The sequence below is a fragment of the Oncorhynchus kisutch genome, linkage group LG5 (assembly GCF_002021735.2).
Source record: "Oncorhynchus kisutch isolate 150728-3 linkage group LG5, Okis_V2, whole genome shotgun sequence".
Lineage (NCBI taxonomy): Eukaryota > Metazoa > Chordata > Actinopteri > Salmoniformes > Salmonidae > Oncorhynchus > Oncorhynchus kisutch.
In genome coordinates, this window is record NC_034178.2 from 23,828,123 (window position 1) to 23,900,211 (window position 72,089).

Sequence of the window (72,089 nt, forward strand, 5' to 3'; positions counted from 1 at the left end):
AATAAATAGAAACCCTTCCAAGAATGATAGGATGCTCATAAATACAAACAAGCACATGGACAGCATTTACTAATGAAAAAGTTATTAAAGAGTAGTGGAATATTATATGATGCCATTCATTTTTGTACACAGGTGACACCCAGCACAAGTCGGCTGGAGGATTTATGCAACAATGACAGGGTTGTTTTGCAGCTACTGTGACAGAGCAGAGAATCAGATATGATTCCAGAATTAAAGCCTGTCTCGGATGTCAAACGGCATCTAGAGGAAGAATACTGGGTAGAAATTACCTGAGGCCTATAAGCATGGCTGAGTCACTGAGCACAGCGAGAACCAACATAAAAAAAACAATGGAACTGCCTAGCCAAAACGTCAAACATGCCTGGCATTTGAACAATAAACCACTGAAGGCTCGTCCTTAAAGAAGGACAAACACTACTCTCTCAATGAATTAATTTCAGGACGTTGTTACCTGCAGGGGGCAAAGTATGGCGGGAGGAGCTATAGGAGGACTTGCGCATTATAATGGCTGAAATTGAATTAAATGGAACGGTTTCAAACACATCAAACATGGAAACCACAAGTTCTATTAATTCCATTCCAGCCATTACAATGAGCCTGTCCTCATCTAGCTCCTCACACCAGCCTCCTCTGGTGCATACTAGCCTTTTTGTTATTCATTGAAATTTAGTTAATCACACAGTCGTCATTCAGTGTAAATTATCAAGGCCGGGATTCAATCTAAGAAACATTCTGGAGCAGTGCACTAGACAATCAACATTGCACCTTTTAAAGAGCAACTGCCCCTAAAAACAAACTTGTCATTTAGAAAATGTATAGTCTCATCGATATGAGTCAGAAACATTAATTCTACTGTAACTATTTAATACAAAGTGTCATTAAAGACTGTCTCGTCTGAGATTAGTTTTTATAGGGCTCCCGAGTGGCGCAGCAGTCTAAGGCACTGCATCTCAGTGCTAGAGACGTCACTATAGACCCTGGTTAAATTCCAGGCTTTATCACAACTGGCCTTGATTGGGATTCCCATAGGACGGCGCATAATTGGCCCAGCGCTGTTAGGGTTTGGCCGGGGTAAGCCGTCATTGTAAATACACATTTATTCTTAACTGTGACTTGCCTAATTAAATAAAGGTTAAATTAAATTAAAAAAAATACATGAGTATGTGTCACGACTCCCACCGAAGGTGGCTCCCCTGCCTGCTCGGCGGTCGTAGTCGCCGGTCTACTAGCCACCCCTGATCCTCTTTTCCTTTTCTGTTTGTTTAGTCTTATTAGTTCCACCTGTTCCTTTTGTGTTTCTTGATTTCTGGTCTATTTAAGCCTGTTAGGCTCGCCTAGGTTTGTGCGGGATTATTTTGTGTTCTCTGTCGATTGTGGATGTGTTTTTGTTCTCTGGATCGTTTGCCCTGTGTTTTGGGTTGGTCAGTGTGTATGCGCCCTGTGTTTGGCGTGACCGTTTTCTCCGGAGTATTAAATTATTATGAAACATTGAACTCTCTGTGCCTGACTCCTAACTTTCACTCCTAGTAACCCGTGACAGTATGTCACAATTTAAATGAAGGTTGCAATTAATGTTCATGGGACAACATGTAAAAATTGACTTAAAAACCTCAAACATCTATAAATTGTAAGAATTCATATACAAATATTGAAAGCATTTATTAATAATGAGAAAACAAAAAGGTGTGCAACATGAAAATATTGTCTCATTTACATTGTGACTTTCCTAGTTAAATAAAAGTAAAATAAAAATGAATAAATAAATAAATCATTTATTGATGGTCCCTAACTAGCCCCGGAGGAAGGCTATCCAAAGTTAAGCCAACTTTGCCACGGTCGCACAGCTAAAGCTAATTGGCTAAATAATTGGCCTAACTCTTCCCATGTGGGAACACACACACACGAGACACCCACATCAAACTACACCCCAAAACCAACTCACGTTTGAATTCAGTCATGGCTGCTAGAATTTCTTAATGAACCAAATCTAAAACAAGGCCAAATCAGGAAGTGCAGTCACCCTTTTCCACAATGTTTGCAGATATTGCATTCACAGTAAATTTCCACAATGTTTGCAGATATTGCATTCACAGTAAATGCTGCGTATGGTAAAGTGTGCTGCTGTATAACATGCCTTGCATATAGCCGCGGGAAGTAGGGGTGCTGTAGCATGCTCAAAAAATGTTATAATAATAATAAAAAATTAAAAAATATTACTAGACCTGGATTAGCAGACAAATATAGTCGTTTGTATAGCATGGGCAAAAAAAAATAATGCAGCTCCGCCAATGTTGTTGACCATGACAATAAACTAAACCTTAAAAAATGTAGATGGTGTAAACTAGCTTTTGTGTTGATTTGGTCCCCCATGAATAACATTTGTGTAGGCCAATGCAATGCCCTGGTCTCTGAGCTTTAAACAAGCTGTGGCTTGCAGGTTTAAGAGTACCATAACTTAGCCATTTAGGGGGTTTTGCCTATCCTTATTTGAGGATTTTGCATCCTCTTTCTTGCACAAACATTTGACAGCCTAGCATTTTCACATTTGTGCCAGTTTTGTCATTTCCATTTTCACGTTGTCAAGAATCTAATGAGTTTGCAAGATCCAGTTGAAATGCTAGCCTACAGTTGCCCTGCTCTATTTGTTACCCTTCATGTGTTACCCTAAATGTTGTCCCCAATGCAAATGCAGATGTTCTACAGTAAATTCCTTGCATTTTGCAACTTGTATCAAAACTTACTTGACTGTCTTGCAATGTTAGAGAAATTTGAAAATTGCATGTAGCCAATCGCATTGTGTAGTGTGACCCAAAATGGCACTTTTTTAACATACTACACTGTACATACACAATAACAATCTTGTACTGAACCAAACATTGCAGTAAGCCTGCAGGTTACAATTTCCCAAGGTTGCAAAAAACTGTTGAACTGCTCTACGTACATACAAAAGTTGGAATGTTAATACCGACAGGATCGGGATTACTTGGAAATAACAAACATTTCATTGCATAATCCCCACAGGCTAAACAGGGGCAGTGTTGGCTGATGAACTGAGAGTTATGTGGTGTTGGAGAGGCCCTTAAAGACTTGGATCAGACAATGGACCTGCACATTGTAAATCTTAGCTGAGTTTCTTCTACTCCATTCGCTCTATGGAGTCCCATTGAAATTCCATTGGGAAAGGGACCTGCCGGTAACTAGGTACAGAGGCCAGGAGTAATCCAAATGCTCCTGGTCTGCTGTTACTACAGAAAAATCTGTTTGGAGGATTTGCCAGTGAACGGACACAATGTTCACCTAATCCTTTAATTGGATTCTGCATTAGTATGAGTGACACTGTGCCATAGCACAACTGCACTGCAGATGCTGGCATCAGACAGTAGTTGGTCAAAATGTGACACAAAATGAGCCAGCATCCGTGTCAAAATCAAATCTTTGTTAAGTATTTGGCTCCCCTTGAAAATAAAGTATTTTGCAACTTTGGAAAGAAGGATATCAGATCTTCTCCATTATGCAATGTATGTCAACACGAACCCATTTCCCCCTGAACTTCACAGATGGTCATTTGCTCATTTGCCAACAAACTGTCACATCACAACCTCAGTCGTTAAAAGCTTAAATTCGTGTTAATCTAACTGAAGTTTCCAGTTTCCAGTAGCTATTACAGTAAAAAAAATACCATGCTATTGTTTGAGGGGAGTGCACTAAACACTTTTATCATGACAACTGGTTTGATACATTCCCCTCTGAAGGTAAATAATGTACTTACATTCAGTAATCTTGTTCTGATTTGTCATCCTGAGGGTCACAGAGATAAAATGTAGCATAGTTCTGTTTGATAAAATCCATTTTTATATTTAAATGTAGGAACTGGGTTCCACAGTCTATACCCCTGCTGTGTTTGATACACACAGGAAACTGTTGAGCGGGAGTAACCCAGCAGCGTTGCAGTTCTTGACACAAACAGGTGCGCCTGGCACCTGCCACCATACCCCATTCAAAGGCACTTAAATATTTTGTTTTACCTAATAACACACTGAATGGTACACACACAATCCATGTCTCAATGGTCTCAAGGCTTAAAAAGCCCCCCCCCCCTTCATCTACAGTAAACTGATTGAAGTGGATTTAACAAATTACAAATCAATTAGCTATCAAAGCTTTCACCTGGATTCACCTGGTCAGTGTATGTTATGGAAAGAGAAGGTGTCCTCATTGTTTTGAACACTCAGTGTATATTTACGCACTAAAATACCATGTTAGTGTAAGCGGTGTTTGAAAAGACTGCCTGAAATTTCAGCCCGATTTGGTGGGATGGATTTTTGGCCTCCCATGGTGACATCACCATGCGTTAAACAAGTTAATAGACCAATAAGAAAGAGAGTTCCAAACCTCTCTGTCAAAAACAGCACATTTTCTGTTTTCACCTCCCCACTCAGACCACTCCCAGACAGTCCTAGCAGGTTTTAATCAAGGAACTCTCTGTACTTTGCTCCGTTCATCTTTCCCTCGATCCTGACTAGTCTCCCAGTTCCTACCTCTGAAAAACATCCCCACAGCATGATGCTGCCAACACCATGCTTTCACCGTAGGGACGGTGTCAGGTTTCCTCCAGGCGTGACGCTTGGCATTCAGGCCAAAAATATTAATCTTGGTTTAATCAGACCAGAGAATCTTGTTTCTCATTGTCTGAGAAATTCCAAATGGGTTGTCATGTGCCTTTTTACTGAGGAGTGGTTTAAAGGCCTGATTGGTGGAGTGCTGCAGAAATGATTGTCCATCTGAAAGGTTCTCCCATCCCCACACAGGAACTCTGGAGCTCTGTCAGAGTGACCATCAGGTTCTTGGTCACCTCCTTGACCAAGGCCCTTCTCCCCCGATTGCTCAGTTTGGCTGGGCGGCCAGCTCTAGGAAGAGTCTTGGTGCTTCCAAACGTCTTCCATTTAAGAATGATGGAGGCCACTGTGTTCTTGGGGACCTTCAATGCTGCAGAAATGTTTTGTTACCGTTCCCCAGATCTGTGCCTCGACAAAATCGTGTCTCAGAGCTCTCCGGACAATTCCATCAACCGCATGGCTTGGTTTTTGCTCTGACATGCACTGTCAACTGTGGGACCTTATATAGACAGGTGTGTGCCTTTCCAAATCATGTCCAATAAATTGTATTTACCACAGGTGGACTCCAATCAAGTTGTAGAAACATCTCAAGGATGATCAATGGAAACAGGATGTACCTGAGCTCAATTTCGATTCTCAAAGGGTCTGAATACTTATGTAAATAAGGTTTTTCTGTTTTTGCTTTGAAATTATTGGGTATTGTGTGTAGATTGATGAGGAAATTGTTTTATTTATCAATTTTAGAATAAGGCTGCAACATAACAAAATGTGGAAAAGGTCAAGGGGTCTGAATACTTTCCAAATGGACTGTACATGTGACACGTTAGGCTGCTGCTGGAACGCTAGGCGGATGATTGGATGTGATATGCTATTCAGCGGAGCAAACATTTCGAAAGTGAAGGCGCGGTGTTTGAATGTTGACATGGAGGTGGTTGAGCAACACTGGGCTGAACAATGACGGATGGAGATAGAGGTACTGAAAAATAGTAACAGAGAGAAAGAGGAGAAACAGAGCAAGCGAGAGAGAAGGAGACAAATGGAAGTCCAGAAAAGAGAGAGAAAGAAGGGGAGTGAGAGAGAGAAAGACAGATGCAGAGAGAGAGAGAAAAAAAGAGAGAGAGTGAGAGCAAAAGATGGATAGGGGATGTAATACATTTGTGCAGCCCCATTGTGCCGGGGGAGTTCTGCTGACAGCACTAAACCACACCCAGTTTCCCACATCGGCTTTCCTATTGGCTGATCCACAAAATCCCAGCAACAGCCTGCTCTCTCTCCTCCCCTCTCTTTCTCCACAAAGGACTTACCAGTGAATGAACTGAGTCAAGCACAAGCTGTTGAAATCGTAAATGCCTCTCTCCGCCGATCTTTATCACCCAGAGCAACCAGACAGACACCGACGCCATTGCAGTGCACAGGAGAACCCTACCCTGGGTGAAGCTACATCAATAGAGCATGCTACGTAAGGAATATACCTTCTCTTCAACAAAACAACAGACTCCACTGAACTGAGAGTCTGTTTTTCCATTCAATTCTCCCCAGAATTATTCTATTTTCTCATTCTAGGACAGCATTGCTCCTCTCCTCAGCGACTACCCTCGAAGCAGACACTCCCACAACACACCAGGACACCCCAGTCTGACCAAACAAAAGTTGTGGAAACCTATCAACTTTGGAGAGAAGCCTATCTTTACGGCCGGATATACGGTGGCCTTCCAGTGCAGAGAGAGAGTGACATTTGGGGAGAGAAAGAGGGGATTTGGGGATTTTTCTCTCTTCTGGTGGGTCTGTGAAAGTCTGTCAAGACGCCGCGTGCCGTGCTCCGCGTGAAGAATGCCCAGGCGAGGATGGCCAAGCCGGCTGAGCCAGCACCAACACCTGGGCTCTACATGGAGCGCTCGCAGAGTCGGATCAGCCTGTCGGCCTCCTTCGAGGCCCTGGCCATCTACTTCCCCTGTATGAACTCTTTTGATGAGGACGATGTCGGTAAGCAGCCTAAAGGTGCTAGCAGCAGCCTCCACGGGCCTCCTCATTCACTACTTCCATCATTTCCAACTTCACTGCTCGTGGGCTTCTCGTAGTAGCTCATAATTGTTGTGACAGGTTGGTAGACAAGGTTGTGAAAGTTTGTGAGAGGAGCATGGTTATGCATGTCGGTATCCCTCTCTTGAACTCAATTCAAGTGTATTTGTGAGTCTTATGGTTTAGTGGTGGTTTGCATGTCTAATAAACCATTTGTGCAGATATATTGATGTATAATGAACATAGCTTCTGATCAAATGTTGCCACGATGTAAGTGTGTAATACATTTGCAAATGGCTGATGGGTGACTGTTAACAACTCCAAAATGAATATTATAGGTGTCACCCAACTTGATGCATTGCAAATATTAGAACTGCCATTGTAATGTGGAGCTTTGAGCACAAAGCAATTCAGTCTCTCTCTGACTGAGAAATGATTTATCCACCCCAATCTCATTATAAATGGCTGGATGCATAAGCACAACTATTCCCATGACTGCTGCCAACACACACACAAAAGTTGGCTACTTTAACTACTATCAGATGGACGCATGGAAAAGAGAGTAGTAGTTCTGTGTCTGAATGGCAATTGAAATGCTAATTCCTTTGTGATTTGACAAACTACACTTCTCAAGTTCAACACCCACTGATTACAGGTTCATTTCTCCTCTGTTGAGTTGAGCCACAAATATGCCCTCATCATTTCACTTCTCATTCAATCTATCGCTGTCATTATATTTAGGCTGATTTGGACTCTCCCTGGTGCACATTGCCAGCCAAACGTGTGAAGGTGAGGAGAATTGATTGTGAGATCACTACTGTCGCTGTTTTATCTCATCTCTCCTCCTCTCTTTTCACTGTGTATGTCTCCATCTTCCCCTCTCTTTTACTGTGTGTTCTGTCTCCGTCTCCCCCTCTTTTTCACTGTCTCCATCTCCCCCTCTCTTTCATGACTCCATCTACCCCTCTTTCACTCTCTCCATCTCCCCCTCCCTTTCACTGTCTCCATCTCCTTCTCTCCCATTCGCTTTCATTGATTATCTCAATCTCCATTATCTCCTCAGTTTTATGTCTCTATCTCCCCCTCCCTTTCACTGTCTCCATCTCCTTCTCTCCCATTCACTTTCATTGTATATCTCAATCTCCATAATCTCCTCAGTTTTATGTCTCTATCTCCCACTCTCTTTCACTGTATGCAGTGCCTTCAGAAAATATTCCTACCCCTTGACTTTTTCGACATTTTGTTCTATTACAGCCTGGATTCAACATTTATTAAATTGCTATTTTTTTTCTTTACGAGGAATTTAAAAACCTCTGTGGTCTTTGAGGTTGAATCTGTGTTTGAAATTCATTGCTTGACTGACGGACCTTACAGATAATTGTATGTGTGGGATACAGAGATGAATTCAAAAATCATGTTAAACACTATTATTGAGATTGAGTCCACACAACTTATGTGACTTGTTAAGCACATTTTTACTCCTGAATGTATTTAGGCTTGCCATAACAAAGGGGTTGAATACATTTCAGCTTTTCCTTTTATATACATAAAAAAAAGAAATCTAACATATTTCCACATTGATGTTTTGATGACACAAAATCTTAATTTATTCCATTTTAAAGACACAACAAAATGTGTCAAGGGGTGTAAATTCTTTCTGAAGGGATTGTACAGGTATACAGTATCTGTATATGTCTCCTGTGGGGATCTGCATGTGAGACAAAGTGCTACCAGGCCAGACATCACATCTCCCCAGCTAAACCTCACCGCCAACAGGAACAGCACATCAGACTGCACCTCCCCATCAAGCTCTAGCTCTACGTACAGTCAGAAGAGTCACACACAGCAGCCCGTTGTCACAGATTTTTCACAGATAGAAATCTCTGTGATTTCATCATCAGCCCTTCCATGCTAGTATGTCATTACACTCGATTAAATGGCAGACGTTTTATTACATGATTGAATCCTTGCATGTATAGCTAAAACCCATGGTCACTGATCTACGTATATAGCCTACATGTATTATATGTTTCTCTATTTCAGGATCTCATCCGCTTTCCATAACTCGCATCTCATTAGACTTAATCTTGTCAGACAGCAGACATAGACTTTTCATCATGGTCATTTTCTTGCGTGTACTGTAAGAATCACCGGAATAGAATGCAGCAGGTGAGCATATGGTAGTGATGCTACTGTGAAGCTAATGCTGGCAGAATGCATTGCTGTGGCTATAGCGTAGCGAACCTAGTGGTGCTGGGAGCCAAAGAGGAGGATTATTGCCTGTTGAGACATGCACTGGCACTCAGCCTTGATTACAGCTTGAAAACCATCGCTGACCCCTGTCACCATGTCTCAGCCAGGGGAAGAAGTGAATAAATATGAATATACTGTATTTGGGAATATATCTGGGGCCCAATTGTTACGAGCAGCATTTTAATGCCAAAAGTGAGGAAAATGGGGAACAAATAAAAACAGAGTGACGGAGGAAATTAAACGGTCATGGAAAGAATCCTGTTTCATAATATTTGATAATGTCATATAGATGCAGTACTATATGCCATTTCATATGGATGAGGTATGCTTCTAAATCCACCAAATCTGTCAAATTTGATTTGACATAAAAGTAAAACAGCAACTCTAAATATCTACAAATTAACCTTACACAGGAGACGAAGAACGCTGTGACGTTTCTAACAGAACATGAAACAACAGCAGAAACCAACAACATTGGACTAATTAGGGAAATAACCCCAGGGCACCCTCCTACTAATACCTACCATAAATCAATTTCTAAGAGGAGAAATTGGGCACAATATAGAAACACACATTGATGAAAAAATGAAACAACTGTTGTATTGGTTGTGGTGATCTATAAATGTGCAGGTAATGACAAAGCTAATAATTACACATCAGTTATATCCAGAGGAAACTGAACATTTTATGTTGTTCAATCAGTCAGGTCTATGTTTTAGACAGTGCTAGAACATGGAGGAAAAAAGGTTCGCTTGGCGGCCATGTTGGAGAGACAACAACAGAAAAGTCAACAATAAAAAGTTTATTTGCAGAAAAGTAGTTCTAGTCAGTGGTGAAAAGAGGCAATCCATTGAAGAACATACTGTACATTATATCTACCGATTCCTGTGATATTTTGCATTGCATCGTTTTTCAGTGTCGGTAGAGTTGATTTCCTTAAGGGTGGGCTTAAAAATGAAATAATCACTTAACAACCTAGTGATAGTGTTATTAACTGTTTGCCATTTATGCATTCAGTAACTTTGTTTACATATACTCTAACACTTTGCACTAAGTTGTTCTTATATCTTTGTAGTATAGCAGTAACAACACTAACATTATTAACATCTTGTTTTGCACATGGGCGCCTGACTGTCTGAAAGTGGGGGTGAAAACTCTTGGTGGTGCACCCAGACTATTTTTGCATTTTAAATGTTTTTTTCTACACTGTTTTTCTTAACCCTTTAGACTTGTTCCAGTATACGGGTTGAAAATGGCAGATTTGGGCACTGATAAATGCCTAAATTGGAATGTAGAGGCTGTGCAGTAACATGCTATACATCAAATAAAATAAAATTTGATTGGTCACATACACAGATTTAGCAGATGTTATTGCGGGTATACAGAAATGCTTGTGTTCCTAGCTCCAACAGCGCAGTAGTATCTAACAATTCACAACAATACACACAAATCTAAAAGTAAAATAATGTAATTAAGAAATATATAAATATTAGATTGAGCAATGTCAGAGTAGCATTGACTAAAATACAGTAGAATAGAATACAGTATATACATATGGGATGAGCAGAGCAGTATGTTATTTAAGTTATTATTAAAGTGACTAGTGTTCCATTATTAAAGTGGCCAGTGATTCCAAGTATATAGGGCAGCAGCCTCTAAGGTGCACGGTTGCGTAACCAGGTGGAAGCCGGTTAGTGATGGCTATTTAACAATCTGATAGCCTTGAGATGGAAGCTGTTTTTCAGTCTCTTGGTCCCAGCTTTGATGCACCTGTACTGACCTCGCCTTCTGGAATGTAATGGGTGAACAGGCCGTGGCTCGGGTGGTTGATGTCCTTGATCTTTTTGGCCTTCCAGTGACATTGGGTGCTGTAGGTGTCCTGGAGGGCAGGTAGTTTGCCTCTGGTGACACGTTTAGCAGACTGCACCACCCTTTGGAGAGCCCTGGGGTTGCAGGCGGTACAGTTGCTATACCAGGCGGTGATATAGCCCAACAGGATGCTCTCAATTGTGCATCTGTAAAGGTTTGTGAGGGTTTTAGGGGCCAAGCCAAATTTCTTCAGCCTCCTGAGGTTGAAGAGGCGCTGTTGCGACTTCATCACCACACTGTCTGTTTGGGTGGACCATTTCAGATCATCAGTGATGTGTTTCCTGAAGTCCATGATCATCTTCTTTGTTTAGTTGACATTGAGTGAGATGTTATTTTCCTGGCACCACTCTCCCAGGGCCCTCACCTCCTCCCTGTAAGCTCTCTCGTCATTGTTGGTAATCAGGCCTACTGCTGTTGTGTTGTCTGCAAACTTGATGACTGAATTGGAGGCGTGTGTGGCCACGCAGTCATGGGTGAACAGCGAGTACAGGAGGGGGTTGAGCACGCACCCTTGTGGAGTCCCTGTGTTGAGGATCAGCGAAGTGGAGGTGTTGTTTCCTACCTTCATCACCTGGGGGCGGCCCATCAGGAAGTCCAGGACCCAGTTGTACAGGGCTGATTAAGACCCAGGGCCTGAGCTTAATGATGTGCTTGGAGGGTACTATGGTCTTGAATGCTGAGCTATAGTCAATGCACAGCATTCTTGCATACTGTAGGTATTCCTCTTGTCCAGATGGGATAAGGCAGTGTGCAGTGCGATGGCGATTGCATCGTCTGTGGATCTATTGGGGCGGTATGCAAATTGAAATGGGTCTAGGGTGTCAGGTAAGGTAGAGGTGATATGATAGAGGTGATATGAACCTTAACTAGCCTCTCAAAGCACTTCATGATGACCGAAGTGAGTGCTCTGGCTCTGCGATTCACAACACTGTATGGGTTTTGATTGACAGCCATTCTGAACTTGAGCATGACAAGAAGTTGCCCCCATCCCTCCCGCTATTTCAGCAATTTCTGCAAATTTTTATTGTCTGAGTGAGGGAAATGCCATAAATTAAGAGGACTCCATGTATTTTGAAAGATGAGACATTGAGAATTATAGTAAATACTGCTTTGATGTCATACAAACAAGCCAAAAACCTGTGAGTCGAGATGTGCACTTCACATTTCCATATCATAAAACTCAGGTAATTTACAGTGTCAACATTTATGATCAATATTATGGAGTGAATTTGCCATGGCAAAATTGGAGGAATAATATTGTTTTACCCAAAATGGATTTGAATTAGAATGTTGTACATGGTAGGTTCAGAAAAAACATTTTTAAATTGTACATTAAAGTTGTCATCTTTTTTTGTCACAAATAATGCAGTCACAATAATGCAGTACAATTACAAATGTGACTTTGATAGATCTTTTAACAATTTTCTTTCTAAATAAGGCAGTGTAACATGTGAGGGCATTGAAAAAGAACTGTCAACTTGAAAATGCAAACTGGAGTTTTGCATTTCAATTTGGTAATTGATTATGTTCACATAAAATATTGCAAACATATTATGCTATATAAATATCCATAACTTGCGGCCCTGAATCTGCAATAGAAATAATAAAATGTTGCTCCGGTAATATGGGTCATATTTGAACAGTTTGGGCTAGAGCTGGGTTCTCCAACCTTCTCTTTCATAAAAGCTACTTCATACTAAAACATGTTTTCGCAAGCTAATCATATACAGCTTGCATATTTTGTTATTGTGTAGGCCAAATTTGATGACTAAAAACAAAGAACATTCATAACTTAATTCCATTTTGGTTCTTAAAACCACACATTGTTTTTACAAAAATCATTCTACTGTAGCCCACATTGAGAATCTTGCCTTTTTAAGATGAGAGAACAAACTGGTTTGAACAGTCCCTGCAGGACAAGGCTACTATCAATTATTTTCCAATTATTGTTAAATTGTCGTTCTGTTTAATAGTGGCCTCTTGAACAATAACCACCGTGAGTAGGCTACATATCTGTCAACAAATGCTGAAGAAACATCATAATCATGAAAATCATTAAAATAATCATTAATAGATGTCAAAAAGGCAGAATGCTGTTAAATGCCTGTAAACAACTTGGGAGGAAAATTATTTATCTGATTTAATGATGTAATATTAGGCCTAATATCACTATCTACTTGCGAGCTACTCATTGACAGCCTGCGAGCTACCGGACAGGCAGTTTTCTGCTCAGGTGCAACCTTTGGTAGGCTGAAGGATGGCTACTCAGAGTCAGAGTTTGCACTACAGTGAAGCCTAATCAGACATGCCCATGCTCATCATGGTTCTAACAGGCAGAGTGAAACGATACAATGAATTTGCTGGTGGTGCACGCAGCTCAAATTATATGTAACAGCACCTTTGGACCAACACCATCAATAAAAATTTAACAACAGCACAAAAAAATGTATAAACCATTTTATTTTGCAGGTGCCTTTTCATTTTAAACACCAGTGGTGCAACTAGAGCTTTTTTTTAACCAGGAAAGTCAGTTAAGAACAAATTCTTATTTACAATGACGGCCTAGAAACAGTGGGTTAAATGCCTTGTTCGTGGGCAGAACAGCAGATTTTTACCTTGTCATCTCGGGGATTCGGCCTAGCAACCTTTTGGTTACTGGCTCAACGTTCTGGAATCTGTTCATTTTTATATCACATATAAAATTGTCATATCTATAGTATTACATTACATTACATTACAAATATTTAAAAAATGACAGATTTCCCAATGGAATATGATAATCTGCAAAACAATAAATTTGCACCCTTATTTTGAAAGTGGAAGTGCAGCTGCTCCATTGGCTCCATTGCTCAGGCGCCTCTGGTTATGCAGCAGACGGCTAAGTGCATCACTACTGCCTTCATGACACCTAGAATTACTGTTGCGGTAACAGAAATGCCTTGGCTTTTCGTGGTCAGTGAGATTGATGGTGCTTCTTGGGCATGTTATGTTACGGTGCGAAAGGTTGTGAGTTCATGCCCTGGTGCACTTGACTCAAATCACACAGTCGGGTTTCATCTGACTGTTGGGGTTGCTGCTAGATGAGGCCAAAGTGTGGTGGATGGCTAAGTGCATCACTACTGCCATCCTGAGACCTAGAAGTACTGTCATCCAGATTCAGAAATGCATGGTCTTTTCTGGGTCAGTTTACAGTTATCTCCATGTTCACTTCATAGCCTCATGGCATGAATGAATAATCTCTCTATTGGGTCCTCAGCTCAACCAATGCCTCAAAGGTCAAGTATCTATTACCTTTCCCAAGGTCAGTGTCTCAGCTGTGTTCATAGGGTCCCATAATGGACTACATGTAAGAAATGTGTATTCAGATCCAACCCACCGCACAACCTTCTCCCAATGTATTTAAAGTATAATCTTTTACTTCAAATGTTTGTGTTTACCACTCGTATTGACGCACTACTGAGGATCTATATGCCAAGCCTGTTTTCTAGCGCCTCCAGGAGAGGAACTGGGATCTATTGAAAAAAATCTCAGAACTTCCTAATGCTTGTTACCACTCCCTCACTGTCAAGCCTGGTTTGATGCTGCCTCTCAAAATATTATTGAGACTGAGAGAGAGAGAGAAATAGAGAGAACGATAGAGAGTGAAATAGACACTGTCTCGAGAAATGTAGTTCCCATACCTATGCACTTGCAGTCTGCATTGTATTAAACAATGAGGAATTAATGTTGTCAAGTTGTCATGTGTGTGTAGGGGGTAAATATCCCTTAGCCCCTAATGGATTTTGAATGAAAAAATATGTGTATCTGAAGTTACTCAGTGGTAATGTGACTTTTTTAAGGCTTTATCAAGTGTATAATCCTTCCACGATTTATATAATCTGTCACTATGTATGAGATTTCATCCTAGAGCAATCCTCAAAAAATGGCAAATCCATATTTGATTTACACAAACATGAGATAGATGAGATGAAGTAACCCTGTTAGCAATCTATTGATGTTCTCTTGTTAGCCATGTGAAACCCATTCATGCAGCTTGCCTGCATCAACCCCTCCACCTCCTCCTCATTTCCTTGCTTGCTTTGTTCCAGCTAATACAATGCTGTGGATATGCTCAAACATGTGTTCTATGAAAGCAAGGTCTGTACAGAACAAGCACTGATCTGACCTTTAAGCAAATGTGTGCTACAGCTACACCTCCCCATTCAGAGCTAGCCTATAACAGGAGCTGTGGAACATGCAGATATAAATATATGATGTAGAACAAACATGCCTCTCTTACATGTAGAATGAGGAATCATGTTGGCCCTATTCATGACATTTCTATCTGCAATGTTCCGCGTTAGCCTACTGAATGTGGCCCAGGACTGTGTGACAGACCTAAATCATATGTTTCTCTTGGCCGTCTATTAGGATGACTGCTTGCTTTGTTTTAGGCATTTACATAACATGCTCTTATCGGCTTTGCAAAATGGGACTACTTAGGGCTTAACACAATGAGCCCATCCCAAACCCATTGGCCTTACTGCAGCATTGTTATTAGGACATCTGTATCCTCCACATCAATGTCAAGTTTCATTTCTAGTGTATTATGGGATGTTATTACTCATGGTATTTGATTTAGATGCCATTGACCAGAATGACTATATCAAGTCAGACAAGTTACAACAAAATAGAGTTGCACAGGTTGGGAAATTGTAATATTGTGTATGGAGGAGTTCCAAACAAAGGATCAGAGTCTGTTTCATCAGAGACATCTGAAACCCTGTGTATATCCTTCATCAGATGTAGGATTGCATATTCTGTTCAGTGACTTTCAAACTTCATGACCTGGGTCATCTGATCAAACCATCTAACACAGAAGACACCCCAGAGGCAGAGTGGTCTACAGCAATACCCTGATCTCTGGCAGACCATTCCTTGAAATCATTAGGGATTGATGAGTTACAGGCACCACCAATCCATCACCTGCTTAATGGTTCATTAATGGAAGAGTGAGTAATGGAGTGCTATATGATGGCCCAATCAATGATCAGAATTAAAAAGAGCATTGATGACTGGGGTTTGGGATCGATAACAGGTGATAGGAATGGGGATAGGAATGGTACATTTAATTATATTAAAACATTAGAAAATATCCATTTCACAAGCCATTCTCTGTGGGAGGAGAAGCAGATACAGATGTTGATAGAGATAGTGATAAAACATGTTGTTTCTGATGCATGAGTTTTTGAAGATAAGAAATACAATGTTCAGTTTCGTGAACTTAAAAAACTAGAATGTATTTCATCAATCAATGGGATTTTCACACCACAGGCATTTACAAGGCCTGGGCCTGTTTTGTAGTGTCGTGTGTTCAAGGATGCCAAGGAAAGCCCCAAATATCCCCAAATATTTGACAAATAAAAAATAAAGATGATAAAATAATGTATATATTTTATGTGTTTTTATTATGATCCTCATTAGTGACTGCTAGTTTTACTGGGATCTAACACATAATGAAAAATACATTGCAGACAAAAGACTGTTTGGATAATTTTCCTTCAATTCACAAGTGCCTGAATCATATATTTGTGCCTCTGGCCTGAGACGATATGTTCAATATGTAGCCTACCTAGGCTCATGTCAACTAACTAGCTAACTTAGCTGGTTCATTGTTTCCCATGCGACATAGTTAGGCTTGCAAGCATTTAAGCTAGGTAGCCTATGACAACAAAAACTAAAAGTGTACTTTATGATAGAGCCATAGACCGTTTTGCCAACCTGAAAGTGAGGAGGATGGCATTGGCGTTCAACTAGTCTACAAGTAGTCCACACACACACACACACACACACACACACACACACACACACACACACACACACACACACACACACACACACACACACACACACACACACACACACACACACACACACACACACACACACACACACACACAAATCAGTCCCATGGACAGCCACACCATATTTAGGAACATTGAATGGACTAAATAGTTTTCAGTATTTTTAAGTTTGTTTTGTTTGTATTAAATTAAGCATATATAGCCTTGTTTATTTGATGATGTTTAAGTTGAAATGGTGCTGGAATAGCTGTGGCAGTGGACTTTGTGCTGACTTGCAATAACTCCGTTGTTCTAAATCAGTAGTTGTTTAGTAAACTGTTGAAAACATTAAGTTGCTTGACCATGCGATATTTGCTTTGTGGACTTCACTGGACAGATATATCCAAGCCTTTTGCCTGCTTTACTTGATTAATTTGTTGAATTTCCGTCGAATTGTTGCTTTATTGTTCAATTTCTTTTTGTAATGAAACACAAAACCGCCACTGTGTGACTGTTGTCTTTTTGTTGTCTTGGCCTTATTGTATATCATGGTGGCGTATGAACAAATGGGTTAAAGAGCAAAAATCGCAATTATCACAACATAGGCTTGGCTTGGCTTCAGCAGTGATTTTACCCATGTACCGCTACTGCTATCTTGTGAACCATTTAATAAGCAAAATTATCAGCAGGTGCTTTAAAAATACCCCTTCTCTCCCTTTCCCTGTTTCAAATGTATGTGCTAAATTAATTCAGCCAACTTAATCAATGTGCTCTATTTCATTTATATCCCCACACTAGGGACCTCTGTAATGAGACCTACTTGTACATGTGCTACATTAGACTGGACACCAAAGCTATCAATCTGGTTCACATTGATGGGAAGGTATGTGTGTCATACGGTCCCGATTCTTGTCTTCATATGCAAGCATTGTAGATTGGTGGTTTCCTAGAGGCCTCTAAGTAAAGACAAAGTCTTTTCATGTAAAAAAAAAAGCAGATGCTTGAAAACAAACCTATGTTGAAATGACAAAACAAGGTAATCAGCTGAAAATGCATTGCTTTCTGAGTCTGTTTTTTAGTGTACATTTCTTACAGAGATTTTAAATGTATTTAAATACTGTATACATAATCAATTTGTTATATTGCTGCTATACTAAACAAAAATATAAACACAACATGTAAAGTCCCATGTTTCATGAGTTGAAAAAGATCCCAGGAATTTCTCTCAAATTCTGTGCACAAATTTGTTTATATTCCTGTTAGTGAGCATTTCTCCTTTGCCAAGATATTCCATCATCCTGACAGGTGTGGCATATCAACAAGCTGATTATACAGCATGATCACTACAGAGGTGCACCTTGTGCTGGGGACCATAAAAGGCCACTTTGTCACAAAACACAATGCCACAGATATTTAAACTTTTAAGGGAGTGTGCAATTGACATGCAGATTGCAGGACTGTCCAACAGAGCTGTTGCCAGATAATTTAATGTTCATAGACTAGAGCACATATAACATTGTACCAATAATGCTTTTTATGATGAGAAATCAATGAGCCTGTGTATTTTCCTTCAGTTTATAGCACTATTTTTAATGGCAAGTCATTTATTATACTACTTGCAACAGAACAGGTCTCTGTATTCAGGGTTTATTGAATGTTTATTGTCCCTTTCTATGGTATATGAATTCTTATTCCATTTGTACTGTACATCTGTCTCAACCTTGCAAGAACCATTATATTATGCACCTGCTGTGCATAACACTATTGTTCAGCTGGATCTTGCTGGAAAGGTGAAATAGTGTTACACTCTAAGAGAGTATAAGTAAGACATAATGATCCTTCTCTAAAATTTTAACAGGGTTAAAACATTTTCAAAGCCACGGGACACACTTCCAGAATGTCTTTGGTGTGGTTTCCCATAGCAACAACATCCTTTTCATACTTCTTGTGGCAGAATGTCCTTTTTCAGACAAAGCTTTAGAGAAGTTGTTAGGACAGCATGCTGCTCATTGCTTTTATATAATACACTCGGGTTGATATGGTTTCAGACAGCATGTACAGGTAGTATATGAAATGTGTCTAAGATTCAGGATTTGAATGCTGAACATGATTTTATTCCCATTCTTAATGAGTGGAATTTGGTTACCTGCAGACAGGATGCGTATCAATGCACAATTATTTGAAACCAGTCTTTGAGTAACCCCAATATGCCTATGTTTAATTTCCCAGTGAACAGCATGAAAATAGCAATGTTCTGGAGTTGCTATGTAAGACTGGGCCATGTACAGATATCACAGTTATTTTACACGCACCAAATGATCAAATCTCAATAGTATGATTATTGCACGGAAGACTATGGACCAATTCTCTGTATCTTTGGGTAAGGTGTCTATAGTGTTCAGTACTGTACTGCATGGTTGTGAGACAATGGCACAGTACAAAGTTAACATAGACTAGGATGACCTGCAACTGATACTGCACTCTGTCTGCTCCACCAGGTTGTAAAAAGGGGACATTTTCCTGTCCTTAATAATAGATTGACTATGTCAAAGACTTTTTATCAAGCCTGTTGGAGCACTCTATCAAAAAGTGTCTCTTGCTTAGAATGAGAAATGTTAGGTAGGCGAGGCTACTACTGTGAACATCTTGTATTTACTGAGAATTAGAAATAGAAAAAAAACAACCTTTGTCTCTATAACTAAAACTACCTTTGTCTCTATAACCTTGTACTTTGCACAAGGACAAGGTAGCCAATTTATTATTACCTTGACATTATGAACCGGTAAGGTTCCTCTTAATTCATTGTTATGCGTTGATGGACAGGAATAACTATGAATTGTTACTGTAAATAATGTGGCTGTGTGGTTGGCACTTGTTGTACAACAGTTCTGGCATTCTGTAGATTTCCAAATTAAAGTTTTGCACTGCTGTACATCAACAGCTCAATTTGGAAAAATTCTCCCTATGAGTTAAGAAATACTGCCTTTTGAAAAATAAAATCCCTGTTTTTAAATGTTGCTAGTGTGTTTGCAGTTGGAGGCTAAATCAAGGAAGTGATTCATGAGCTAGTATGTGGAGCAAACATTATCCTATTATTGATATAGCCTAGTATAATATTGTTTTGTTTTAGGTTTTGGAAAAGGAGGTTTGGGTGGAGATTTGAATGTAACATTGACACTTTGATGCAGGCTAAATCCTTACATAATAAACAAGATCATATGTGAAATGGACAGATGCACATAATGAACCTCAAATGACCCAATGGCACAACCCATCGACCCTTGCCACACAGGCACAAACTGGTTAAATCTATGTTGTTTTAAATAATTTGTCAACACCTTGTGATGTGGAATCTACGTGAAAAAGACATTGGATTTTAAAATATTAACTATTGTTTTGAGGGTGGAATTTCCAACACACTATTAGGTCATCATGGTAACCAATTTGAAACATAAACAAACCTTGTATAAAATATGTCGAATTTGTACCTTTGAAACAACAGCTCTTCAACATAATATCCATAATATCCACTATGGACAATAGGTTGGGCTGCACCTTCTACTGGAGAGTTGATCTGTCTACAGCTATGCCCTTGGTTTCCCATGCAGGGTTTTAACCAAGCCCAGCACTGCTTAGCTTTCATATTTATAACTGACTATTACCAATGTGCAATCCTGAGATTGATTGTTGAGAGATCTCCATTTAATAGATTTACCATTGCTATCGAAGTAATTCCAAAGGTTAGATTTAACAGAGCAAATTAAATGTAACCATACTTTATCAATCATATATCATCAATATTGCTATTTAGGCCTATATAGCATTTGGGAAGTCATCAATAGCTGTTGTTTAAATTCCAGGATTCAACTAAAAATAGACAACAGACAACAGACTTTCAGCATGCTTATAGGGAAAGACATTCAACAAGCACAGCACTTACACAAATTACTGATGATTAGCTAAGAGAAATTTATGATAAAAATATAGTGGGAGATGTTTTGTTCGTCTTCAGTGTGGGTTTTGACATCATTCATAGTCTGCTGCTGGAAAAACATATGTGTTATGGCTTTACACCCCCTGCTATATTGTGGATAAAGAGAGGTTGTTCTTTATAGAAGTCTCTCCAACATAATAAACAATTAATTTCAATCTTTACTAATGACACGCCACTAACTTTGAGGAAAGCCGGTGTGTCTATGTATGCAGATGACTCAACACTAAATCTTGTAATAAATAATATGAAATTTGAGCAAGTTGAGGTGACTAAACTGCTTGGAGTAACCCTGGATTGTAAACTATCATAGTCAAAACATGTTGATACAACAGTAGCTAAGATGGGGAGAAGTTTGTCCATAATGTAGCGCTGCTCTGCCTTTTTACAACACTATCAACAAGGCAGGTCCTACAGGCCCTAGTTTTGTCACACCTGAACTACTGTTCAGTCGTGTGGTCAGGTGCCACAAAGAGTCACCGTGGAAAATTACAATTGGCTCAGAACAAGACAGCACGGCTGGCCCTTAAATGTACACAGAGAGCTAACATTAATAATGTGCATGTAAATCTCTCATGGCTCAAAGTGGAGGAGAGATTGACTTCATAGCTACTTGTTTTTGTAAGAAGTGTTGACATGCTGAATGTACCGAGGTGTCTGTTTAAACTACTAGCACACAGCTCAGACACCCATGCATACCCCACAAGACATGCGTAACCAACTGAGCGTCACCAACAACACCACGTATAGTCTCAAGTTTGACGGTTGACAGCCCGCAGAACTTGTATCTAGCGTTGGATGTAATCCATATCCTGACCATCTGATTGTTGAACTTTACGGAAGCCCATTTTCACTAGAGTAGCTATTTCCCAATCAATATGTGCATTGCAAGTCAAGCCGGGTGGGCGGGGTTTGCTCCATTTCAACCATTCCATTGGTCCTCCTAAGGAAAGCTCTGCGGCCATGCAAATAGAAATCTCCCAGTCTTTTCCCAGACAACACGGCGCCACCACATATTAATAGGCAAAAGGGAGCATAAATTGATGACATAATTGTAATCCAAACCAAACCCTCAGGTAAGTCAGTTACCAAAATCTGTTTTGGAAGAGACGGACTTTATGAACAAAATTATCCTATTTACACTTTGTAGTAAATTTTTACACTATAATGAATGTTTCTGACTCATGTCAATGCCACATTGGCTGTTTAAAACCAGAGAGATTGGTTCCAAGGGGCAGTTGACCTTTAAGAAACAAACACATTCCTTAACAATGAGGTCCTTCATTAATAGCTTGACCTGCCCTAGATGCACCAGAGTATCAAGGTGCAGAGAGCTCTGCACATCATTCCATTTACGGGGCGCCAAAAAACGGAATGCAGAATTACTTAATTCTCTAGAGATCAACGGGACCTCTAGAGTTAGCCAGTGAAGTGTTACCTCTGTTTACCAAACATGTCTATTCCCTGTGTGAATTGTAGATGCTGAGGGTAGAAGGCTAAAGGGGATCCAGAGGAGCACTGAGACGGGACTGGCTGTAGAGATGCCCAGCCGCACTGTACGCCAAGCCAGCCACGAGTCCATTGAAGACAGCATGAACAGCTACGGCTCAGAGGGCAAGTGAGTACAGCAACATAACCAGCACCATTAGCACTTGGGGTGTCCACTGTCCACTGTCCCTTACGGGCGGTAAATCATTGGTAATTAATCATTTGATTCAATGCAATTCCCCCCTCCTCAAAAATATGTTTATCTGTTCAGCTTTTTGGTGTCTGGATATGCCGTTGATGCGCTCATCTCTCATCTCTCATCTTGAAAAAACTCCCATAAATCCTGTGGAATCATGGCACTGGCTTTCTCTTGGAAATGCAATGTGTCAAACTTCCCTCTCCCCAGTGTGGGCTGACTAATCTACTAGCTCACGTTTGATGTCTATATTTTGAACCTTGCTTTATTTAGTTTTATTTTTTTTATTTTTTTTAGTAGGGATTAGAGGATAAAACAGAGCAGCTATAGGCCATGAAATGCAGTTGTTGATTTGGGAGTGGACACATTATACCTCCAACACCTGCGATAGTTTGGTCATTTTATCAAAAGTATTAAGATGCATCCATTATGATGCATTTAAATACAGCGCATAATGGTATGAAGCAGATACGACTTTGGGAAATCATTGTAGAGTTTCCAAATTGGCCGAGAAAGGCCTTCTAATATAAACATTATATCATTCATGAACGAGGAGAATAGCATTGTCTTCCGACAGGATGCGTCACTCCTCATGAGCGTCACCGCTCATCCCTCAACCGACCTGTCTTGTTGGTTGTGGAACTCACATCACAATTTTAATATTCCTAAGCATCCAACATTCAAAATTGAAAAACATAGCTCCTAATTAGATTGTATGCCAATTTGGAAACTGTAGGCCAATTTGGAAACACTTTTGTGGTCACTACATGATTCCATATGTTTTATTTCATAGTTTGGTATCTACACAATTAGAAAATAGTAAAAATAAAGAAAAACCCTTGAATGAATAGGTGTATCCAAACTAATATATGTATATATATATTTTTTTTAAAATATATATATACACACACCACACACAGAACATGACCCTTTTTACTATTCTTTACTCCTTATTGTTTTTTTGAGAAATGTCTTAATATCGTGCATTTTTATTATAAATGTGTATTGAACCATTATGAGCTGTTATTTCATTACTTCTTTTTTTGGAAGGGGGTTGGGAGTATTTTTTTCTTGGCTTTCCTTGTACACTTATTTTTTTAGAATTGTTTATTTAATTAGAGATGTTGTATTTTATCATTTGACTTTTGAATACTTGTTTTTAGTTTTTGACAAAAAAAAGCATGTTTAAATGTTTAAATAGTAAACACGTGACTCTTCCTTGAATTGATGACAGAATTAGTGACAATAGAGAGAGAGGTGGGGGGCTGTGACCATAAAGGGAGATGGGGGCTGTAACAATGGTCAGGTGTGAGTGTGGTGATATCTACAGTACATGGCATGTCTCAGCCTAGACACATTGGCGGTCAGGATATCTAGTCTCCACCGAGCATTGTTAATGCCCCATGGTTCCCCACCAACAGTCGGTGGAGAAACAAGCTTTGAGTGTTCAGAGATAAAACACCAAATTTGGCATAGAAGTATCTAGTCTTCAGAGGTGAAAGACTAGTTAGGAGACTGAAACTAGTGTATTATTTAAAATGATTTATGTTATGTTTAACAACCAATCAGGGATCATGCACAAAATCCAGCTGCATATTGAACGTTGAGATTGCAGAAAGGCTAGACTACTACACGGGGTAAGAGGAGTGAAATGTCAGCACAAAACAGGTTCTGGATTTCAGGCCTACATTGAGGTTGCTCCGATTTACAAACATCCCAAAAAAACATCCCAAAAACAATTTGAAAATAAACAAAAATACAAACAAAGCAGAACATAAATTGTCATCTCACTACATGATTTTCTTCTTTCATGCCTAAAATTAAGAAAACATAAAAAATCATTGAAGGAGATCCGGCCGAAGTGTTGTGGCTATAATATAAATATTCCTGAAGAATTGTTGTGAACCGATGAACTGGTGATTTCAATACAAGTTATTTGCACTTACAAGTACTAATCCAGAGTCAGAATGCAAAATGCCTCTGCTAAGCTTTTGTGTATCCAATGTTGCTGTTCTTTTTCTAAACCATAGGGAATGTAATGTGGATAGGTGCAGTGTGATTTTGATGTATACCACACAAAACATGTGGATTGGCTGGCTCAGACTAACACCGATGGTAGCTGGTGTAACAGCGTCCTAGTCCTGTGGTGTTATTAAAAGAACAATGCTTACACACATTACACAAAAGAAGGGAAAAAGGGTGGCATTATCGGTGCCAACAGGGGAAACAGCATCAGGGAGGGAAATCAACCTCATTGAAGCTGGATTACAGGGAATTGAACAGTCGGGGATTACTTTTTTTGGCACAGAGGATGGTTCACCATATTTTATTGGATCTCATGAACAGAATACATAACATCTTTACATAAACAAGCCGTCAAAAAACTTGGGGCCGACCGGCGAGGGAAAAATGGGCTATTACCTTGATTTGGTTTTCTCTCTGAAAGTTCATTCTTGAAAGGCAAAGAAATGGGTGCAATTTAAACAATCCAAACAAAAAGACTGCTCCGGTTCAGATGAGGACTCATGCAGAACATGAACAAACACTCACACTATTCAATCAATTTCATTGTTTTTTCCATCTCACCTGAAAGCATGGTTTGCAGTTTTGATTGTATAGGCTGAGGCTCTTATACAGCCAAATGAATAGTAACTTTTTTGGAGCAACCTCTATAGTAGGTGAGTTCCGTTCTTATCAATTTAGGTTTATACAAGTCAGCACCTTATGTTGATGCTGGAAAGATATTTGGTTAGTCCCCAATAGATGATCTACAGATACTCAAACTATGAACTATCAATTGCTACTCTGTTGATATTTCTTTCCTCAGTCCCCCAGCGTCCTATAAGCAATGAGAATAGAGGGCAAAGATGGTGTTAGGGTGGGATGAGGTCAAACAGAGATTAAAGAACAATGTAGATCATATAATATCTTGGGCATGGACCAAAAATAGGCTGCATAGTTGATGGCTTTGGTTGTCTCCTCGGTCTACACTGTTGGTTTAACCCAGTTAAACATCACTATGTTCATATTTCCATGAAAGCTGTACACCACCAGGGTACAAAAATTGTCTTAGGGTCATTTTTGACCCGGCAGTTATAAAATAATTTAAACACAACAAAAAACACACACACGCGCACACACACGCACACAACATTGAGATTGAGTGCTGCTGAGTGAACTCAGACAAAATGAAAACGTTCTTGTGCATCTGCAGCATCTCCCCTCCACGAGACCATATATGACTCAAGTTCACAGAAAAAAATCAACAACATTTCAGACAAAATAAACATTTCTTGAACGCATTGTTTACTAATTGGTAATGCAGTCAGAGGCTGTAAAGGTGCTGCAGATGACAGTCCCCCCCCCCCCCCGTTCTCTCTTTGCTGAAGCCAGGAGTGCATGTTTCAGTGCAGGTCATAGATCTGAATTTTCAGATGTCCAGGAGGAACAAGAGAACAATGATTTAGAAGAGGAGGAGGTATCTGAAGAAGAAGACGGGGAAAAATACAACCCAGAGCACGATGCATCATCTTCAGATAAAGATGAAATCCCTCAAGCTGAAAGAGATACATTTTTGTCAAATTACAGCAAAAGAACATGGTCCTTGTTACCATATAACAACCATGACAGGATGTCAGCACAAAATGTAACAAGCATGACCCCAGGGCCCACAAGACAAGCAGTTGCCCATGCTCAGGACATAGCCTCAACATTCTACATGTTAATCACACCAGCCTTTAAAAAAAATCATCCTGGAGATTACAAATTTGGAGTGTTTCTGTAAATATGGAGACAACTGGAAAAGGATGGATAAGATTGACCTGCGTGCCTACATAGGGCTGCTAATCTTAGCGGGTGTGTATAGGTCCCGAGGTGAGGCTACATGTAGTCCCTGGCATGCAGAGATTAGAAGGGCGATTTTCCGTGCCACGGTGCCACTGAAAGTCTTTCACACTTTCTCAAGAATGCTACAATCTGTAACCGTGAGTCAAGATCTGCAAGACGTGTGAGAGACAAACTGGCTTGGGGGATTTAAGAGAGGTCTGGGAGAAGTGGGTAGAGCGTCTGTCGTACCTCTACAACCCTGGGCCTGAAGTAACAGAGGATGAGCAACTGGTTCCATTCAGAGGTACATTTTAATTTTCATATCTGTAAATGTAAGTGATTTTCACTGTTCATTTTATTATGTATTTCTGTAATATAATTGATTTATGTGATTTGTTTTCTGTGACACTGATACTAATTTCTGATAGCAATCTCTTTTGTTAACAGTTTGCTATCCTTTCCAAATCAGATCAAATCAAATCAAATATTATTTGTCACATACACATGGTTAGCAGATGTTAATGCGAGTGTAGCAAAATGCTTGTGCTTCTAGTTCCGACAATGCAGTAATAACCAACAAGTAATCTAACTAACAATTCCAAAACTACTGTCTTATACACAGTGTAAGGGGATAAAGAATATGTACATAAGGATATATGAATGAGTGATGGTACAGAGCAGCATAGGCAAGATACAGTAGATGGTATCGAGTACAGTATATACATGAGATGAGTATGTAAACAAAGTGGCATAGTTAAAGTGGCTAGTGATACATGTATTACATAAGGATGCAGTCGATGATATAGAGTACAGTATATACGTATGCATATGAGATTAATAATGTAGGGTAAGTAACATTATATAAGGTAGCATTGTTTAAAGTGGCTAGTGATATATTTACATCATTTCCCATCAATTCCCATTATTAAAGTGGCTGGAGTTGAGTCAGTGTCATTGTCAGTGTGTTGGCAGCAGCCACTCAATGTTAGTGGTGGCTGTTTAACAGTCTGATGGCCTTGAGATAGAAGCTGTTTTTCAGTCTCTCGGTCCCAGCTTTGATGCACCTATACTGACCTCGCCTTCTGGATGATAGCGGGGTGAACAGGCAGTGGCTCGGGTGGTTGATGTCCTTGATGATCTTTATGGCCTTCCTGTAACATCGGGTGGTGTAGGTGTCCTGGAGGGCAGGTAGTTTGCCCCCGGTGATGCGTTGTGCAGACCTCACTACCCTCTGGAGAGCCTTACGGTTGAGGGCGGAGCAGTTGCCGTATCAGGCGGTGAAACAGCCCGCCAGGATGCTCTCGATTGTGCATCTGTAGAAGTTTGTGAGTGCTTTTGGTGACAAGCCGAATTTCTTCAGCCTCCTGAGGTTGAAGAGGCGCTGCTGCGCTTTCTTCACAATGCTGTCTGTGTGAGTGGACCAATTCAGTTTGTCTGTGATGTGTATGCCGAAGAACTTAAAACTTGCTACCCTCTCCACTACTGTTCCATCGATGTGGATAGGGGGGTGTTCCCTCTGCTGTTTCCTGAAGTCCACAATCATCTCCTTAGTTTTGTTGACGTTGAGTGTGAGGTTATTTTCCTGACACCACACTCCGAGGGCCCTCACCTCCTCCCTGTAGGCCGTCTCGTCGTTGTTGGTAATCAAGCCTACCATTGTTGTGTCGTCCGCAAACTTGATGATTGAGTTGGAGGCGTGCTTGGCCACGCAGTCGTGGGTGAACAGGGAGTACAAGAGAGGGCTCAGAACGCACCCCTGTGGGGCCCCAGTGTTGAGGATCAGCGGGGAGGAGATGTTGTTGCCTACCCTCACCACCTGGGGGCGGCCCGTCAGGAAGACCAGTACCCAGTTGCACAGGGCGGGGTCGAGACCCAGGGTCTCGAGCTTGATGACGAGCTTGGAGGGTACTATGGTGTTGAATGCCGAGCTGTAGTCGATGAACAGCATTCTCACATAGGTATTCCTCTTGTCCAGATGGGTTAGGGCAGTGTGCAGTGTGGTTAAGATTGCATCGTCTGTGGACCTATTTGGGCGGTAAGCAAATTGGAGTGGGTCTAGGGTGTCAGGTAGGGTGGAGGTGATATGGTCCTTGACTAGTCTCTCAAAGCACTTCATGATGACGGATGTGAGTGCTACGGGGCGGTAGTCGTTTAGCTCAGTTACCTTAGCTTTCTTGGGAACAGGAACAATGGTGGCCCTCTTGAAGCATGTACAGAAGACTGGTATAGGGATTGATTGAATATGTCCGTAAACACACCGGCCAGCTGGTCTGCGCATGCTCTGAGGACGCGGCTGGGGATGCCGTCTGGGCCTGCAGCCTTGCGAGGGTTAACACGTTTAAATGTCTTACTCACCTCGGCTGCAGTGAAGGAGAGACCGCATGTTTTCGTTGCAGGCCGTGTCAGTGGCACTGTATTGTCCTCAAAGCGGGCAAAAAAGTTATTTAGTCTGCCTGGGAGCAAGACATCCTGGTCCGTGACTGGGCTGGATTTCTTCCTGTAGTCCGTGATTGACTGTAGACCCTGCCACATGCCTCTTGTGTCTGAGCCGTTGAATTGAGATTCTACTTTGTCTCTGTACTGACGCTTAGCTTGTTTGATAGCCTTGCGGAGGGAATAGCTGCACTGTTTGTATTGGGTCATGTTACCAGACACCTTGCCCTGATTAAAAGCAGTGGTTCGCGCTTTCAGTTTCACACGAATGCTGCCATCAATCCACGGTTTCTGGTTAGGGAATGTTTTAATCGTTGCTATGGGAACGACATCTTCAAAGCACGTTCTAATGAACTCGCACACCGAATCAGCGTATTCGTCAATATTGTTATCTGACGCAATACGAAACATGTCCCAGTCCACGTGATGGAAGCAGTCTTGGAGTGTGGAGTCGGCTTGGTCGGACCAGCGTTGGACAGACCTCAGCATGGGAGCCTCTTGTTTTAGTTTCTGTCTGTAGGCAGGGATCAACAAAATTGAGTCGTGGTCAGCTTTTCCGAAAGGGGGGCGGGGCATGGCCTTATATGCGTCGCGGAAGTTAGACTAACAATGATCCAAGGTCTTTCCACCCCTGGTTGCGCAATCGATATGCTGATAATATTTAGGGAGTCTTGTTTTCAGATTAGCCTTGTTAAAATCCCCAGCTACAATGAATGCAGCCTCCGGATAAATCGTTTCCAGTTTGCAGAGAGTTAAATAAAGTTCGTTCAGAGCCATCGATGTGTCTGCCTGTGATTATAATCGAAGAGAATTCTCTTGGTAGATAATGCGGTCTACATTTGATCGTGAGGAATTCTAAATCAGGTGAACAGAAGGATTTGAGTTCCTGTATGTTTCTTTCATCACACCATGTCACGTTAGCCATAAGGCATACGCCCCCGCCCCTCTTCTTACCAGAAAGATGTTTGTTTCTGTCGGCGCGATGCGTGGAGAAACCCGTTGGCTGCACCGCCTCGGATAGCGTCTCTCCAGTGAGCCATGTTTCCGTGAAGCAAAGAACGTTACAGTCTCTGATGTCCCTCTGGAATGCTACCCTTGCTCGGATTTCATCAACCTTGTTGTCAAGAGACTGGACATTGGCAAGAAGAATGCTAGGGAGTGGTGCACGGTGTGCCCGTCTCCGGAGTCTGACCAGAAGACCGCCTCGTTTCCCTCTTTTTCAGAGTCGTTTTTTGGGGTCGCTGCATGGGATCCACTCCGTTGTCCTGTTTGTAAGGCAGAACACAGGATCCGCGTCGCGAAAAACATATTCTTGGTCGTACTGATGGTGAGTTGACGCTGATCTTTTATTCAGTAGTTCTTCTCGACTGTATGTAATGAAACCTAAGATGACCTGGGGTACTAATGTAAGAAATAACACGTAAAAAAAACAAAAAACGGCATAGTTTCCTAGGAACGCGAAGTATGGCTTGTATATGCCCAGCAAGCCAGCAAAGTATGGCATCAAGATATGGGTGGCCTGTGACACACAATCCAGCTACGCTTGGAAGATGCAAGTCTACACAGGGAAGCCGACCAGGCCCAGAGAAGAACCAGGGGATGTGATAGATGGACAGAGGGGGCACAATGTCAAGTGTGACAATTTCTTCACGTCTTATGAACTCAGCCAGTAGCTCCAGAAGAGAAAGATCACCATGGTTGGCACAGTCCTTGCAACAAGGGGGAGAGAGGCCTTCTCATCAAAGTTTTCCTTCACCCCCACCACCACTCTAGTTTCTTACCTCCCAAAGAGGAAGAATGTGGTTCTCCTGAGCACACTACACAAAATGGCTGAGATCAGTGATCGTGAGGACAGGAAGCCAGCGATCATCCTGGATGGCAGGGTAGCCTTGTGGTTAGAGCGTTGGACTAGTAACCGAAAGGTTGCAAGTTCAAATCCTCGAGCTGACAAGGTACAAATCTGTCGTCACTGAACAGTGATGGGGAACTTACAGCTGCAGGAGGATGACTGCCCACTGGCCCCCCTCATCTTTCATAACATTGTTGATGTGTCCTCATACAATGCCTTCGTGATATGGAACAAGATAAACCCCATTTGGATGCCTGATTAGTGGAACAAGAGGAGGGTGTTCCTGGAGCAGCTGGGAAAGGCAACTGTAACCCCATACATTCAAAGAAGGGAGTGCCTCCCCCGAACAGCAGCCTCTGCAGCGCTTGTGAAAGCTGTTCAGGGGGCTGAATCTTGTCCTGATCCACCTGAGGCTGCAGCTGGGGCAGGCAAGAGGAGGAGATGCCAATTCTGTCCCCCAAAGAAGGACTGTAAAAACAAATACCATGTGCTGCACATGAGAAATACATCTGCAAAGTCCATGCACACACACGTGCATATTGTCCTTCATGTCATATTTAGAGTTGATTGATTTATGTTCATCAAGTTTCTTGTTTTGTATCTATTATCATATTTTATTATTTTTTATTGTTGTTGTTTAAACACCTTGTTGGTGGGGAAAATGGTAAAAAAATGGGAGAAGACTACTTTTTTTGTAGTTGAATTCCTTATTGTACAGTATATAAGAATATCACTATGTTGCACAAAAAAGTTCAAGACTTTTATTTCCCTTCAATAAAATGCATTCAAAACTACCCTCTGCACATTTCTGCTACTTTCTTAGGCTATACAAGTGCTACCTCTTGCTACAAAATTAATGTTTACACCTATGCAGCACCTTTAGCAATAATAATAATAAACCTCTACTTTAGTAAAGAAAACATTATGACAGGTCTGTTTTAATAAAAACAAGTGGTGTCCACTGATCAAATGCAGTCTTTCTGAATTGTGAAGAGAGAAAACCCAGATATTCACAACGTTTGTGATGAATGATAGGTTGTTTCTTCATGCAAAATATTTGGGGTTTAAAATTCAATTAAGCTGCTTTATTTTAGGGGTTTAGTGAAGGCCTGTCATTTTTTAACCTTAGGACAAGGGGAGTATACAGAATGTTAAGACTACACAAGGGTTAAATCCTACTGTTCCACCATGGATTTGGAATTCATTGACAATTTGGACCAATTCTGGGAGGTGCAAAAGTTCCCTCAGAAAATATCGAAGAGGCTCTTATCACACATTTACTCAGCCGAACCCCGGTTCAGGTAATTCTTCCAATTCCAACTATTTCACAGCATTATCATCGTACTGCTATAGATTTCCATGCTCCCTGGGGTATTGTCAGTAGTAATCTTGTACCCATAAAGTTGAACTATGTTGCTGTTAGCCAAAACGAGAGGCCTGCTGTGGTCAGCTTACCCAATGCTATTATTTAAAAATACCTACAGTATAAGGATACCCCTGCTGTTTTCAAAGCACGTAGAGGGCTTGGATGGTTCTACAGAAACGTGTGAAGCTTGATGTCAAAGATGGACCATATAGATGTCTGCATGCATGACTTAACCCTGACACTCTGGTTCTCACAGAGACCTGGTTAATTGCTTGATTATGGATAAGGACATTGAAATAACAGATGACAAAATTTTCAGGTGTGATAGACTGAAAAAAGGTGTAGGGGTGGCTATATACAGTACAAGTCAAAGGTTTGGACAAACAAACACATGCAAGGGTTTTTCTTTATTTTTACTATTTTCTACATTGCAGAATAATAATGTTTAAATACTTGAGCTGTGCTTAATTTAGGTTGCATGTATAATGAAACCGATAGAATAGTCCCAGAAGTGCACACTCTTGGTATTATCTCAATCAGCTTCATGAGGTAGTCACATTGAATGGATTTCAATTAACAGGTGTGCCTTGTTAAAAGTTAATTCGTGTTTTACATTTGAGCCAATCCGTTTTGTTGTGAAAAGGTAGGGGTTGATTTTATTGGATTTTATTAGGATCTCTTTAAGTCCTCATTTGGACTAATCTCACAAGAGTCCTTAAACATCAAAATACAATTTATAATACAATCACATTTTCACATATAACACACTGGGTGGTATACAGAAAATAGCGCTATTTGGTAAAAGACCCAAGTCCATATTATGGCAAGAACAGCTAAGAGAAACGACAGTCCATCATGACTTTAAGACATGAAGGTCAGGCAATGTGGAACATTTCAAGTGCTGTCGCAAAAACCATCAAGCGCAATGATGAAACTGGCCCTCATGAGGACCACCACAGGAAAGGAAGACTCAGAGTTACCTCTGCTGCAGAGGATAAGTTCATTAGATCATTAGAGTTAACTGCACCTCAGATTGCAGCCCAAGTAAATCCTTCACAGAGTTCAAGTAACAGACACATCTCAACATCAACTGTTTAGAGGAAACTGTGAGAATCAGGCCTTCATGGTTGAATTGCTGCAAAGAAACCACGACTAAAGGACACCAATAAGAAGAAGAGATTTGCTTGGTCCAAGAAAACACTAGCAATGGACATTAGACCGGTGGAAATCTGTCCTTTGGTCCAGATTATAGATTTTTGGTTCCATCCGCTGTGTCTTTGTGAGATGCAGAGTTGGTAAACGGATGATCTCCGCATGTGTGTTTCCCACCGTGAAGCATGGAGGTGTGATGGTGAGGGGGTGCTTTGCTGGTGACCCGGTCTGTGATTTATTTAGAATTCAAGGCACAGCATTCTGTAGCGATACGCCATTCCATCTGGTTTTCCGTTAGTGGGACTTTAATTTGTTTTACAACAGGACCATGACCCAACACACCTCCAGGCTGTGTAAGGTATATTTGACCAAGAAGGAGAGTGATGGAGTGCTGCATCAGATGACCTGGCCTCCACAATCACTCGACCTCAACCCAATTGAGATGGTTTGGGATGAGTTTGACCCGCAGATTGAAGGAAAAGCAGCCAACAAGTCCTCAGCATAAGAGGGAACTCCTTCAAAACTGTTGGAAAAGCATTACTGGTGAATCTGGTTGAGAGAATGTCAAGAGTGTGCAAAACTGTCAATGCAAAACTTTGAAGAATCTAAAATATATTTGTTTAACACTTTTTTGGTTACTACATGATTCCATATGTGTTATTTCATAGTTTGATGCCTTCACTATTATTCTACAATGTAGAAAATAGTAAAAACAACCCTTGAATGAGTAGGTGTGTCCAAACATTTGACTGGTACTGTATGGGAAATTGACTCTTGTAGCATCATGTTCCCTAAGTGTCACTATTCCCAAAAAGTTTGAATTTCTGGTTACTTGTTTATAGCAGGTATTTTCTAATCTCTTTGTATATCTCAGGGAGACAAACGCCCGCTTTAAACACCTTAGAGTAACAAATATAGCTAATACATGATTCTCTATAGAACTTTCAGATCTCATTATGATGAGAAATCAGACCTGAGCAAAGACAAAAAAGAGACTTGTTAGCCAATTGGCAGCTTTTCAGACAATTGAGAAATACATGTACTTGCTCAATTTAGAAAGTTGAATCCAGCTACTTTCTAAGTTCTATTTCGGACTGTTAGTGATCCGTCCAAATATTTAAAAACAGTAAATGCAACGAAGTTTGGGAATTCCCCTCCTTCCCTGCCTAAGCAAATTCTGTCAGACTCTGGCATCATTACTGGGAAAAATTAAATAAGTGATGCTTTTAATCATGATTTTATCTCAGTACAATTTTAATTTGAAATAAATATTGGTTTAGCTGGCCCTGGTCAGTCAGTCTCCCAACCCCCAGTTGGATTGATGGAGGATCCGGCAACTTCTGGTGAATCTATGTTTTCATTTCAACAACTTTGTACTTGTCATGTGCTATATGCCTTGCTGGAGATTGATGTAAAAACAATCCACTGAGGCAGATTTCCGTGATCCCTTCTTGCTGCAGCTTTCTTCTGCTCTGATTGCAGAATCTTTAACACATATTTGTACCCTTACGATTACTTCTGGTATCATCCTCACGGTCTGGAAGGCAGCACATATACCCCTTCACAAAGGTGGTGACCCTTGTGACCAAAATAATTACCGGCCCTTTTCCCTAGCAAACATTTTAGAATCCTTGGTAAATACTCAACTTAGATCCTTTTAAACATAAGATGTATTCTAAATGTACACCACCATCTCTGCTTCTGCTAAATTACGTTTTTTAATTGTTTGGATAGGAAGAAACATTGTGGAGCCCTTTTTATTGACCTGTCTAAGGCTTTCAACACTGTGGGTCACTCATTACTTATTCAGAGACTTACAATAATTGGTCTGAACCAGGCTGCATGTTGCAGGTTTTGAAAAGTATTCATAGGACAGAACACAGTGTATTTACTGATGGTGTTAAATCGTGTTTTGTGGACATAACAGAGGGTGTCCCACAAGGTTAAAGTCTTGGTCAGTTCTTTTCACGATTTATATTAACAATATTGGTTCATTTGTAAAAACGTTCAACCTTCACCTGTATGCAGATTACACTTTTGTGTATGCTATTGCCCCCACGGCTGACCAGTCTCTTTCAGTCTGTCTTTATTGCCCTGCAGAGGGCCTTTGTTGAACTAAAGTTAGTGCTTAATGCAGGTTAAACGAAGTATAAATATCTGGATATCCCGATACATGTTAATGAGTTGTTAAAAAGTTAAGTATAAAAATTGGCTTATTTTACAGGAATAGGTTGTACCTTACGGTAAATAGCAGAAAACAAATAATTCAGTGGATATTCATTCCGATTTTAGACTATGGCAATATAATTTATATGAATGCAGCTGCCACTGTATTGAATCCACTGTATATAATAGTGCATAATGACGATACAAATCGCAGGATTTGACCATAGTATTTGTTTCAGTGTCACTGAAATATTTTGACTTAGTTTTTGTCACAACAAACATGGAAGTCTAAAATGTGATTGAGTATGTGGACACCCCTTCAAATGAGTGGATTCGTTAATTTCAGGCACACCTGTTGATGACAGGTGTATAAAATCGAGCAGACAGCCAGTCAATCTCTATAGACAAACATTGGCAGTAGAATGGCCTTACTGAAGAGCTCATTGACTTTAAACGTGGCACCGTCATAGGATACCACCTTTCCTACAAGTCAGTTCGTTACATTTCTGCCCTGCTAAAGCTGCCCCGGGCAACTGTAAGTGCTGTTATTGTGAAGTGGAAATGTCTAGGAGAAACAACATCTCAGCTGCGAAGTGGTAGGCCACACAAGCTCACAGAACAAATGAATAGTGACAACTGTAAAGTTTGGTGGAGGAGAATACTGGTCTGAGGCTGTTTGTTCAGGCTCCTCAGTTCCAGTGAAGAGAAATCTTAACGCTACAGCATCAATGACATTCTAGACGATTCTATGCTTCCAACTTTGTGGCAACAGTTTGGGGAAGGCCCTTTCCTGTTTCAGCATGACAATGCCCCTGTGCACAAAGCAAGGTCCATACAGAAATGGTTTGTCGAGACCGGTGTGGAAGAACTTGACTGATGTGCACAGAGCCCTGACCTCAACTCCATCGAACACCTTTGGAATGAATTGGAACGCAGACTGCGAGCCAGGCCTAATTGTCCAACATCAGTGCCTAACCTCACTAATGCTCTTGCGGCTGAATGGAAGCAAGTCCCCGCAGCAACGTTCCAACATCTAGTAGAAAGCCTTCCCAGAAGAGTGATGTGATGTAAGCTTATCTTAATGTGACGTGTTGTAATGTTTGACTGGCTGTGGTGATCATGGTGTCAAGACCAGGGCTTTATGAAATGTTTGAGTGACGGGCTGGGGTCTGATCCTAGCTCTGCAATCCTACTGAATTGCTTTTTTTTTGTGGCCTGTTACGCCCTGTTAAGAACTCATTTTTTTAATATATTTTTTAAAATATATATATTGACTTTCAATGTAGCAGTAAATGTAGCAGTTATAGCAGTAAAGGGGGATCAACTCCATTTTAATGCCCATGATTTGGCAATGAGATGTTTGACGAGCAGGTGTCCACATAATTTTGGTCATATAGTGTACCTCTGCATATTTCAGCTGGCAAAGTAATGAAGCATGATGATTGAGCATGTGTATTTTAATAAGGTAATGGGCACAGGATCATTATTAATGCATGAAAATAGACCTGTTAGTCAAATTATAATATATTTTGTGTTCATACATTGCCAACTAGAATATACGGTACATTAGAGACATAGGGGTAATCATTTTCATTTATCAAGAGTAAAACTTTAATTTCAGTGGAACAGAATGTAATGCATAATAGCAACAGAGAGCAAAAGAGTTATTGGGTCAGTCTGTATTTTGTTATCCCACTCATTACCCAGAATGTCCATGTTTCTTCAAGCGCTATTTGATAAAGAAACAGTGAACCTGAGTCGAGAGTGATGGCAGAAGATAGATGAGATAGGGTGAGAAATCTCCCAAGACTGCCTGTCCAAATGTGTGGCAGCTGGTTTGGACTGTCCCTGAAGTGCTTTAAAAATAGATCAGCGAAGAACCAGAGAGAAGGGGGAAAAAAACGAGGAATCGAGGTCATAACTTTAACACAGGGAGGAAATTCATTATGCGTCTTCAGCACCTATGTTCAGCTCAATGAGCAAGGTTGGTACAGGGGTGGGGGGTGGGGGGGTTTGCTTATTCTAGTGTTTTTGTTTTTGTTTTCATTTGAATATTCAGAAGTGCCTTCTCCACATTTTGTTGTTACAGCCTGAATTGAATATGCATTAAATGGAGATGTTGTGCCACTGATAGTTTGATGCCTTCACTATTAGAAATTGTAGACACAATAACCCACAATGTCAAAGTGAAATTTAGATTTTTGAAAGAATTCACACAGACCAAGGAGGTTTTCCAGTGCTTCGCAAAGAAGGACATCTATTGGTAGATATAACAGACACTGAATATCCCTTTGAGCATGGTGAAGTTATTAATTACGCTTTGGAAGGGTGTTTCATTACATCCAGTCACTACAAAGATACAAGCGTTGTTCCTAACTCAGTTGCCAGAGAGGAAGGAAACTGCTCAGGGATTTCACCATGAGACCGAATGGTGATTTTAAAACAGTTACAGAGTTTAATGGCTGTGATAGGAGAAAACTGAGGATGGATCATGAACATTGTAGTTACTCCACAAAGACAGAGTGAAAGAAGTACAAATAAAAAATATTCCAAAACATGCATATGTTTGCAACAAGGCACGAAAGTAATCCTGCAAAAAATGTGGTAAAGAAATTGACTTATTGTACTGAGTACAAAGCATTATGTTTGGGTCAAATCCAACACATCAATGAGTATTTTCACATTTTCAAGCATAGTGGTGGTTGCATCCTGCTATGGATATGCTCATCATCGGCAAGGTCTAGTTTTTTTTTTACCATAAAAATAAACAGAATAGAGTTAAGCACAGGCAAAATCCTGGAGGACAACCTGTTTCAGTCTGCTTTCCAACAAACACCGGGAGACAAATTCACCTTCAGCAGGACTTAAACCTAATACTCAAGGCCAAATATAGACTGGAGTTGCTTACCAAGACGACATTGAATGTTCCTGAGTGGCCTAGTTACAGGTTTGACTTAAAGCGGCTTGAACATCTATGGCAAGACATGAAAATGGCTTTCTGGGCAATGATCAACAACCAACTTGACAGAGCTTAAAGAGTTTAAAAAACAATATCGGGAAAATATTGTACAATCCAGGTGTGCAAAGCTCTTAGACACTTACCCAAAAAGACTCACATCTCTAATTGCTGCCAAAGGTGATTCTAATATGTAATGACTCAGGGGGTTGAAAACTTATCTAATGAAGATATATTAGTGTTTTATTTTTCATTAATAGTTTATTTTCTTCCACTTTGACATTACAGAGTATTTTGTATAGATTGTTAAAAAAATTCAACATCCATTTTAATCCCAATTTGTAACACAACAAAATACTTTCTGAAGGCATAGTACATCTTTGAACTATCAGGTTATGATTTATACTCAGTGACCCATAGCAATCCATTTGAGAGTGGTTACATTTCCACACACCCATCCCTCTAATTCCTAAACATTGTGGCAGGGTCAGGCAGTTGAAATTACAGATTGTGGCTTTAATTGTTTGTACTGAATTAATTGCACACATGTTCCGTCAAAATGTCCCTATCATCTAACAATAAGTAACAACAGCGTTAACTAATTATAGAAAGTGAGTCCTGGATTGCCCGCTAATGAGTAGAAATTAATCATTAATCAGCTCAGTCGTATAGCCGCTATATAGCCGGCTACCGAGTGGAGGACGGCTCATAATAATGGCTGGAATAGAGGAAATAGAATACCATCAAACACCATGTTTGATGTATTTGATACCACTACACTGATTCTGCTCCAGCAATTACCACAAGTCTGTTCTCCCCAATTAAGGTGCCACCAACCTCCTGCGAAATGCTTGTGTTTCTAGCTCCGACAGTGCAGTAATATCTAACAAGTAATATCTAACAAATTACACAACATATACCCAATACACACAAATCTATGTAGGAATGAATTAAGACTATATACATATGGATGAGCGATGTCATAGCAGAATGGACTAAGATACAGTAGAATAGTATAGAAAACAGTATATGCACATGAGATGAGTATTGCCAGATATGTAAACATTAAGTGACTAAGATACCATAAAGTGGCCAGTAAATCCTAGTATATGCCCATAGGCAGCAGCCCCCCCCCCCCCCCCCGTTCAGCTGAAAAGGTGGCGCAGGGAATTCAAAAATATTCTTTAGAAGTATTTAACTTTCACACATTAACAATTCCAATACCTCAAATGAATGATAAACATCTTGTTCATCTACCCATCATGTCAGATTTTTTAAATGTTTTACAGCAAAAACACAACATATATTTATGTTAGACCACCACCAAATCAAAGGAAAAAAGCAGCCATTTTTTCCAGCCAAAGATAAAATCACAAAAACAGGATTAGAGATAAAATGAGTCACTAACCTTTTGAAAATCTTCATCAGATGACAGTCATATGACATGTTACACAGTACATTTATGTTTTGTTCGATAATATGCATTTTTATATCCACAAATCTCGGTTTACATTGATGCCATGTTCAGAAATTCCTACAAAATATCCGGAGGAATTATAGAACGGCAGATAACAGAAATACTCATCATAAACTTTGACTAAAGATACATGTTCTACATATAATTAAAGATACACTGGTTCTTAATGCAACCGCTGTGTCAGATTTTTTTTAAACGTTACGGAAAAAGCCTAACATTGCAATAATCTGAGACGGCGCTCAGACAGTATTTCTCCGCCATGTTGGAGTCAACAGAAATACGAAATTACAACATAAATATTCCCTTATCTTTGATGATCTTTCATCAGAATGTAGTGCAAGGAGTCCTAGTTCCACAATAAATCATTGTTTTGTTCCATAATGTCCAATACTAGTGTCCAAGTAGCTGCATTTGCTATCACTTTCAGCTCACGTGCCCAAAAACTGACTGCTGGTCCAAGATAACTCGCACGAAAACTTCCAAAAGATATATTCCAGGTCGAATAAACTGGTCAAACTAAGTAGAGAATCAATCTTCAGGATCTTGTTATCATATATATCCAATAACGTTCCAACCGGATCATACGTTTTCATCTGGAGCCAAATCGAACAGCGGTATCTCCCACAGATAAATGCGCCACAGGAAAATGGCATTCTGTCGGGACACTGACTATTTCCCCTCCCATTCGGTCAAAGTTCACAGCAAATGCTCCATTCCACTTTCTACTGAATGAGGACATCTAGTGGAAGGCGTAGGAAGTGCTTCCAGATCCATATCTTGTTGGGAAAGGAGGGGGCGATGACGTCAAAGTTGCCCCAACTTTCAGAATTTCACTTCTTGTTTGGAAGATTGCCTGCCCTATGAGTTCTGTTATACTCACAGACATAATTCAAACAGTTTTAGAAACTTCAGAGTGTTTTCTATCCAATAGTAATAATAATATGCATATATTAGCAATCTAGGACAGAGTTTGATGCAGTTCACTATGGGGACGCAATTCATCCAAAGTGAAAATACTGCCCCCTATCCTCAACAAGTTTTAATGTGCTAGTGATGGAAGTTTAACAGTCTGTTGACCTTGAGATAGAAGCTGTTTTTCAGTTTCTCGGTCCCAGCTTTGATGCACCTGTACTGACCTCGCCTTCTGGATGATAGCGGGTGAACAGGCAGTGGCTCGGGTGGCTGATGTCCTTGATGATCTTTTTGGCCTAACTGTCACATCGGGTGCTGTCGGTGTCCTAGCTTGCCTCCGATAATGCGTTGGGCAGACCACACTACCTTCTGGAGAGCCTTGCAGTTGTGGGCGGTGCATTTTCTGTACCAGATGCTTTCAATTGTGCATCTGTAAAAATTTGTGATGGTTTTGTCGTGTCCTCTTCACCACTTTCTTGATGTGTTTGGGCCATGATAGTTTGTCGCTTCGACCTTCTTTCTTGATATTTTCATTGATATTGTTAACAAACACACCCCCATGAAGAAAATTTGAATTAATAACAGCTTCAGCCCCTGGTTCGACCGTGTTCTTGCAGAGTTACTCCACCTCAATAATTGCATTTGGCGAAATGCTCGGCACATGCATACTCAGTCTGACTGGCTCTCGTTCAGGAAAATTTTAAATAAGTCCAGTCGGGCTATCTGGAAAGCAAAAGTTAGTGACTTTAAGGAGCAGTTCTCTCTCTGTGGGTCTAACCCCAAAAAGTTCTGAAAAACAGTTGAAGACCTGGAGAATAAACCCTCCTCCTCGTAGCTGCCCATAGTTGATGATGTTGTTGTTACTGACAAGAAGCACATGGCTGAGCTTTTTAATCACCACTTCATTATGTCAGGATTCCTATTTTACTCAGCCATGCCCCCTTGCCTGTCCAACATTTCCTCATCTCTCACCATTCTAATGTGACTAGCCCTGATGCTCCTCCCTCTTTTTCCCCTGCTCAGCTAACAAAGTTTCTCCCTGCGGACGGTCACTGAGTCCGAGGTGCTAAAGGAGCTCCTTAAACTTGACCCCACAAAAAACATCTGGGTCAGATGGTTTAGACCCTTTCCTCTTTAATGTTGCTGCCCCTATAATTGCCAAGCCTATCTCTGACTTTCTTAACCTGGCTCTTCTCTCTGGGGGGTTCCCATTGCTAGGAAGGCAGTCACTGTTCGTCCTTAATTTAAAGGGGTGGGGGGGGGGGGGGGGGGGGATCAAGCTGATCCTAAATGTTATAGGCCTATTTCTATTTTGCCCTGTTTATCAAAAGTGTTGGAAAAACTTTTCAATAATCAACTGACTTGCTTCCTTGATGTCTATAGTATTCTCTCTGGTATGCAATCTGGCTTCTGCTCAGGTTATGGATGTGTCACTGCAACCTTAAATGTCCTCAATGATGTCACCATTGCCCTTTATTCTAAGCAATGTTGTGCTGCTATTTTTAATGACTTGGCCAAAGATTTTGATACGGTAGACCATTCCATTATTGTGTGCCGAACAAGGAGTATTGGTGTCTCTGAGGGGTCTTTGGCCTGGTTTGCTAACTACCTCTCTCAAAGAGTGCAGTGTATAATGTCAGAATATCTGCTGTCTTAGCCACTGCCTGTCACCAATGGTGTACCTCATGGCTCGATCCTAGGCCCAACGCTCTTCTCAATTTACATAGCTCAGGCAGTAGGAAGCTCTCTTATCCATTTAAATGCAGATGATGCAGTCTTAAACTCAGCTGACCCCTCCCCAGATTTTGTGTTAAACACTCTACACTAGGAGCGCCGCTTCTGGATGAGCATGTTCTTGTTTGCTTATGGCCTTATACAACTCGCTGAGTGCGGTCTTAGTCCAAGTTTGGGGTGGTAAATAGATGGCTACAAAAAATAGAGATGAAAACCAGTGGTGGAAAAATTATTCAATTGTCATACTTTAGTAAAAGTAAAGATACCTTAATGGAAAATGACCTAAGTAAAAGAGAAAGTCACCCAGTAAAATATTACTTGAGTAAAAGTCTAAAAGTATATGATTTTAAATATACTTAATTATCAAAAGTAAATGGAATTACTAAAATGTACTTAAGTTCCTTATATTAAGCAAACCAGACGGCACACTTTTCTTGCTTTTTTTTTATTGATGGTTAGCCAGGGGCACACTCCAACACTCAGACATAATTTACAAATGAAGCATTTGTGTATAGTGCGTCTGCCAGATCAGAGGCAGTAGGGACGACCAGGGATGTTCTCTTTATAAGTATGTGAATTGGACCATTTTGTTGTCAAAATGTAACGAATACTTTTGGGTGTCAGGGAAAATGTATGGAGTAAAACACACATTATTGTCTTTAGGAATGTAGTGAAGGTAAAGTAAAAGTTGCCAAAAATATAAATAGTAAATTAATGTGCACATACCCAAAAAAACTTTACACCACTGATGAAAACTCTCTTGGTAGATAGTGTGGTCTACAGCTTATCATGAGGTACTCTACCTCAGGCAAGCAATATCTCAAAACACCAGTGTCAACGTCAACAGTGAAGAGGCGACTCCAGTATCCTGACCTTATAGGCAGAGTTCCTCTGTCCAGTGTCTGTATTCTTTTGCCCATCTCAATCTATTATTTTTATTGGCCTGTCTGAGAAATAGCTTTTTCTTTGCAATGCTGCCTAGAAGGGCAGCATCCCGGAGTCACCTCTTCACTGTTGACGTTGAGACTGGTGTTTTGCAGGTACTATTTAATTAAGGTGCCAGTTGAGGATTTGTGAGGTATCTGTTTCTCAAACTAGACACTCTAATGTACTTGTCCTCTTGCTCAGTTGTGCACTGGGGCCTCCCAACCCTCTTTCATTTCTTGTTAGAGCCAGTTTGCACTGTTCTGTGAATGGAGTAGTACACAGCGTTGTACCAGATCTTCAGTTTCTTGGCAATTTCTCACGTGGAATAGCCTTAATTTCTCAGAACAAGAATAGACTGATGAGTTTCAGAAGAAAGTTCTTTGTTTCTGGCCATTCTGAGCCTATATCAATCCCATGCTCCAGATGCTCAACTAGTCTTAAGAAGGCCAGAACAACAGTTTTCAGCTGTGCTAACATAATTGCAAAAGGGTTTTCTGTGATGATCAATTAGCCTTTTAAAATGCTGAACTTGGATTAGCTAACACAACGTGCCATTGGAACACAGGATTGATGGTTGGTGATAGTGGGCCTCTGTACGCCTATGTAGATATTCCATTACAAATCTGCCGTTTCTGCCGTTTCCAGATACAATCCAGATACAATCCAGATACAATCCAGACTCATATCAAACATCTCCAATCGGAAATCAAATCAAGAGTCGGCTTTCTATTCCGCAACAAAGCCTCCTTCACTCAAGCCGCCAAGCTTACCCTAGTAAAACTGACTATCCTACCGATCCTCGACTTCGGCGATGTCATCTACAAAATGGCTTCCAACACTCTACTCAGCAAACTGGATGCAGTCTATCACAGTGCCATCCGTTTTGTCACTAAAGCACCTTATACCACCCACCACTGCGACTTGTATGCTCTAGTCGGCTGGCCCTCGCTACATATTCGTCGCCAGACCCACTGGCTCCAGGTCATCTACAAGTCTATGCTAGGTAAAGCTCCGCCTTATCTCAGCTCACTGGTCACGATGGCAACACCCATCCGTAGCACGCGCTCCAGCAGGTGTATCTCACTGATCATCCCTAAAGCCAACACCTCATTTGGCCGCCTTTCGTTCCAGTACTCTGCTGCCTGTGACTGGAACGAATTGCAAAAATCGCTGAAGTTGGAGACTTTTATCTCCCTCACCAACTTCAAACATCAACTATCTGAGCAGCTAACCGATTGCTGCAGCTGTACATAGTCTATTGGTAAATAGCCCACCCTTTTCACCTACCTCATCCCCATACTGTTTTTATTTATTTACTTTTCTGCTCTTCTGCACACCAATATCTCTACCTGTACATGACCATCTGATCTTTTATCACTCCAGTGTTAATCTGCAAAATTGTAATTATTTGCCTACCTCCTCATGCCTTTTGCACACATTGTATATAGACCCCCCCTTTGTTTTCTACTGTGTTATTGACTTGTTAATTGTTTACTCCATGTGTAACTCTTTGTTGTATGCTCACACTGCTATGCTTTATCTTGGCCAGGTCGCAGTTGCAAATGAGAACTTGTTCTCAACTAGCCTACCTGGTTAAATAAAGGTGAAATAAAAAATAAATAAAAATAAACAATAGTCATTTACATCATTAACAATGTCTACACTGTATTTATGATCAATTTGATGTTATTTTAATGGACCAAAAAATTGCTTTTCTTTCAAAAACAAGGATGTTTCTAAGTGACCCCAAACTTTTGAACGGTGGTGTATGTACAATAAGTTGACTCACTTTGTCTCTCCCTCTCCTTACCTACCCCTTGTTTCTCTTTGTGTAAGCAAATGGTCATGCTTTTGTTTGTCCACTAGGGACCTGTTTTCATTGTATCACGTTAGTGATCGATAACCTATATCATGTGTGTTTATGTTAATTGAATAGAGCATCAATTAAACATAGTTAGTTGATAAAATTAATAACAGTCATCAGATGAATGATTGTCACATCATGACAGTAGGATCGTCTCGAATGGAGCTAATCCAGTTCATTATCCAGTGATTTCATATTGGATAATAGAACGGATGGTAGAGGCGGTTACCCACTCATCGACGATTCTCACAAGGCACCCTGATCTCCTCCCCCTGTATTTCCTTATTTTCTTCATGTGAATGACAGGGATTTGGGCCTTATCTGGGGGCAACATTATATCCTTTGCGTCCAACTCATTAAGTGGTAACAATTCATCACATTTCTGGTACTTCAACAAAAACATTAATACATTTCAAAGCTGCAATGGTGTACATATAGTGAAATGTAAATAACACAGTAAAATCAAATGCACCTGTGAACCTAGAAGAATAATTGTATCTGCAGTCACAATGTCAGCAGTCTGTAACACTGACCTGGGAGCCACAACAACACACACTGCATTACACTTTATTACAGCATGTTAGTTGCCATGTCCTGTAATGGACTGAGTTATTCAATGACAACATCTAAACATAGCAATGGCCACCCCTAGTAAAGCGATAACAAATGCCGTCCTCATACACCTCCCTTCAACACAACATCAGCCAATATTCCAATATTCAAGGCTGTGGGTTCATGTCAATTAAACATTCGATAGAGAACTGCCACTGTATTGGTGCAGTGGAACTCAGTGCTCTTATATAATAGCGGCAGCATTGGCTTAATGGTGTCTGACAATGAGGCTGGAGTTTGGGCGGCCTGTCTATGGCAGGAAGCAGCACAGAGTGGTCCTCTGGCGGCAGGCCAGCACTGAGGAGCAGCTAAACCACCAGCCTGGAGGCAGAATTAAGGGAATTACTTGATGTGTGATTTTTGGCAGCATTTTGTCTCTGACGGAATAAAATACAAAGGAAATCGGGATGAGCTGAGTATAAGAGCTCAGGTGCCTCTCCAATCACTGTGATTGAGTGAGGGGGGTGAAGAAGTAAAATAGTAATTCAAAACTAATTATCATATGCCATTTAGCAGACATTTTACAGCTGAAGTCGGAAGATTACATGCACCTTAGCCAAATACATTTAAACTGAGGTTTTCACAATTCCTGACATTTAATCTTAGTAAAAATTCCCTGTCTTAGGTCAGTTAGGATCACCACTTTATTTTAAGACTGTGAAATGTCAGAATAAGAGTAGAGAGAATAAATTATTTCAGCTTTAATTTCTTTCATCACATTCCCAGTGGGTCAGAAGTTTACATACACTAAATTAGTATTTGGTAGCATTGCCTTTAAATTGTTTAACATGGGTCAAACGTTTCGGGTAGCCTTCCACAACCTTTCCACAATAAGTTGGGTCAATTTTGGCCCATTCCTTGCTCGCACATGCTTTTTCAGTTCTGCCCACACGTTTTCTATGGGATTGAGATCAGGGCTTTGTGATGGCCACTCCAATACCTTGACTTTGTTGTCCTTAAGCCATTTTGACACAACTTTGGAAGTATGCTTGGGGTCATTGTACTTTTGGAAGACCCATTTGCGACCAAGCTTCAACTTCCTGACTGATGTCTTGAGATGTTGCATCAATATATCCACATCATTTCTCTACCTCATGACGCCATCTATTTTGTGAAGTGCACAAGTCCCTCCTGCAGCAAATCACCCCCAGAACATGATGCTGCCACCCCCGTGCTTCACGGTTGGGATGGTGTTCTTCGGCTTGCAAGCCTCCTCCTTTTTCCTCCAAACATAACGATGGTCTTTATGGCCAAACAGTTCTATTTTTGTTTCGTCAGACAAGAGGACATTTCTCCAAAAAGTATGATCTTTGTCTCCATGTGCAAGTGCAAACTGTAGTCTAGCTTTTTTATGGCAGTTTTGGAGCAGTGGCTTCTTCCTTGCTGAGCGGCCTTTCAGGTTGTGTCGATATAGGTCTCGAAGGCTGCGTGGTCCCATGGTGTTTATACTTGCGTACTATTGTTTGTACAGATGAGCATGGTAAATTCAGGCCTTTGGAAATTGCTCCCAAGGATGAACCAGACTTGTGGAGGTCTACAATTTTTTTCTGAGGGCTTGGCTGATTTCTTTTGATTTTCACATGATGTCAAGCAAAGAGGCACTGAGTTTGAAGGTAGGCCTTGAAATACATCCACAGGTACACCTCCAATTGACTCAAATGATGTCAGTTAGCCTATCAGAAGCTTCTAAAGCCATGACATCATTTTCTGGAATTTTCCAAGCTGTTTAAAGGCACAGTCAACTTAGTGTATCAGTCAACTTCTGACCCACTGGAATTGTGATACAGTGAATTATAAGTGAAATAATCTGTCTGTAAACAATTGTTGGAAAAATTACTTGTGTCATGCACAAAGTAGATGTCCTAACCGACTTGCCAAAAATACATTTGTGGAGTGGTTGAAAAACAAGTTTGAACTTTTCTAGTGCAGGGGTTCCGCTAGCAGCAACATTCCGCTGAAAAGGCAGCGCACGAAATTCAAAAATATATTTTAGAAATATGTAACTTTCACACATTAACAAGTCCAATACAGCAAATGAAAGATAAACATCCTTTTTAATCTACCCATCATGTCTGATTTCAAAAATGCTTTACAGCTAAAGCAGAACATATGATTATGTTGGGTCATAGACAAGTAAAAAAAAACTGCCTTTTTTCCAGACAAGGATAGGACATCATGTTACACTCATAGGACATCATGTTACACAATACATGTATGTTTTGTTCGATAATGTGCATATTTATATCCAAATATCTCACTTTAGATTGGCGCCTTACGTGCAGTAATGTTTTGATTCCAAAACATTCGATGATTTTTCAGAAATACTCATAAAATAAAGGGTAACACTGGTGCTTACTCATACTTATCTTTTATTTACAAGGTATTATTAACTAAGAATTCAACAAAAGTTGTGTCACTGAATCTCAAAGAAACCAAAATGTAATTCCTACATAGCTACCTGGCAGGGAGCTGTAAAACAAAGCTTAATTAAATAAAGCCTTACTAGGATTGCTCTTTAGAGAAGCAAAGCTAACAGTTTCTCCCATTTATTTTTCTTTCTCCTTTTTGCCAGTCTAAATTACAGTGGGATGTGCCTTGCCTCTGACGCCCAATTCAGTGACTTCCTAGATGGGATGGGCCCTGCACAGTTTGTTGGGCGACAGACATTAGCCACAACATCATTGGGTGAGAGTTACAACGCTGTGCTTGAGATAGCTCTGGAGCCAAAAGAAGTCCCTTAAATTAGCTTTGATTTGATTTGTTTAACCTTTATTTAACTGGACAGATATATTGTGCAGTAATGGACAGAAGGGGCCACACTTCACCACATGAGCAAAATATATATTGTTTGTCTTAAAGTAAAAAGATTTGTGTGGTTTCATGAGTTAGGAAATGTATTAAAATTAGGTAATGTGTATGAACCATACAGCCAACATTCAATAGTAGTAAAGTTTGTGAGTGTGAGTGAGTGACTATAGTCATAGATATGTTTATAATTATCCAGGTGATGTTGAAATAGGCCTGCTGGAGAGAAATGGTGGTTTGGAGGTGGAGATTGTGCAGGCTAGAGGACTCACACAGAAACCTGGATCCAAAGGACCTCCAGGTGAGCAAGGAGATGCAACCATCATCTAATCCCTTTAGTTCTCTGGGAGATGATATCCAATCAGAACTCAAAATAAACCATATATTGCTACAGTGGAGGAAGAAACAAAACCATTTTTGAGACACTGCAAACCTTGTTCCTCATGGTAGATTTCAAGATGTCAAAGTCTAATCTTTAATCTTGTAATCTGAAATGGGGGATGAAAAGCGTATCTGTGTGATCTGATTGCTTTGAGGTATTACGCGTTCCCCAGAGACACACAATGCAATAATACCTGTCTTCTCTTGTTGCCAGCGGCTTACATTAAAGTGTACCTACTTGAAAAGGGGATCTGTGTTGCAAAAAAGAAGACAAAGTCGGTTAGGAAATCCCTGGACCCTCTGTATAACCAAGTGCTGGTGTTCTCGGAGAGTCCACAGGCGAAAGTCGTTCAGGTAAGGTAAAACAGTTTTCAGTCACTATTCACTCCATATACGTAAAGTTCATCAGTTTCATGTTCATAAGGGCACGCAATGGAAAATGTTTAAAAATGTTTTGATCATGAGTATCCAGGTCCAGGTAGTCCCTCCCCTTTTCCATCTGTTTTCTTCCGCTTGGTGCCCAATGAACATGGCCCTGGTGGTCTCTACGATAATTACAATGGCAGTGACTGCGGCAATCAAAGATACTGTATCTCTGAATATTTACTCCTGTTGACGATAACCTCAAATGCAGGACACCGGGCTAATGTTAACTAGTGTTGTTGTCTAATTTTGTAGACTAGCCTATAAAGATGTAAAGACAACATCATGTAAAGTATATCTATAAGTGTAGCGTCAGCTTACCATCTACCATTACCAGTGGAACAAATTCCTTGCCTCGAAGGTGCAATCAGACGACGAAAAGTGATGATTTGGACGATTGCTCCAGGAAGCCTGATATACAACGGGAGATTTTTCTCCACTCATTCTTTCCTCCCTGCTCCCTTTCACACCTTCTTCCTGTTTACTCCTCACACACACACCTGTGGCAGTACAGACATACAAAATCCGTTTCTATTAGTATGGGATCAGGCTTGCCCACTCGGCTATGAGAACAAGCACAATGGAAGGACTGAAGGCATGCTGAGTTTACTCCATCGACATACATTAGTGACTGTGCCAAAGAAAGAATAAAGTATAGTGACTGCCCTATTTTCATATTTTGATAGCCATATCCATTTGAGCCAGGCTCTGTATATCCCAAGTTTAGTTTCTCTATTGAAGCCGCTAAAGGGCTCTGCATGGATATGGCTAACTAAAGTCATGCCCTAGCAGTTAGAACAGAACAGAGAGGTTAATAGCCTTTCGAAACAGTCACTGTTTACTTGACAGCTTGTGAATAATCCCAGCAATGATTTGGTGTCCTATCACTGCATAATTAGATCTTTGCACCTCCCTCCTTATCATTCTGTTCAGAAACATTTCTGCCTCTAAGAGACTTGGCATGGGAACACAGGGATAAACTGCCTGGTTTTCTGGTATTAGAAATGAAAGGGGATGTTGAACATTCATCTGAAATAACATTTTCAGAGGAGAACATTTACTCCTTTCTGTCATAACAAATATTATAGGCTTAAATAGAACCCAGCCCCTCTGCAAAATGTCCTCTGGAAACCTGAGGTTGAGGAGGAACCATATTTGTAGTGGAGGCCGAGGCAGGGAAACAATCTTCCGTCCAAAGATTGAGAGACATTAGTAGAAGTGATTTGTCTACTGAGTCACAGAGGAAATCAATTTTGGTCATTGATTATTTGGTCCTGCAGGAAATAGCATCTCTGTTTGTCTCACTGACATTCCCATTTTATTTCTCCAACAGGTGATTGTTTGGGGAAACTACGGACGCATGGATCGTAAATGCTTCATGGGTGTCGCCCGCATCTTATTGGAGGAGCTGGATTTGACGAGCATGGTGATTGGCTGGTACAAGCTTTTCCCCACCTCGTCCATGGTGGACCCCACGATGGCACCATTGATCCGGCACTCTTCCCAACTGTCCTTGGAGAGCACCGTGGGCCCATCCTTTGAGCGCTCTTAAGAACTTTGCTAACAGGCTCTTTTTTGAACACACCCTTCCCTTTGTGTGCCCCCCAAAAGAAATGCACTACCCCTTCAGAGGGACATATATTGACCGTAGTGTACTGCTCTGAGATGGTTAGTGACACTGGCCTTGCACTGTTTTTCAGAAATAATTTCTTTTAAACAGCAGAAAAAGGGGGCACCAAAGTTCTAGAAAGACTTTGAGAATAGGATTTCCTTATTCTTACTCTTGACTTGGGCTGTTTTTTTTACATGGCCCCAGATAATATGTCAATGCATGTCATGGGAGCAAGAGAGAGGTTTGCAACCCTCCTCTGGGGATGTTTCATTCCTGTGTTCTGGTGGTAGCCATTGGGTCTGAAGCTGAAGGTTGCAACACAGAGGGGAATGTGCAATATCATGGTTATAATGTAGCTGGTACAGAAGCAAATAAGCCAACACAAGTTCTAGACATCTACCACCAAGGAAAGCAGATTCTCTCTACAATTAAATAAAGAGCTGAGAATTCAAATTTAAATTGAGCTTAAGTGTTGTTTGAATAGATTTAAGATTGTCTTTGAAGCTTGTCTAATATTTTAACAGTTTCAACTGTGCCAATTTACCAGTAAGTGTCTTGACTTTGTGGCTTGTGCCATTGTTCAAAAGGGTAATTTTGGAAAGGAAACATCTGATTACAGCTCGTGACAGGGGCACTGAAGATTCAGTTAGAGCTGTCCTTTTTTAAATTACAATGATCATTATGACACTGTCAAAGCAGGTAGTGATTAACACAACTCCACAAGTGAAGCAGTGAGGAAAGCTTGAAATATATTTTTACATCATCTACAAAGGTCTGAGAGGAAATATGACAGATATATAATTAAATCAAAGGAATTTACAGAAAATTGTAGAGCTGTAGGGTAATGAAAATAACATGCATTTTATTTGGCTGCTTTATTATAGATGTTTTTCTATGAATGTTAGTCTTGAGTGAGCCAAAGTGTGTTTTCTGATTTATTTGATTCATGTTCAAAGGGCAGAGACGCAGAACTTGGTAGCATAGTAAGGTTGTAGCATTAGGTGGTAGCATCTGCATGACAGAATACCGTATTGGAAACAACACAAGTTGGTTAAAACTCAATTGTAAATTGATTGAGGAGCTAAACGACAAAACACACACAGTGCCAACGAACAGTTAAAAGTGGTTCAACATGTAGAATGGTCGGGAAATAAACAGAAGATTATGGCCAATGTTCTGGTCAGAGGGGATAGGCTTTTAACCATTCACTGGAACATTGTGTATTGTCCTTAACATGTAGCAGTTAAGTTCAGATTTATGAAGATTATTGCAATTCTGACTTATGTGCTACTGTTGAAAACAGAATAGCTGTATTAACTATTAAGAAGTGTATTTGGTCCGATTAAGTACTTACACAGAACACCTGGGTCTAGCTAGAATGAGCCTACATGTTGTGTATAATGTATTAAGTCAAATTTTTATTAAATGTAAAAAAATAAAAAATAATATGGAGACAACATTTTGAAAATGCTGAATTAACTTGAAGACTAAATTCAAGTCTTAAGATGAACATTAAATTGTAGGCACAGCATCAAAGTGATAAAGATAAGAGCTCACTAGAGCAGGTAGCACTGGTACAGGAATATGATACCAAGACTTACTGTTTTGAAACATGTATTTTTCCAACCAATATCTTCATTTTGTAAAGCAATAAGTAGCAGCACCCATCCACAACAATCCACAACAAACCTCCATGTTATGTCCCTCGAAGTGTGATGTATAAGGCTAAAACTATTATTAAGCTAATACAACCTGTAAGTAATTTATATGCAATCCAGTGTAGACAATAAGTGTGTAAAGTATGTATGTACTGTATGTATGTATGTATGTATGTATGTATGTATGTATGTATGTATGTATGTATGTATGTATGTATGTATGTATGTATGTATGTATGTATGTATGTATGTATGTATGTATGTATGTATGTATGTATGTATGTATGTATGCATGCATTTGTGTGAGTGAGTGTATAAGTGTATGCATGTGTTTGAACTGACAAATGCTACATCATTAGGGTGGCCCAATAGGACAAGAGGACAAAATTAAACAGAGTTGGTGATATGTTGAGAAACAGTTTCACTCATAGTCTGACCAGAAAACTCATTTACCACATTGTACCAAGTTTACAATCAAACAAGAAAACATTTGGATTGAACCTTTACTAGCCTGAACATATTATATAGAAGAGACATGAAAAGAAAGACGCCATATTATTAAAGAATATTGGAAAAACTAGTTATGGATTTAAAAGATTTGTAAAAAAGTGCATTGTACTGTACGATTTGCATTGTACTGAAAAAAAGTGCATTGTACTGTATTTTGTACATTTCACACATGAAAAAATGTATAGATCAAATCAATCTACTTATCTTAAATGGAATGTTTTTGTATTTTTTATTTCTTTGTGCCAAAATATTTTCTTTTTATATGTAAAACAAACCTTTGGGGAAAAATCTATGTTTTCAAAAATAACTGATATTATTTAGTACCATGTCAACTGAAAGATACACATGGCATTAAATAATCTCCATTTTAAAACTGAAGTCATTTTCCAATCAAAAACTGATGGAAGGTTTTAGTTTGAGGAATAACCTTTATCAATTAAAGACAATAGCTTCCAGGCTTCTGTTCCTTATACCATTACTTTCAAAATCAATTTAAAGTAGCTATATGAAAAATTAAGAAAATAAAATAATATTGACATTGCATGGTTGTCATTCACCTACTTTAGTACTTCGGTGTACCATTTTGGATTTCCAAATGGAATGGAACATGGTTTATTGTAAAATTCACCAACTGTGATATAATAAAAAATAAATGTTATGATTGAATGAAAAACATTGGTATTGTAGGAAATGTTTGAAGAATGCTCAAAATATTAACGTTGTAACTACTTACAAGTGCAACCCGATTTCAAATTTAACTTGTGGTTGTCTCATATACTGTATCTCAGCCATAGAGGTATGATATCACCTATCCAACAGTTTAATTCATGAGTCTGATGCAGTGGTGTGTGACTTTGAGTTTGTTGTAATGAGATGTTTCAATATGGTTAATTGGTGAAGAATGTCAAAAACACAAAAAATGTGCTATCATCAGAATCCTTATCCCTTTTGTTTTACTCGTATCTGTCATGCACATCTAAATTCATTACCATCAATTGTGATGCAAGTAGAGGCCTTAAAAACACAAGAATCATACCAGATGACTTAACAATCCTAAAATGTAATTCAAGGGGTAAAAAAGTGTCAAAATGTGAACAGTTTTTTTTCTCTTTGATGTCTCAACCTATTTTGAATCCAATTTTGTCCAATGCTTATTTTGTCACAGTTTCATTTGCCCCATGCTCTGTTGCTTTGCGGGTTTGGGTATTTAAAAGAGGAAAGCACTGTTTTATGTTCGTAAAATACATGGGGGTGTTTCAACTACACCCGGAGCATATCATTTTCTTGTGCAGAGGTGTGGGATGAAATGGGGAACACATCCTTTCTGATGCTGTTAAGCATGTGGATCCTTGGTTTATTCACCTTAATTTATAACATGAATATTTGAAATTCTTTCAAACTAATTGTTGAGCAATGCACAATTTGGTGAATTATTATTCTATTCCAACTGTCAATAAAATAGTTTACTCCTATTTGTAACAACATGTTGTGAACATTCCTGTGTGCATCTTTGACAGACAACATGAAATCAACAGATTATGGTAAGCAATAAAATCTATACCGATACATCAATGTTAATTATTTATGAACGGATTATGTAAACAATGCAACCTAGCCTAAAGTCATATTTTCTGCATTTTCAGACTCTTGGCCTGAGGAATAAAGTTACCTACAGCATTTGTAGACTGTATAGGGCACTCCATGGCGGTCATAGACAGAGCACAGCCTGGTTGTTGGTTGTCCTTTGCAGAGTGCACTGTGTCATGGTTTAAACAAATGAATTCCATGTGGCTGCACATGTCTTCCCAGGACAGTCTTGTATTTCAGCCCCTCTTCAGGTGTCCCAACTTTTCTTTCAACAAAAATATCCTTTTGTCAGCAAGACACATAAATTATTTCAGGCTACAAGTGTGTAAACCCAAAGACAATTGCTGAATGTCATTACACTTTTTGAGCTGTTACATACAGTAAATCAAATGCTGCGAGTGCACAGTGCAGTTTGGATGCTGGAATTACTTTGAAGTGGATGAACATACATAGGGAACTTACTTTTTAATTGATTTGTTTGAATTGTTTGAATAGACCTCCGAAGGTCACGGAATAATTTGGCCTCTAGTCCTTTTTCGTGTGAATGTAAACACAACAGACTTCTGCTTGTGTCTGGGAGCCTTCCTGGCTCTCAGTCTCTTTTAAGATCCGCTTCAACTTCCTGTGATTTGATTAGTGTGTAGTACAGTAAGGTCACACTCATCCACACACCCGACTATACACACCTCATATAGAGTACCAGACAAATGTTTGGACACACCTACTCATTCAAGGGTTTTTCTTTATTTGTTCTTTTTTCTACATTGTCGAATAATGGTGAAGGAATCAAAACTATGATATAACACATATGAAATCATGTAGTAACCAAAAAAGTGTTAAACAAATCAAAATATATTTCATATTTTAGATCTTCAAAGTAGCTTCTCTTTATGACAGCTTTGCACACTCTTGGCATTCTCTCAACCAGCTTCACCTGGAATGCTTTTCAAACAGCCTTGAAGGAGTTCCCACACATACTGAGCACTTGTTGGCTGCTTTTCCTTCACTCTGCAGTCCAACTCATCCCAAACCATCTAAATTGGGTTGAGATCAGGTGATTGTGGAGGCCAGGTCATCTGATACAGCACTCCATCACTCTTCTTCTTGGTCAAATAGCCCTTACACAGCCTGGAGGTGTGCTGGGTCATTGTCCTGTTGAAAAATAAATGACAGTCCCACTAAGCGCAAACCAGATGGGATGGTGTATCACTGTGTTATTTCATAGTTTTGATGTCTTCACTATTATTCTACAATGTAGAAAATAGTAAAAATAAAGATCAACCCTTGGAATGAGTAGGTGTGTCCAAACTTTCGACTGGTACTGTACGTACATGCACCCACGCACACACACACAATTCTTAGATAAGGGGCTTTTGGCTCACAACCAAAGACCTGTCACCCACAAGTCAAAGATGATCAAAGAGAGGGAAACCAACATTTTCCCACCAAAAACATATTTCAAATAACACAAAAATATTTTCATTATAAATACAGCTGTTTGGGGGAAATATATACAGTCAAGAACAAACAAATAAATAACCTGTATCACTGTATACAAATCTACACATTGACTTTCTGTCAATTTTGAAATAAATGTTCATGTTAAGCAACTATCCCTGTTAATATAAAGATGTGAGCTGTTTCTTGAAAAAGGGGGCACCAAAGTTCTAGAAAGACTTTGAGAATAGGATTTCCTTATTCTTACTCTTGACTTGGGCTGTTTTTTTTTACATGGCCCCAGATAATATGTCAATGCATGTCATGGGAGCAAGAGAGAGGTTTGCAACCCTCCTCTGGGGATGTTTCATTCCTGTGTTCTGGTGGTAGCCATTGGGTCTGAAGCTGAAGGTTGCAACACAGAGGGGAATGTGCAATATCATGGTTATAATGTAGCTGGTACAGAAGCAAATAAGCCAACACAAGTTCTAGACATCTACCACCAAGGAAAGCAGATTCTCTCTACAATTAAATAAAGAGCTGAGAATTCAAATTTAAATTGAGCTTAAGTGTTGTTTGAATAGATTTAAGATTGTCTTTGAAGCTTGTCTAATATTTTAACAGTTTCAACTGTGCCAATTTACCAGTAAGTGTCTTGACTTTGTGGCTTGTGCCATTGTTCAAAAGGGTAATTTTGGAAAGGAAACATCTGATTACAGCTCGTGACAGGGGCACTGAAGATTCAGTTAGAGCTGTCCTTTTTTAAATTACAATGATCATTATGACACTGTCAAAGCAGGTAGTGATTAACACAACTCCACAAGTGAAGCAGTGAGGAAAGCTTGAAATATATTTTTACATCATCTACAAAGGTCTGAGAGGAAATATGACAGATATATAATTAAATCAAAGGAATTTACAGAAAATTGTAGAGCTGTAGGGTAATGAAAATAACATGCATTTTATTTGGCCGCTTTATTATAGATGTTTTTCTATGAATGTTAGTCTTGAGTGAGCCAAAGTGTGTTTTCTGATTTATTTGATTCATGTTCAAAGGGCAGAGACGCAGAACTTGGTAGCATAGTAAGGTTGTAGCATTAGGTGGTAGCATCTGCATGACAGAATACCGTATTGGCTTATCACAAAATAATAATAGTAAGCATGAGATATTACAAGGGGAAGTGAAACAACACAAGTTGGTTAAAACTCAATTGTAAATTGATTGAGGAGCTAAACGACAAAACACACACAGTGCCAACGAACAGTTAAAAGTGGTTCAACATGTAGAATGGTCGGGAAATAAACAGAAGATTATGGCCAATGTTCTGGTCAGAGGGGATAGGCTTTTAACCATTCACTGGAACATTGTGTATTGTCCTTAACATGTAGCAGTTAAGTTCAGATTTATGAAGATTATTGCAATTCTGACTTATGTGCTACTGTTGAAAACAGAATAGCTGTATTAACTATTAAGAAGTGTATTTGGTCCGATTAAGTACTTACACAGAACACCTGGGTCTAGCTAGAATGAGCCTACATGTTGTGTATAATGTATTAAGTCAAATTTTTATTAAATGTAAAAAAATAAAAAATAATATGGAGACAACATTTTGAAAATGCTGAATTAACTTGAAGACTAAATTCAAGTCTTAAGATGAACATTAAATTGTAGGCACAGCATCAAAGTGATAAAGATAAGAGCTCACTAGAGCAGGTAGCACTGGTACAGGAATATGATACCAAGACTTACTGTTTTGAAACATGTATTTTTACAACCAATATCTTCATTTTGTAAAGCAATAAGTAGCAGCACCCATCCACAACAATCCACAACAAACCTCCATGTTATGTCCCTCGAAGTGTGATGTATAAGGCTAAAACTATTATTAAGCTAATACAACCTGTAAGTAATTTATATGCAATCCAGTGTAGACAATAAGTGTGTAAAGTATGTATGTACTGTATGTATGTATGTATGTATGTATGTATGTATGTATGTATGTATGTATGTATGTATGTATGTATGTATGTATGTATGTATGTATGTATGTATGTATGTATGTATGTATGTATGTATGTATGTATGCATGCATTTGTGTGAGTGAGTGTATAAGTGTATGCATGTGTTTGAACTGACAAATGCTACATCATTAGGGTGGCCCAATAGGACAAGAGGACAAAATTAAACAGAGTTGGTGATATGTTGAGAAACAGTTTCACTCATAGTCTGACCAGAAAACTCATTTACCACATTGTACCAAGTTTACAATCAAACAAGAAAACATTTGGATTGAACCTTTACTAGCCTGAACATATTATATAGAAGAGACATGAAAAGAAAGACGCCATATTATTAAAGAATATTGGAAAAACTAGTTAAGGATTTAAAAGATTTGTAAAAAAGTGCATTGTACTGTACGATTTGCATTGTACTGAAAAAAAAGTGCATTGTACTGTATTTTGTACATTTCACACATGAAAAAATGTATAGATCAAATCAATCTACTTATCTTAAATGGAATGTTTTTGTATTTTTTATTTCTTTGTGCCAAAATATTTTCTTTTTATATGTAAAACAAACCTTTGGGGAAAAATCTATGTTTTCAAAAATAACTGATATTATTTAGTACCATGTCAACTGAAAGATACACATGGCATTAAATAATCTCCATTTTAAAACTGAAGTCATTTTCCAATCAAAAACTGATGGAAGGTTTTAGTTTGAGGAATAACCTTTATCAATTAAAGACAATAGCTTCCAGGCTTCTGTTCCTTATACCATTACTTTCAAAATCAATTTAAAGTAGCTATATGAAAAATTAAGAAAATAAAATAATATTGACATTGCATGGTTGTCATTCACCTACTTTAGTACTTCGGTGTACCATTTTGGATTTCCAAATGGAATGGAACATGGTTTATTGTAAAATTCACCAACTGTGATATAATAAAAAATAAATGTTATGATTGAATGAAAAACATTGGTATTGTAGGAAATGTTTGAAGAATGCTCAAAATATTAACGTTGTAACTACTTACAAGTGCAACCCGATTTCAAATTTAACTTGTGGTTGTCTCATATACTGTATCTCAGCCATAGAGGTATGATATCACCTATCCAACAGTTTAATTCATGAGTCTGATGCAGTGGTGTGTGACTTTGAGTTTGTTGTAATGAGATGTTTCAATATGGTTAATTGGTGAAGAATGTCAAAAACACAAAAAATGTGCTATCATCAGAATCCTTATCCCTTTTGTTTTACTCGTATCTATCATGCACATCTAAATTCATTACCATGAATTGTGATGCAAGTAGAGGCCTTAAAAACACAAGAATCATACCAGATGACTTAACAATCCTAAAATGTAATTCAAGGGGTAAAAAAAGTGTCAAAATGTGAACAGTTTTTTTTCTCTTCGATGTCTCAACTTATTTTGAATTCAATTTTGTCCAATGCTTATTTTGTCACAGTTTCATTTGCCCCATGCTCTGTTGCTTTGCGGGTTTGGGTATTTAAAAGAGGAAAGCACTGTTTTATGTTCGTAAAATACATGGGGGTGTTTCAACTACACCCGGAGCATATCATTTTCTTGTGCAGAGGTGTGGGATGAAATGGGGAACACATCCTTTCTGATGCTGTTAAGCATGTGGATCCTTGGTTTATTCACCTTAATTTATAACATGAATATTTGAAATTCTTTCAAACTAATTGTTGAGCAATGCACAATTTGGTGAATTATTATTCTATTCCAACTGTCAATAAAATAGTTTACTCCTATTTGTAACAACATGTTGTGAACATTCCTGTGTGCATCTTTGACAGACAACATGAAATCAACAGATTATGGTAAGCAATAAAATCTATACCGATACATCAATGTTAATTATTTATGAACGGATTATGTAAACAATGCAACCTAGCCTAAAGTCATATTTTCTGCATTTTCAGACTCTTGGCCTGAGGAATAAAGTTACCTACAGCATTTGTAGACTGTATAGGGCACTCCATGGCGGTCATAGACAGAGCACAGCCTGGTTGTTGGTTGTCCTTTGCAGAGTGCACTGTGTCATGGTTTAAACAAATGAATTCCATGTGGCTGCACATGTCTTCCCAGGACAGTCTTGTATTTCAGCCCCTCTTCAGGTGTCCCAACTTTTCTTTCAACAAAAATATCCTTTTGTCAGCAAGACACATAAATTATTTCAGGCTACAAGTGTGTAAACCCAAAGACAATTGCTGAATGTCATTACACTTTTTGAGCTGTTACATACAGTAAATCAAATGCTGCGAGTGCACAGTGCAGTTTGGATGCTGGAATTACTTTGAAGTGGATGAACATACATAGGGAACTTACTTTTTTAATTGATTTGTTTGAATTGTTTGAATAGACCTCCGAAGGTCACGGAATAATTTGGCCTCTAGTCCTTTTTCGTGTGAATGTAAACACAACAGACTTCTGCTTGTGTCTGGGAGCCTTCCTGGCTCTCAGTCTCTTTTAAGATCCGCTTCAACTTCCTGTGATTTGATTAGTGTGTAGTACAGTAAGGTCACACTCATCCACACACCCGACTATACACACCTCATATAGAGTACCAGACAAATGTTTGGACACACCTACTCATTCAAGGGTTTTTCTTTATTTGTTCTTTTTTCTACATTGTCGAATAATGGTGAAGGAATCAAAACTATGATATAACACATATGAAATCATGTAGTAACCAAAAAAGTGTTAAACAAATCAAAATATATTTCATATTTTAGATCTTCAAAGTAGCTTCTCTTTATGACAGCTTTGCACACTCTTGGCATTCTCTCAACCAGCTTCACCTGGAATGCTTTTCAAACAGCCTTGAAGGAGTTCCCACACATACTGAGCACTTGTTGGCTGCTTTTCCTTCACTCTGCAGTCCAACTCATCCCAAACCATCTAAATTGGGTTGAGATCAGGTGATTGTGGAGGCCAGGTCATCTGATACAGCACTCCATCACTCTTCTTCTTGGTCAAATAGCCCTTACACAGCCTGGAGGTGTGCTGGGTCATTGTCCTGTTGAAAAATAAATGACAGTCCCACTAAGCGCAAACCAGATGGGATGGTGTATCACTGTGTTATTTCATAGTTTTGATGTCTTCACTATTATTCTACAATGTAGAAAATAGTAAAAATAAAGATCAACCCTTGGAATGAGTAGGTGTGTCCAAACTTTCGACTGGTACTGTACGTACATGCACCCACGCACACACACACAATTCTTAGATAAGGGGCTTTTGGCTCACAACCAAAGACCTGTCACCCACAAGTCAAAGATGATCAAAGAGAGGGAAACCAACATTTTCCCACCAAAAACATATTTCAAATAACACAAAAATATTTTCATTATAAATACAGCTGTTTGGGGGAAATATATACAGTCAAGAACAAACAAATAAATAACCTGTATCACTGTATACAAATCTACACATTGACTTTCTGTCAATTTTGAAATAAATGTTCATGTTAAGCAACTATCCCTGTTAATATAAAGATGTGAGCTGTTTCTTGAAAAAGGGGGCACCAAAGTTCTAGAAAGACTTTGAGAATAGGATTTCCTTATTCTTACTCTTGACTTGGGCTGTTTTTTTTTACATGGCCCCAGATAATATGTCAATGCATGTCATGGGAGCAAGAGAGAGGTTTGCAACCCTCCTCTGGGGATGTTTCATTCCTGTGTTCTGGTGGTAGCCATTGGGTCTGAAGCTGAAGGTTGCAACACAGAGGGGAATGTGCAATATCATGGTTATAATGTAGCTGGTACAGAAGCAAATAAGCCAACACAAGTTCTAGACATCTACCACCAAGGAAAGCAGATTCTCTCTACAATTAAATAAAGAGCTGAGAATTCAAATTTAAATTGAGCTTAAGTGTTGTTTGAATAGATTTAAGATTGTCTTTGAAGCTTGTCTAATATTTTAACAGTTTCAACTGTGCCAATTTACCAGTAAGTGTCTTGACTTTGTGGCTTGTGCCATTGTTCAAAAGGGTAATTTTGGAAAGGAAACATCTGATTACAGCTCGTGACAGGGGCACTGAAGATTCAGTTAGAGCTGTCCTTTTTTAAATTACAATGATCATTATGACACTGTCAAAGCAGGTAGTGATTAACACAACTCCACAAGTGAAGCAGTGAGGAAAGCTTGAAATATATTTTTACATCATCTACAAAGGTCTGAGAGGAAATATGACAGATATATAATTAAATCAAAGGAATTTACAGAAAATTGTAGAGCTGTAGGGTAATGAAAATAACATGCATTTTATTTGGCCGCTTTATTATAGATGTTTTTCTATGAATGTTAGTCTTGAGTGAGCCAAAGTGTGTTTTCTGATTTATTTGATTCATGTTCAAAGGGCAGAGACGCAGAACTTGGTAGCATAGTAAGGTTGTAGCATTAGGTGGTAGCATCTGCATGACAGAATACCGTATTGGCTTATCACAAAATAATAATAGTAAGCATGAGATATTACAAGGGGAAGTGAAACAACACAAGTTGGTTAAAACTCAATTGTAAATTGATTGAGGAGCTAAACGACAAAACACACACAGTGCCAACGAACAGTTAAAAGTGGTTCAACATGTAGAATGGTCGGGAAATAAACAGAAGATTATGGCCAATGTTCTGGTCAGAGGGGATAGGCTTTTAACCATTCACTGGAACATTGTGTATTGTCCTTAACATGTAGCAGTTAAGTTCAGATTTATGAAGATTATTGCAATTCTGACTTATGTGCTACTGTTGAAAACAGAATAGCTGTATTAACTATTAAGAAGTGTATTTGGTCCGATTAAGTACTTACACAGAACACCTGGGTCTAGCTAGAATGAGCCTACATGTTGTGTATAATGTATTAAGTCAAATTTTTATTAAATGTAAAAAAATAAAAAATAATATGGAGACAACATTTTGAAAATGCTGAATTAACTTGAAGACTAAATTCAAGTCTTAAGATGAACATTAAATTGTAGGCACAGCATCAAAGTGATAAAGATAAGAGCTCACTAGAGCAGGTAGCACTGGTACAGGAATATGATACCAAGACTTACTGTTTTGAAACATGTATTTTTACAACCAATATCTTCATTTTGTAAAGCAATAAGTAGCAGCACCCATCCACAACAATCCACAACAAACCTCCATGTTATGTCCCTCGAAGTGTGATGTATAAGGCTAAAACTATTATTAAGCTAATACAACCTGTAAGTAATTTATATGCAATCCAGTGTAGACAATAAGTGTGTAAAGTATGTATGTACTGTATGTATGTATGTATGTATGTATGTATGTATGTATGTATGTATGTATGTATGTATGTATGTATGTATGTATGTATGTATGTATGTATGTATGTATGTATGTATGTATGTATGTATGTATGTATGTATGTATGTATGTATGCATGCATTTGTGTGAGTGAGTGTATAAGTGTATGCATGTGTTTGAACTGACAAATGCTACATCATTAGGGTGGCCCAATAGGACAAGAGGACAAAATTAAACAGAGTTGGTGATATGTTGAGAAACAGTTTCACTCATAGTCTGACCAGAAAACTCATTTACCACATTGTACCAAGTTTACAATCAAACAAGAAAACATTTGGATTGAACCTTTACTAGCCTGAACATATTATATAGAAGAGACATGAAAAGAAAGACGCCATATTATTAAAGAATATTGGAAAAACTAGTTAAGGATTTAAAAGATTTGTAAAAAAGTGCATTGTACTGTACGATTTGCATTGTACTGAAAAAAAAGTGCATTGTACTGTATTTTGTACATTTCACACATGAAAAAATGTATAGATCAAATCAATCTACTTATCTTAAATGGAATGTTTTTGTATTTTTTATTTCTTTGTGCCAAAATATTTTCTTTTTATATGTAAAACAAACCTTTGGGGAAAAATCTATGTTTTCAAAAATAACTGATATTATTTAGTACCATGTCAACTGAAAGATACACATGGCATTAAATAATCTCCATTTTAAAACTGAAGTCATTTTCCAATCAAAAACTGATGGAAGGTTTTAGTTTGAGGAATAACCTTTATCAATTAAAGACAATAGCTTCCAGGCTTCTGTTCCTTATACCATTACTTTCAAAATCAATTTAAAGTAGCTATATGAAAAATTAAGAAAATAAAATAATATTGACATTGCATGGTTGTCATTCACCTACTTTAGTACTTCGGTGTACCATTTTGGATTTCCAAATGGAATGGAACATGGTTTATTGTAAAATTCACCAACTGTGATATAATAAAAAATAAATGTTATGATTGAATGAAAAACATTGGTATTGTAGGAAATGTTTGAAGAATGCTCAAAATATTAACGTTGTAACTACTTACAAGTGCAACCCGATTTCAAATTTAACTTGTGGTTGTCTCATATACTGTATCTCAGCCATAGAGGTATGATATCACCTATCCAACAGTTTAATTCATGAGTCTGATGCAGTGGTGTGTGACTTTGAGTTTGTTGTAATGAGATGTTTCAATATGGTTAATTGGTGAAGAATGTCAAAAACACAAAAAATGTGCTATCATCAGAATCCTTATCCCTTTTGTTTTACTCGTATCTATCATGCACATCTAAATTCATTACCATGAATTGTGATGCAAGTAGAGGCCTTAAAAACACAAGAATCATACCAGATGACTTAACAATCCTAAAATGTAATTCAAGGGGTAAAAAAGTGTCAAAATGTGAACAGTTTTTTTTCTCTTCGATGTCTCAACTTATTTTGAATTCAATTTTGTCCAATGCTTATTTTGTCACAGTTTCATTTGCCCCATGCTCTGTTGCTTTGCGGGTTTGGGTATTTAAAAGAGGAAAGCACTGTTTTATGTTCGTAAAATACATGGGGGTGTTTCAACTACACCCGGAGCATATCATTTTCTTGTGCAGAGGTGTGGGATGAAATGGGGAACACATCCTTTCTGATGCTGTTAAGCATGTGGATCCTTGGTTTATTCACCTTAATTTATAACATGAATATTTGAAATTCTTTCAAACTAATTGTTGAGCAATGCACAATTTGGTGAATTATTATTCTATTCCAACTGTCAATAAAATAGTTTACTCCTATTTGTAACAACATGTTGTGAACATTCCTGTGTGCATCTTTGACAGACAACATGAAATCAACAGATTATGGTAAGCAATAAAATCTATACCGATACATCAATGTTAATTATTTATGAACGGATTATGTAAACAATGCAACCTAGCCTAAAGTCATATTTTCTGCATTTTCAGACTCTTGGCCTGAGGAATAAAGTTACCTACAGCATTTGTAGACTGTATAGGGCACTCCATGGCGGTCATAGACAGAGCACAGCCTGGTTGTTGGTTGTCCTTTGCAGAGTGCACTGTGTCATGGTTTAAACAAATGAATTCCATGTGGCTGCACATGTCTTCCCAGGACAGTCTTGTATTTCAGCCCCTCTTCAGGTGTCCCAACTTTTCTTTCAACAAAAATATCCTTTTGTCAGCAAGACACATAAATTATTTCAGGCTACAAGTGTGTAAACCCAAAGACAATTGCTGAATGTCATTACACTTTTTGAGCTGTTACATACAGTAAATCAAATGCTGCGAGTGCACAGTGCAGTTTGGATGCTGGAATTACTTTGAAGTGGATGAACATACATAGGGAACTTACTTTTTTAATTGATTTGTTTGAATTGTTTGAATAGACCTCCGAAGGTCACGGAATAATTTGGCCTCTAGTCCTTTTTCGTGTGAATGTAAACACAACAGACTTCTGCTTGTGTCTGGGAGCCTTCCTGGCTCTCAGTCTCTTTTAAGATCCGCTTCAACTTCCTGTGATTTGATTAGTGTGTAGTACAGTAAGGTCACACTCATCCACACACCCGACTATACACACCTCATATAGAGTACCAGACAAATGTTTGGACACACCTACTCATTCAAGGGTTTTTCTTTATTTGTTCTTTTTTCTACATTGTCGAATAATGGTGAAGGAATCAAAACTATGATATAACACATATGAAATCATGTAGTAACCAAAAAAGTGTTAAACAAATCAAAATATATTTCATATTTTAGATCTTCAAAGTAGCTTCTCTTTATGACAGCTTTGCACACTCTTGGCATTCTCTCAACCAGCTTCACCTGGAATGCTTTTCAAACAGCCTTGAAGGAGTTCCCACACATACTGAGCACTTGTTGGCTGCTTTTCCTTCACTCTGCAGTCCAACTCATCCCAAACCATCTAAATTGGGTTGAGATCAGGTGATTGTGGAGGCCAGGTCATCTGATACAGCACTCCATCACTCTTCTTCTTGGTCAAATAGCCCTTACACAGCCTGGAGGTGTGCTGGGTCATTGTCCTGTTGAAAAATAAATGACAGTCCCACTAAGCGCAAACCAGATGGGATGGTGTATCACTGTGTTATTTCATAGTTTTGATGTCTTCACTATTATTCTACAATGTAGAAAATAGTAAAAATAAAGATCAACCCTTGGAATGAGTAGGTGTGTCCAAACTTTCGACTGGTACTGTACGTACATGCACCCACGCACACACACACAATTCTTAGATAAGGGGCTTTTGGCTCACAACCAAAGACACCCACAAGTCAAAGATGATCAAAGAGAGGGAAACCAACATTTTCCCACCAAAAACATATTTCAAATAACACAAAAATATTTTCATTATAAATACAGCTGTTTGGGGGAAATATATACAGTCAAGAACAAACAAATAAATAACCTGTATCACTGTATACAAATCTACACATTGACTTTCTGTCAATTTTGAAATAAATGTTCATGTTAAGCAACTATCCCTGTTAATATAAAGATGTGAGCTGTTTCTTGTATATCATATTTCAATCATGGAATGAAAAAACTACACTGATTGCTGATAGCTTATTGTACGTTCCAGTAACATGATCTTATAATGTTTTAAATGTTTAGCATATCATGTTCAGCATACTCAATATTGCCTCCCATATCTAATAGAGCATCGTTAGGCTCTATTCAAAACCAGCTTCTAGCATAAATGGTAATCGAAACTCAGGAACTACAACCACTGTTAGTTTGTGGAACACCACAAGTGTCCTTTACTTATGTCCAATACAGATGTCAGATCTTAATTTGATCACAATGTTGCAGGAGCACTTTCATGCAATGCAGGACATTTTTGACTTGTAGTGAATTTAAGGTTTTAAAAAGGCTTCTGAAGTTGGTAATTTCCACTTTGAAATTTCAGACTTGACTTCCCTTGATCTTTCTACTCATGTTCAATGGCTATCATTGTTTGCATGATGGCTTGTATAGTTAACATTTTGCAAAGGATTATTTGTGTACAAACAAATGTACATGTGGAAATCAATGTGAAACCACGGAAAACCATGTCTGACTCATGTAAACAAAATATTCACGTGACATTTTTCAAATGTGACTTGTTCAAGCGTGTGTTTTAGTGGTGTCAGCTGATTGTTCACCTGCACCCGCCCGCATTTGCTAATAAACCTCCGCAACCACCCAACTATATGTGACGAAGTGAAAATCTGACCGCACCTGACTCTAACCAGGAAATATTGAAAATGCGCTGTAGGCTACAGTCAGAGACGGCAGAACAATTTGACTATTTGTTAGACAACTTGTCTGTAACTAGATATATGCAGCATCTCTCCTGTTATAATATGTTGCCTTAGAAGACAAAATTAACCTTTGCTGACCAGAACAGGCAAGGAAAAAAACCGGGAAGACTAGAAAAAGAGAATGGAGACCAATGAAACAGGGGGAAAGTTTATGGGATTCTACCAGTAGGGGTAGGTCCTGAGTGGATAACCATACCCTCTTCCCGACAGTGGGGAGCCAGAGTCCGGTGGCAATCTGCTTGTGGACGATACCTGGAGGTTGTCTTGAGAAGAGCCGTCGGATCTCTTTTCCAGGTACGCCGACTGCGACGGACGAACATCTTTGGGGAAGATGGGTTGACCTCCACTTCTTGCACTGGGAAGAGTGGGGGCTGATATCCCTTGGAGCATTCGAAGGGGGATAGTCCAGTACCCAAGCAGGGGAGAGTGTTCCTGGCACCATGCACCATGAGCTGGGCCGTCTCCTTGGCGGAAGGTAATTTAGGAAGAGGGATGAAATGGGTGGCCTTGGAGAACCTGTCAACCACTGTCAGGATGGTGGTGTTGCCATCTGACGGAGGAAGCCCAGTGACAAAATCCAGGGAAACATGGAACCAGGGGTGATGAGGAACAGGAAATGGCTGAAGGTGAAGGTGACCAGACGGAGCCAACTGCAGAGTCTTGTTTTGAGCACAAACCATGCATGCAGTGACGAATGCCAAGACATCAGGAGCCATGGTGGGCCACCAGAAGCGCTGTCGAAGGAAAGCCAGGGTATGACGAGAACCAGGATGACAGGTAAGCCTGGAGGAATGAGCCCATTTCAGGACTTGGGACCGGACTGAATCAGGAATGAACATCCGGTTAGCTGGACCTTCCCCAGGGTCCAGCTGGGAACGTTGTGCTTTGCGAACCAGAGCCTCAATACCCCAGACAAGCGCAGCCGCCAAACATGAGGCAGGGAGGATGGTCTCTGATTCCAAGGGTGTGGTAGCGGAACTGTACAGGTGGAAAAGGGTGTCCGGCTTCACGTTTTTGGACCCTGGGTGGTAGGAGAAGGTGAAATTAAACCTCTGTGAATAACAGAGCCCACCGGGCCTGCCTAGAGTTAAGGCGCTTGGTTGTGTGGAGATATTCCAAATTAGATGTTCCGCCCCTTCCAGCCAGTGCCTCCACTCCTCCAGGGCCATATTTACTGCTAGGTGTTCCCGGTTGCCAACGTCATAGTTCCTCTCCGCCGAGTTGAGACGATGGGACATGAAGGCACAGGGATGAAGCTTTTGGTCCTGGACGGAACGCTGAGAAAAAACGGCCCCTACTCCCATGTCAAAAGCGTCAAACTCCACCACAAACTGACGGGTCGGATCCGGATGGGAGGGGATGGTGGCAGTGGTGAATCGTTGCTTCAAATCCACAAAAGCCTTGTTTGCTGCAGGGGACCATGTGAACAGTACTGTGGGAGAGGTGAGTGCAGAGAGGGGAGCAGCCAGGTTGCTGTAGCCCCGAATGAAACAACGGTAAAAATGAGAAAACCCCAGAAACCGCTGTAGCTGCACCCTGTACGTGGGTTGGAACCAATCCACCACTCTCTCACTTTTTACGGATCAATCTGAACATTCCCTTCAGAGATGATTTTGGGGCGGCAGGTGGCCTAGTGGTTAGAGCGTTGGATTAGTAACCGGAAGTTTGCAAGATCGAATCCCGAAGCTGACAAATTAAACATCTGTTGTTCCGCCCCTGAACAAGACAGTTAAACCCACTGATCCTAGGCTGTCATTGAAAATAAGAATTTGTTCTTTACTTATTTTCCTATTTAAATAAAGGATTTTTAGATGTTTTTATTATGTATCCTGGAAAAGTGATTGTGGAGCAGTGGAACTTGCTCTTCTCCACTTTAAAACTTCTAGGGATAGCCCCTTTTTTTCAATTTTTGTCAAAAATGACATACCAAAATCTAACGGCCTGTAGCTCAGGACTGAAGCAAGGATATGAATATTGTTGATACCATTTGAAAGGAAGAACATTGATGTTTGTGGAAATGTGAATGTGGGAGAATATAACACAATATATCTGGTAGAAGAAAATACAAAGAACAAAACAACCTAAATTCGAACGTGATTTGACTGGTTGAAACAATGTTTAGGGTTAGATTTTCACAGACTCCTTTCTTTGCAAATTGAACGAGTGGAAATACAAATTTGATCGTGCATGCTATATGGACCTTTTTAGGATATGAAAAGGATTTAATCTAACAAAACAATGCTTCATGTTTTCTCTGGAACCCTTCAGATGATAAATCAGAGCAAGATTTCAGAATGTAAGTACACATTTCACCTTCAGAGGTGAATTTATCAACCCTTTCGCGGTGTAAAAAAAGTGTTTTGTTGTTAGGAGCTCTCCTCAAACAATAGCAGAGCATTTTTTTCCCGAAGTAATAGCTACTGGAAATTGGACAGTGCAGTTATATTAACAAGAATGTAAGCTTTCAGCCGATATAAGACATTTATATGTACCGACATTTGTTGTTTCTCAAAAATCTGCAATGGTGACAAAAGGCTCTGCATGATTTACAACTGTCGCGTTGATGGGGCGCCTATCCCTGAGAAGTTTTTAACAAACAACTGGTTCTTCAGAAGGCATTGAAGAACTTGTCGCACATGGAGAACGTGTTCCTGGGCAAAACGGGAGAAAACCAGGATGTCGTCAACCAGGATCTAGCTCTTCCCAGTTGCATAGGTTCTGGTGTATCTGATTCACCCGTCGTCGATGAGCTCGGGTGGCTTCGGATCCTCTTGGAAAAACCATCCTCGGGGACTTCAGGGTTCCCTCGGAGGTGAGCGAGCCACTGCGGATGAATGAGTGTGCCAGAGACCAGAAGTCCTCTCACTCATGCGTTCCCTTAGTCGTCCATCAATTCTAATGGTGAGGACGATGAGAGAGTCAAGGTCCACTGGTAGTTCCCGAGCAGCTAGCTCATCTTTTACCACCTCAGATAATCCGTAGAGAAAAGTATCGAAAAGAGACTCTGGATTCCAGGCACTCTTGGCGGCCAATGTGTGAAAATCAGCCACGTAGTCTGCCACACTATGGGAGTTTTGACGTAATTCCAGAAGTTTACTGGCCGCCTCTCTCCCAGATACCGGAGAATCGAATACCTTCTTCACTTCTGCCATGAAATCTTCCAGATGACAACAAATGAAGGATTGTTGCTCCCAAACTGCCGTAGCCCAGGAGAGCGCCCTTCCCCACATTAGCGTAATAACATAGATCGGTTAGATCGGTCTGAAGGAAACGAAGATGGCTGTAGCTCAAAAATAGGAGAGCACTGAGAAAAAAACAGCAGGTACCAGGATCACCAGAATATTGCTCCAGAGGAGGTAAGCGAGGTTATCGGGGAGCCGGGGTAGGCTGATCAAGCTTACCACTACTAGGAAAAACATTTACTGGGTGGTTGGGGTTTCTAAGAGGTGCCAGGCAGCCTCTGAGCTAACTCCCTGATTTTCTCCATAATCTCCTTAAACCCTTGGTCGTGGAGTTACGTCAAGGAACGGAGCCCTTCCAGAAGGTCCTGTAACAACTCCTCATGTCTCCCAATAGTGGCTCCCTTCAGAGAGACAGCGTGGCGGAGCTGGTCCAAGTCTGCTGGGTCTGTCATGGCCAGTTCGTACAATAAGGACGCAAGGCGAGACCCAGATGCAGACACAGGAGGCAGATGGTTAGGGTCTTTGTTGTTTATTTAATCCAAAAGTAGGCAAGAGAATGGTCGTGGACAGGCAAATGGTCAAAAACAGATTCTGAGTCCAAGAGGTAAAGAGTGGCAGACAGGCTAGATGTCATGGCAGGCAGAAGGGTCAGGCAGGCGGGTACGGAGTCCAGAAAAAACAGGCAAGGGTCAAAACCGGGAAGACTAGAAAAAGAGAATGGAGAACAGGAGTATGGGAAAAACACGCTGGTTGACTTGAAAACATACAAGACAAACTGGCACAGAGAGACAGGAAACACAGGGATAAATACACTGGGAAAAATAAGCGACAGCTGGAGGAGGTGGAGACAATCACAAGAACAGGTGAAACAGATCAGGGCGTGACAAGAATAATGTAATACATCGATAGAATGAAGGCTACAATCTAGAAAATGCAATAAAATGGAAGTATGTTCTTGGCCATTGCACGCTCGTAAGGAAATAGAAAGCTGTGAAAATGACCAAATAAGATTTGGGATTAATTGCCTTGCTCATGGGCACATCGGCAGATTATTCACCTAGTCTACTCTGGGATATGAATCTGTGACATTTCGGTTACAGGCCCAATGCTTCTCACCGCTAGCAAAGGTTATAGACCTACAGTCAGTATCCAGATTTCAGTTTCCATTTAACCCACCTGAACAGTAGGCTACAGTTCCCATGATGTGCCGTAGGCCTTTTATAAGTACCTGTCTTGTGACTGTCAAATTTGTATAGCGCCTCACAATCATCAGA

At 39.7% G+C, this 72,089-nt stretch overlaps 1 protein-coding gene across 1 annotated transcript; it reads left to right on the top strand.

Annotated features, from left to right (window-relative positions):
• The first annotated feature begins 5,939 nt into the window (after positions 1-5,939).
• Positions 5,940-54,409, top strand: rims4 (regulating synaptic membrane exocytosis 4). The gene is made up of 6 exons (XM_031824697.1): positions 5,940-6,620; positions 22,071-22,209; positions 48,121-48,233; positions 48,553-48,654; positions 48,949-49,088; positions 50,491-54,409. The coding sequence occupies exons 1-6, from the start codon at positions 6,482-6,484 to the stop codon at positions 50,707-50,709; spliced, it is 852 nt and encodes a 283-aa protein (XP_031680557.1). The 5' UTR covers positions 5,940-6,481; the 3' UTR covers positions 50,710-54,409.
• The last annotated feature ends 17,680 nt before the right edge of the window (positions 54,410-72,089 follow it).

Bases quoted from the DNA above. Each gene is read 5' to 3' on its own strand.
- rims4 (XM_031824697.1), top strand. From the start codon at position 6,482: ATGGCCAAGCCGGCTGAGCCAGCACCAACACCTGGGCTCTACATGGAG. The intron at 48,655-48,948 runs GTGAGCAAGGAG...TCTTGTTGCCAG, and splicing joins TGGATCCAAAGGACCTCCAG to CGGCTTACATTAAAGTGTAC. The intron at 49,089-50,490 runs GTAAGGTAAAAC...TTTCTCCAACAG, and splicing joins CACAGGCGAAAGTCGTTCAG to GTGATTGTTTGGGGAAACTA.